Raw genomic sequence first — 64196 nt, forward strand, 5'->3', positions numbered from 1 at the left:
GAGAGAGAGAGAGAGAGAGAGAGAAGAGAGAGAGAGAGAGAGAGAGAGAGAGAGAGAGAGAGAGAGAGAGAGAGAGAGAGAGAGAGAGAGAGAGAGAGAGAGACAGAGAGAGAGAGAGAGAGAGAGAGAGAGAGACAGAGAGAGAGAGAGAGAGAGAGAGAGAGAGAGAGAGAGAGAGAGAGAGAGAGAGAGAGAGAGAGAGAGAGAGAGAGAGACAGAGAGAGAGAGACAGAGAGAGAGAGAGAGAGAGACAGAGAGAGAGAGAGAGAGAGAGAGAGAGAGACAGAGAGAGAGAGAGAGAGAGAGAGAGACAGAGAGAGAGAGAGAGAGAGAGAGAGACAGAGAGAGAGAGAGAGAGAGAGAGAGAGAGAGAGAGAGAGAGAGAGAGAGAGAGAGAGAGACAGAGAGAGAGAGACAGAGAGAGAGAGAGACAGAGAGAGAGAGAGAGAGAGAGAGAGAGAGAGAGAGAGAGAGAGAGAGAGAGAGAGAGAGAGCGTGCGTGCGTGCGTGAGTGTGTGTGTGTACACCACAGACAGACAGAGCCTGCTGGAATGCCTGCCCTGGAGACATAGAAAAAGGAGGAACATGTGCTGGCACTGACAGCAAGGCAAACATTGACATGATCATTGTGACTTAACAACTAAACAAATAACTGGCTGGGGATTCAACATCAGCCAATCAACTGAGGGAACTCTGTCATATCAACATGACACTGGCTATTGACTCAATGCACTGCCTGCTGTTGTCGGCTTAGTTGGCTGTCCGTTTGGGAGAATGAATGTAGGAGAAAGATAGAAACTAAGACTTTCTCTGAAACAAATGAATTGTGTACATCAAGACACTGAAACACACTGAGTGTGACATTTATGGTGGCAAAGGAGCACAGATTTGTGGAAGGAAAGGCTCCCATAAACCTCATAACAATCAGGCAAGGTAATTACATTTGAAACTTTTCTGAAAAACGTGTTATAAAGAGGTTAATATTTCATGTTAGTTTATTCAACTAAGTGAGGCACAGTTATCTTCTTACAACACACATCATTGGGAAGAAAAGTTTCTATTTAGGGTTCATACAGCTAAATTATAATGAGGTTTACAGTATATTTTGCACAGGTCTGTGCCCTTTCAAATCAAATCACAAATTATTTAAAGTGCATTTAGCAAAACAGCAAACCAGTAAACAGTAAAACATTATGTATTTAAGCCCCGGGGGAGGTGTTGTATATGGTCAATACACCACGACTTACAAGACGCAGTGTGGATTGTCTGGATACAGCCCGTACAGCCCTTTTCAGCCCCTTTTCAGCCCCTTTTCAGCCTTTTGTCTATATTTTTACTATTTTCTACATTGTAGAATAATAGTGAAGATAACAACACTATGAAATAACACATAGAATTGTGCAGTAACCCAAAAAGTGTTAAACAAAAGCAAAATACATGGTATATTTAACATTCTTCAAAGTAACCACCCCGTTGATTGACAGCTTTGCACACTCTTGGCATTCTCTCAACCAGCTTCATGAGGTTCTCACCTGGGATGCATTTCAATTAACAGGTGTGTCTTGTTAAAAGTTCATTTGTAGAATTTCTTCCTTCTTAATGCATTTGGGCCAATCAGTTGTGTTGTGACAAGGCAGGGGTGGTATACAGAAGATAACCCTATTTGGTAAAAGACCATTTCCATATTATGGCAAGAACAGCTGAAATAAGCAAAGAGAAACGACAGTCCATCATCACTTTAAGACATGAAGGTCAGTCAATCCGGAACATTTGCGACTGCACTTGAAGAAACTTTCATCAAGCGCTATGATGAAACTGGCTCTCATGAGGACAGGCATAGCAAAGGAAGACCCAGGGTTACCTCTGCTGCAGAGGATAAGTTCATTACAGTTACCAGCCTCAGAAATTGCAGCCCAAATAAATGCTTTACAGAGTTCAAGTAATAGACACATCTCAACATCAACTGTTCAGAGGAGACTGCGTGAATCAGGCCTCCATGGTCGAATTGCTGCAAAGAAACCACTACTGAAGGACACCAATAAGAAGAAGAGACTTGCTTGGAACAAGAAACATGGACATTAGAAAGGTGAAAATCTGTCCTTTGGTCTGATGAGTCCAATTTTTTAGTTCCAATCTTTGTGAGACGCAGAGTAGGATGAATGGTTCAACTCCGCATGTGTGATTGCCACCGTGAAGCATGGAGGAGGAGGTGTGATGGCGTGGGGGGTGCGTTGCTGGTGACACAGTCAGGACTTAGAATTCAAGGAACACTTAACCAGCATGGCTACCACAGCATTCTGCAGCGATATGCCATCCAATCTGGTTTGGGCTTAGTGGGACTATCGTTTTTTTCAACAGGACAGTGACCAAAGCACATCTCCAGGTTGTGTAAAGGCCTCCAATCACCTGACCTCAACCGAATTGCGATGGTTTGGGATGAGTTGGACCGCAGAGTGAAGGAAAAGCAGCCAACAAGTGCTCAGCATCTGTGGGAACTCTTCAAGACAGTTGGAAAAGCATTCCTCATGAAGCTGGTTGAGAGAATGCCAAGAGTGTGTAAAACTGTCAACAAAGCAAAGGGTGGCTACTTTGAAGAATTGTAAATATAAAAAATATTTTGATTTGTTAAACACGTTTTTGGTTACTAGATGATTCCATATGTGTTATGTCATAGTTTTGATGTCTTCATTATGATTCTACAATGTAGAAAACAGTTTTAAGGTGTGTCTAAACTTTTGATTGGTACTGTATATATAATAATTACATTTTGCTTCTGCAAATACAGTGGCTTATAAGCCCATGTGGCACACACGTCCTGAAGATGCAAGACTTAAACACTAACAAGATCATAATAAATTAATTAAAAATCAAATCATGTCGACCAGGAACACTGAGTCAATACTAACAGAAACAAAGCTAAGAGAGCAGAGGGATAGAGAGACAGATCTTCCATAATTACAGTGAAGTAACAGCCATCTAGCCAGCAGAGTGGAGGAGCCTCTTCACAGCTAACAGATTAGCGAGCGTAGCTAGAGGGAATCTTCTAGACAGTTTTCTTATCAATATCTTCACAGCATTGTCTCCATATCTCAGCAATAAAGATGGATCTATTCATGTTTCAGGCACTATTTAATCTGTGTCGAATCCACAGGTATGTTATATTTCAAATCACTTTGATTTGAGATCTGATATCTGCAGATTCTGTCTGGCCCTGGTGGTGAGGAGCACAGTACACACACACACACACACACACACACTCACACACACGCACACGCACACCCAAACGCACACGCACAAACCCAGCTTTTTGATTTGAAGCAGACAGCTTGCTTAATATTTGAGACGCACACATACATGCTTACCTTGGTGGCATCGATGTGGTCCTGCAGTGAGTCGATGAAGAGGTCCCCTACAGGCTCCCATGCATCCCGGACCCCCTCAGCCTGTTCTAGGGCCACCGCCAGCTCCTCCATGGCTGCCTGGGTCTGCAGCAGGCGCTCCAGGGTCCGCTCCATGTGCCTTGGACACAGACAGAATACTTGAACTTCTACAGTTGTTTTATACATTGTCATATGCAGTTTGACCACTAATGCAAGACATCACCCTAATACCTGAGCAACACACCAACCCTAACCTTATTTCGGCCATAGTATTTTCCTTGATGCTGTCAAAATAAAGACCCAATGATATTTGAGTACAGGCACGGTAAAAACATCTCTAGCCAATCGAAAACCCAGAATCATGGGTGTATTGTAGCCCAGTGGAGTGGCGTGTGCCGCATATCTGACCTGTGTCGGTCCACGCAGCGGGCAGTCAGCTTCTCCCACAGGTCACTGGCCACGTTGGCCTGCTTCCACACTGAACGACTCACGTTCAGGATCCGCTTCCTCGGAGACACTTCTGGAGGAGGAGGAGGAGGAGGGGATGAAGAGGGGGGAGTAGGAGAGCAGGGTGAGGGATTGGGTAGGCAGGCAAAGAGAGTTTAAGCCCCAATTGGTGCAAACATCAGTAGAAAGAAACAGTTGGATAGGAGAAACTGTGGGAAATATCTTGTTGGGGGCAGAGAAACAGGGAGAGTTCGCCCCCATCTTTTCCCCAATGCGTGCCACCAGTGGTGGAGAGCAAAGAGGATGTTGGTTGGGGGAGGGCGAGGAAGGGAAGGAAGGAGAGGGGGGGCAGAAACAGCCTAGCATGCTGCATTATTGATTTGACCAGATGGTGTGAACTGGGCTAATTGGTCCCGACCCAACTGCTCTCCCCAAACATACATTCTCTGATCCACTCTGATACAGCAGGACAGGTAGCTGCTAATCAGACCTAATGGTAGATGCACAACTGCTGGAGATCAACTTACTGAACTCCCTATCTCTCTCTGTTCTCACTGCTCAGGTCTGGTTTTGGTGTGTGTGGCAGGGTGGGGTGGTATGGGGAGGATTGGCACCTACAGATGTAGGATCTTAATTTGATCACTCTTTTGTTGGTGACTCTTTTGTTGCAAACTTAGAGTGTATTCAGGTTTAAAATGGCTTCTAAAGTTTGTACTTTCCACTTTAAAATGTCCAACTTGATTTACCCTAACAAAAAATGCATCAACCGCTACAAAACATTTCTATTAATTATAATCCACATAATAATTAACATTTCCTGTTGCTGCAGGATTATTTTCCTCCTGTAGTAAACTAGCTCAAATTAAGATCCTGCATATGTAGGTTGTCATTTGACACAGTTTTGGAGTGGGTGGGCAGACCTTTTCCGTCGGGCAGCGTCTCCTCGGGCTCCTGGAAGGGGTGCTGTGCCAAGAAGGCCTGAGCAGACTCCAGCACAGAGTAGATGAACGGCCCCCGAGACTTGACATCCTCCATGAATACCTGGAGACAGACAGGACAGGAGCCCACAGAGAGATGAAGGCATGGTTCGATCACATACAAACAACATGCATAGGCTCATTATAACACATACTGTACAATATATACACACTGTGTAGCTCAGTTGGTAGAGCATGGCGCTTGTAACGCCAGGGTAGTGGGTTCGATCCCCGGGACCACCCATACGTAGAATGTATGCACGCATGACTGTAAGTCGCTTTGGATAAAAGCGTCTGCTAAATGGCATATATTATTATTATTATATTATTATTACACAGACATCAATTTGTATACATGAACACACACAGTGAGGAGCAACTTGCAGAGGGCCACATAGGACTGACTAGCTGTCAGTCTGTACTATATTGTCTCTGTGCTGAACTGCCTGAGTACATGCACATTATTCAGCTGCAGACCCAGATGCCAACCCAGCTGCCAAGTGGAATTAATGACTCATAGGCTGTCCCATAGGGCTCTGGTCAACAGTAATACACTCTATAGGGAATAGGGTGCCATTTAGGACGTAATCACAGAGAATCCCGTGGGCCTATGGACAGGCAGTGTCAACCAGACTCTCTTGTCCTCAACAGCTAATCTCCATTCACCACTCAAATTATGCTAGGTAAAAAACTTTAGCCTATATATTAGTACGTTATTAAACTAAAGTGAAATCGCTCGCTTTCTCCTTTTGGTTTTGTTTGGGTACCTTGGCGAAGCCAATTTTTGATATCCATCGTAGCAGTGGCAGATTAGCTGGTTCGAGCTAGTTAAATAGACTAAGGCTAATAACACTAACCATTTTTATAGCTAGCTAAGAAGATAACTCAACTCTGTAGTTGTGGGGCGTGTGGAAAGCAAAGCAGCGTCAACTGTAAACTTGACTCCACCATTATAAATCAAAATAGAATATTACAGACGGAGGCATATCACGTTATTCACTTAGCCTACCACCGGAGTCATATCTAGGGATATGGCGGTCATTACATTTTGTCAGCTGGTGATTGTCAAGCAAATAACTGCGTTCTCACGGTAATTGACCGTTAATTAGCATAAACACATTTAGCATCTCCTGGCTTCCAAGCATAGCCTACAAGCTACTGGTGTAGAACTTTGGAACATCTACATTTTAAAAAGTCTAATAAATCCATGTAATATAGCCAGTGGTGGAAAAAGTACCCAACTGTCATACTTGAGTAAAAGTAAAGATACCTCAAGAAAAATTGCTCAGGTAAAAGTGAAAGTCACCCAGTAAAATATTACTTGAGTAAAAGTTTTAAAGTATTTGGTTTTAAATATACTTATGTATAAAAAGAAAATATAATTGCAAAAAATATATTTAAGTATCAAAAGTAAAAGTATAAATTATTTCAAATTGCTTATATTAAGCAAACCCGACGGCACAATTATTATTATTTGTTTTATGTAAGGATAGCCAGGGGCAAACATAATTTACAAATGAAGCATTTGTGTTTAGTGAGTCCGCCAGATCAGAGGCAGTAGCAATAATCATGTTGTCTCGACAAGTGTGTGAATTGGACCATTTTCCTTATGTGCTAAGCATTCGAAATGTAACGAATACATTTGGGTGTTAGGGAAAGTGTATGGAGTGATACATGATGCTGCCACTCCCGTGCTTCATGGTTGGGATGGTGTTCTTCGGCTTGAAAGCCTCCCCTTTTTTCCTCCAAATATAACAATGGACATTATGGCTAAACAGTTCTATTTTTGTTTCACCAGACCAGAGGACATTTCTCCAAAAAGTACGATCTTTGTCCCCATATGCAGTTGCAAACCATAGTCTGGCTTGTTTATGTTGGTTTTGGAGCCGTGGCTTCTTCCTTGCTGAGCGGCCTTTCAGGTTATGTCGATACAGGACTCGTCGATACAGGATATAAATCATTTTGTACCTGTTCCTCCAGCATCTTCACAAGATCCTTTGCTGTTGTTCTGGGATTGATTTGCACTTTTTGCACCAAAGTACGTTCACTAGGAGACAGAACGTGTCTCCTTCCTGAGCGGTATGACGGCTGTGTGGTTCCATGGTGTTTGGTAAGACAAGAGGCAGCAGACTATGTATTTTTGTAAATAACAGCTGGTGCACAATATCTAAGGAAGTCTTGATTTATTGCTCTCCTGAGGTAGAATATATCATGATAAGCTGTATACCACACTATCTACCTAGAGAGTTTTCATCTGTATTTTTCGCAGCATTGAACGAGCTGTATTCCGCCATAAGCAAACAAGAACATGCTCACCCAGAGGCGGCACTCCTAGTAGCCGGGGAATTTAATGCAGGGAAACTTAAATCCGGTTGACCAAAAATCAGCATATTAAACGTGCAACCAGAGGGGAAAAAACCCTGGACACTTTTTTGGTTACTACATGACTCCATATGTGTTATTTCATAGTTTTGATGTCTTCACTATTATTCTACAATGTCTAAAAAAAAATAAAAAAATAAACAAAAACCCTGGATTGAGTAGGTGTGTCCAAACTTTTGACTGGTACTGTATGTCTAGATGTTTAATGCCTTCTAAGACTGCGCGATGCAACTCTAATGATGATTTGAAAACAGTTGAATGAAAGGCTTGAGCTTTGAGAAAATGGCGCCGGAGGAGATGGCCGCTGTTTTACGGTCTCCTAACCAATTGTGCTATTATGTGGGGGTTTTTACGCGATGTTTGTCAATTATTTTGTACATAATGTTTCTACAACCGTATCTTACGGCAGAAAAGAGATTCTAGATATCAGGACAGCGATCACTCACCTCGGATTAGACAAAGATTTTTTTCAACAACAAAAACAACAACAACAACAACAGCAGCAGCAGCAAGCAGGACTCACACGATATTCTCCAAACACCCCACAGGGCAGACATCCCAATTATTCGCAAAAGGATGCGACTCAGAGGAAGAAGAGCCGGATGCCTCGTCCGGACCCGCAGAAGGCAACTAGGAAATCTTCCGTTACCATAAATATTACTCGCCAACATGCAATCATTGGACAATAAACTAGACGAGGATATAAACTACGATCGCAAATATCCTACCAACGGGACATAAAAAACTGTAATATCCTATGTTTCACGGAATCGTGGCTGAATGGCGACATGGATATTCATCTAGCGGGATACACACTGCATCGGCAGGATAGAACAGCACGCTCCGGTAAGACCAGGGGGAGCGCTCTGTGTATATTTGTAAACAACAGCTGGTCACGAAATCTAAGGAAGTCTCTGGATTTTGCTCGCCTGAAGTAGAGTATATTATGATAAATTGCAGGCCACACTACTTGCCTAGAGAGTTCTCAGCTATACTTTTCGTGGCTGTTTATTTACCACCACATACAGATGCCGGCACTAAGACCGCACTCAGCCAGCTGTATAAGGAAATAAGAAAACGGGAAACCACTCACCCAGAGGCGGCGATCCTAGTGGCCGGAGACTTTAATGCAGGGAAACCTAAATCAGTTCTACCAAATCTCTATCAACATGTTAAATGTGCAACCAGAGGAAAAACCATTCTAGATCACCTATACTTCACACACAGAGATGCGTACAGAGTTCTCCCTCACCCTCCATTTGGTAAATCCGACCACAACTCTATCCTCCTGATTCCTGCGTACAAGCAAAAATTAAAGCAGGAAGCACCAGTGACTCGGTCTATAAAAAAATGGTCAGATGAAGCAGATGCTAAACGACAGGACTGTTTTGCTATCACAGACTGGAACATGTTCCGGGATTCTTCCGATGACATTTAGGAATGCACCACCATCAGTCACTGGCTTTATCAATAAGTTCATTGAGGACGTCGTCCCCACAGTGACTGTACGTACATACCCCAACCAGAAGCCATGGATTACAGGCAACATTCGCACTGAGCTAAAGGGTAGCGCTGCTGCTTTCAAGGTGCTGGACTCTAACCCGGAAGCTTACAAGAAATCCCACTATGCCCTGCGACAAACCATCAAACAGGCAAAGCGTCAATACAAGGCTAAGATTGATTCATTCTACACCGGCTCCGACGCTCGTCGGATGTGGCAGGGCTTGCAAACTATTACAGACTACAGAGAGAAGCACAGCCGCGAGATGCCCAGTGACACAAGCCTACCAGATGAGTTAAATCACTTCTATGTTCGCTTCGAGGCAAGCAACACTGAGACAAGCATGAGAGCATCAGCAGTTCAGGACGACTGTGTGATCAAGCTCTCCGTAGCCGACGTGAGTAATACCTTTAAACAGGTCAACATTCACAAGGCTGTGGGGCCAGATGGATTACCAGGACGTGTGCTCCGGGCATGCGCTGACCAACTGGCAGGTGTCTTCACTGACATTTTCAACATGTCCCTGATTGAGTCTGTAATACCAACATGCTTCAAGCAGACCACCATAGTCCCTGTGCCCAAGAACACTAAGGCAACCTGACTAAATGACTATAGACCCATGGCCCTCACGTCCATAGCCATGAAGTGCTTTGAAAGGTTGGTGATGGCTCACATCAACATCATTATCCCAGGAACCCTAGACCCACTCCAATTTGCATACCGCCCAAGATCGACAAATGATGCAATCTCTATAGCACTCCACACTGCCCTTTCCCATCTGGACAAAAGGAACACATATGTAGAATGCTATTCATTGACTACAGCTCAGCATTCAACGCCATAGTACCATCAAAGCTCATCACTAAGCTAAGGAACCTGGGAGTAAACACATCTGCAACTGGATCCTGGACTTCCTGAAGGTCCACCCCCAGGTGGTGAGGGTAGGTAGAAACACATCTGCCAAGCTGATCCTGAACACTGGAGCTCCCCAGGGGGTGCATGCTCAGTCCCCTCCTGTACTCCCTGTTCACCCACGACTGCATGGCCAGGCACGACTCCAACACCATCATTAAGTTTGTTGATGCCAAACAGTGGTAGGCCTGAACACTGACAACGACGAGACAGCCTATAGGGAGGAGGTCAGAGACCTGGCCGGGTGGTGCCAGAATAACAACCTATCCCTCAACGTAACCAAGACTAAGGAGATGATTGTGGACTGCAGGAAAAGGAGCACCGAGCACATCCCCATTTTCATCGACGGGGCTGCAGTGGAGCAGGTTGAGGGCTTCAAATTCCTTGGTGTCCACATCAACAACAAACTAGAATAGTCCAAACACACCAAGACAGTCATGAAGAGGGCACGACAAAGCCTATTCCCCCTCAGGAAACTAAAAAGATCTGGCATGGATCCTGAGATCCTCAAAAGGTTCTACAGCTGCAACATCGAGAGCATCCTGACAAGTTGCATCACTGCCTGGTACGGCAATTGCTCAGCCTCCGACCACAAGGCACTTCAGAGGGTAGTGCGCACGGCCTAGTAGATCACTGGGGCAAAGCTGCTTGCCATCCAGGACCTCTATACCAGGTGGTGTCAGAGGAAGGCCCTGAAAGGCATAAGACTCCTGAACAGGTAACCAAATGGTCACCCGGACTATTTGCATTGTGAACCCCCCCCCCAACCCCTCTTTTACACTGCTGCTACTCTCTGTTTATCTTATATGCATAGTCACTTTAACTATACATTCATGTACATACTATTTCAATTGGCCCGACCAACCAGTGCTCCCGCACATTGGCTAACCGGGCTATCTGCATTGTGTCCCACCACCCGCCAACCCCCTCTTTTTACGCTACTACTACTCTCTGTTCATCATATATGCATAGTCACTTTAACCATACCCACATGTACATACTACCTCAATAAGCCTGACTAACCGGTGTCTGTACATAGCCTTGCTACTTGTATTTTCAAATCTCTTTTTACTGTTGTTTTATTTCTTTACTTATCTACACACACACACACACACACACACACACACACACACACACACACACACACACACACACACACACACACACACACACACACACACACACACACACACACACACACACACACACACACACACACACACACACACTTTTCTTTCTCAGGTTGTATTCAGCGTACGTGACAAATAAACTTTGATTTGATTTGTTTCTTGTCCAAGCTGCACACACCTCATCAGTCTCTCATTCACAATTAGATTTTTTTAAATCCATACCCTTAGCAGCCAAAGTGGCCGTTGTGCCCTTGGAATTAATATAATAATTACAATTCCCTTCTCTCTGTCATGCTCCAAAATACCTCTCACTCACATGGCGCTCTCAGATATCTCAATTCTTATTCGCCAATGCCCGTCACATGATCGGGCCCTTCTGAGAGGTATCTCAGCTAAGATGTAGGCTACAAGTGAAGACAAACACAATTACGAGCCTCCCTCTCATTGAATTCCGAGGAGCATATTGAAGATGTTAGAAGAACTGTCTACATTTAGCCTACTTTCGTCAGCCAACAAGAGGAGTAGGCCTAACGAACAGCAAAAGCACTAGCCTATGTCAATCTACTAACCCCCATAGTACAAAAGTTGACCTATTATATTGGTCAACTTGTCCTTCTGTGCAATAAATAAATATTGCAAACATACTCTTGGATAGTTGTGGGATGCGATAGATCCCAAATTAATACAACCACTAGCATTAAAAAAAGCAATGAGGCTGATGCAACAGGTCAGAACGTTTAGCTTAAAATGTTGATCAACTATTAGGCTGTTTCTTCACATTATAAGTGCAAAAAATCACACAAGGCAGTAGGCTTTGAGCGTGAATATTCCAAAATGCAACAAATTAGCGGGAAAACACCGTTCTCAAAAGTGAACACAAATGTGATTATGCTTGTAATGCTTTATTATGAAGGTGCATTTATTTGGTGAAAATGATCTTTCCCAAATTTGACATTTGTTTGCCAGTGAATGTTGGTCAATCCAACATCTGCATTGGCATATAGCATTTACGGTGATATTGTCATGTTTTGTCATTGATTGTCATGTCTTGTCCCTGTGCTTCCCCTTCTATTCGTTTCCCCCTGCTGGTCTTATTAGGTTCTTTCCCTCTTTCTATCCCCTCTCTCCCCCTCCCTCCTCCCTCTCTCTCTCTCTCTCTCTCTCTATCGTTCCGTTCCTGCTCCCAGCTGTTCCTCATTCTCTTAACTACCTCATTTACTCTTTCACACCTGTCTCCTATTTTGCCCTCTGATTAGAGTCCCTATTTCTCCCTCTGTTTTCCGCTTCTGTCCTGGTCGGATCCTTGTTTGATGTTTGCTGTTCTGTGTCCTTGTTCCGCCCTGTCGTGTTTTTGCCTTCTTCAGATGCTGCGTGTGAGCAGGTGTCTATGTCAGCTACGGCCTGTGCCTTCCCGAAGCGACCTGCAGTCTGTGGTCGCGTCTCCAGTCGTTCCTCTCTACTGACGAGAGGATTTCAGTTTTCCTGTTTTGTATTTACCTAAGATAATATCCAGGATTATCGTTTTTGTTTAAGACTGGAATAAAGACTCTGTTTCTGTTAAGTCGCTTTTGGGTCCTCATTCACCAGCATAACAGATATGGCCTCTGCAGAAGTCTGGGCAATCATATTTTTTCCGCTTTACAGAGTAGCGCAGAGCTATTGTGAAGGAAGTTGTCAAGGAAGTGAGTTTGTGTTTATACAGGACCTAGCGCCCTCACCTTCCGTCAACCAATCATGTCAATGCGGAGCAATACTGAGCCCTACGCAAATTACAAAATTTGAGAGGCACACGACAATGCGGTACAGAGCTCAATTTGGCCTCTGCGTGCGTCCGGGTGCTCCGGAATTACATCACGCCATCCATACACCGCCTCCGACCACATTTTTCGGATCAAGCATAAATTGTCTCTTAGGCACTACACCGGTTGTGAAGCAGATTAATGTGCTTAATGTTAAGAAGTTATTTGTCCACTTTAGTTGTGACACAAACCTTATCAAAACATATAGGCCTATGGGCTAGGCTACATGAGGTGTGCAACTAGGATTTGAAAAAGTTTTTTAAAAAGCATTCTCTGTTTCTTGCCTTACTGAACACACTGGGCATTATTATTGATAATAAATCATTGATGCTCATCGTTGATAGGCTAATATAATCACCAATCAGACTATTCTTAACTTCTTCGAGATTTAAATTTTTGGATAAAAAACATTCCCGTTTTAAACAAGATATTTTGTCACGAAAAGATGCTCGACTATGCATGGAATTGACAGCTTTCCAAAACTGCAAAGATATTATCTGTGAGTGCCCCAGAACTAATGCTACAGGCGAAACCAAGATGAAATTTCATACAGGAAATGGTCCAGATTTTGAATGCGCTGTGTTCCAATGTCTCCTTATATGGCTGTAAATGCGCCAGGAATGAGCCTGCACTTTCTGTCGGTGTCTGCAGCATTGTGACGTATTTGTAGGCATATCATTGGAAGATTGACCATAAGAGACTACATTTACCAGGTGTCCGCCGGGTGTCCTCCGTCAAAATTATTGCGTAATCTCCAGCTCCATGCACGTTCCATTTTCTTCAGAGGAGAAAGTCAACTGCCATGAATGATTTATCATCAATAGATATGTGAAAAACACCTTGAGGATTGATTCTAAACAACGTTTACCATGTTTCTGTTGATATTATGGAGTTAATTTGGAAAAAAAGTTTGCGTTGTAATTACTTAATTTTCTGGTTTTTTTCTTACCCAAACGTGATGAACAAAACGGGGCGATTTGTCCTACACAAATAATATTTTTGGAAAAACTGAACATTTGCTATCTAACTGAGAGTCTCCTCATTGAAAACAGCTGAAGTTCTTCAAAGGTAAAATATTTTATTTGAATGCTTTTCTTGTTTTTGTGAAAATGTTGCATGAATGCTAGGCTTAATGCTATGCTAGGCTATCAATACTCTTACACAAATGCTTGTTTAGCTATGGTTCAAAAGCATATTTTGAAAATCTGAGATGACAGTGTTGTTACCAAAAGGCTAAGCTTGAGAGCAAATATATTTATTTCATTTCATTTGCGATTTTCATGACTAGTTAACGTTGCGTTATGGTAATGAGCTTGAGGCTATAAATAGGATCTCGGATACGGGATTGCTCGTCGCAACAGGTTAATTTAATGTTGTCTTACATATACTAAATAATATGTTTGAAATTAGTTTTGATTTAGAATGGACCATAATAATGCACCTGTCTCAGAACAGGGGCACGGGAAAAAAAATACATGTCATCTATGCACTTAAATAGCGAATGGAAGATGCTTTTCCTGTGGTTCATTTTGATACCAGCCAGGCAGGCTATACTCCGGTTGTAAAGCAAAGAAATTACCTTAATATTAGGAAAGCTGATAAATAAATATAGTAGGCCTAGTCTATAGAAAGCTAATGGCATCTTCCTCTTTTTAATAGAGGTAATCAAAACTCTGTTTTCTCACACAAATGCCTATAGAAATGTTGCGCAACATGAGCTCATGGGGCTCTCATGAAGTGTTTGATTTTATTTTTGAAAACATTTGCATTGATGTCAGAGTGATTAGAGGGACAATCGAGTGCTGAGTACCAGGCAGTTAGCAAGTTTGGTAAGCTACTAATGACCATCAGCAGCATCAGAGCTTGAAGCCTAATTGCGCGACTAAATGGTCACGTGGAATTTGATTGTGGTCATGACTGCCGGTGCGGTGGTAATATGGTCACTGTAACAGCCCTATTCATTGCTAACCACCTCAGTGGCTTTCCATAGCTCCCCTACACACATCGCAGCTAGCGCTGTCCATTGTGCTGACACAGTGCAGAGAAGATTTAGATTTTGCACCAACGTGTCACTTAATAATTTTAACTTTTTTTGTGATTTTTATACAAGGGACATAAAACTAAAACTGAGGGGGCACACATTTCAACTGAGCCCCTTTTGCTCCCTCGTGGAGCCGGGACAGGGTTTCCCCTGTGGCGAGCGGCGCAGTGGCGACTTTCTTTCAGTGGCAATTAAACCCCATGACAGCAGCCAGTCACTCCCTGATAACACCAGCCTCCCTCCTCACTGACGGAATTAAATACGGAGCCCCACTGAACTGGCATATACCACTGATGCTTAGCAAAAATGCAGAAATGTGTTCTGTGCAGGAGCTGTGGTTTCTGATAAGATTTCCTGGTGAGGTTACTAAGGAAACTCAGATTTTAACCCGCTTGTTTAGTTTTTTTCTGAGTGAGCGGTTGGTACCCAGGGTGGGATAGCGGGTTTACTTCCCTCCCTTAGGCCTCCGCTGCGTTAAAACTTTAATTCCAGCTAAATTTCACACTGAGGGGTGCCGTCTTTGGCTGAAGGAACATTAAATATAAAGACTTCAGATCCAATTAGGCTACATTATGCATGATGGAGGAGGAAGAGTCAGAGAAGGAAATGGTTTCATTGCCCCCTCCAAACATGTTGACGGTCCCCTATTTATTTCTGGGGCCTCCAGAGACCCCATTACACTGAGCTTTCTCAGAACACATGGCGCTTGTAACGTCAGGGAAGGGGGTTTGACTCCAGGGTCCACCCATTCGTAAAATGTATGTACGCATGACTGTAAGACGCTTTCGATAAAAGCGTCTGCTAAATGGCATATATTATTATAATTCTTTTTAGGTTCATTATTACTTCATCCTCCTCTCTTTTCTCTGGATGAATAGATTATGCACTACACACACACCTATAGAACACTACACACACACCTATAGAACACTACACACACACCTATAGAACACTACACACACACCTATAGAACACTACACACACACCTATAGAACACTACACACACACCTATAGAACACTACACACACACCTATAGAACACTACACACACACCTATAGAACACTACACACACACCTATAGAACACTACACACACACCTATAGAACACTACACACACACCTATAGAACACTACACACACACCTATAGAACACTACACACACACCTATAGAACACTACACACACACCTATAGAACACTACACACACACCTATAGAACACTACACACACACCTATAGAACACTACACACACACCTATAGAACACTACACACACACCTATAGAACACTACACACACACCTATAGAACACTACACACACACCTATAGAACACTACACACACACCTATAGAACACTACACACACACCTATAGAACACTACACACACACCTATAGAACACTACACACACACCTATAGAACACTACACACACACCTATAGAACACTACACACACACCTATAGAACACTACACACACACCTATAGAACACTACACACACACCTATAGAACACTACACACACACCTATAGAACACTACACACACACCTATAGAACACTACACACACACCTATAGAACACTACACACACACCTATAGAACACTACACACACACCTATAGAACACTACACACACACCTATAGAACACTACACACACACCTATAGAACACTACACACACACCTATAGAACACTACACACACACCTATAGAACACTACACACACACCTATAGAACACTACACACACACCTATAGAACACTACACACACACCTATAGAACACTACACACACACCTATAGAACACTACACACACACCTATAGAACACTACACACACACCTATAGAACACTACACACACACCTATAGAACACTACACACACACCTATAGAACACTACACACACACCTATAGAACACTACACACACACCTATAGAACACTACACACACACCTATAGAACACTACACACACACCTATAGAACACTACACACACACCTATAGAACACTACACACACACCTATAGAACACTACACACACACCTATAGAACACTACACACACACCTATAGAACACTACACACACACCTATAGAACACTACACACACACCTATAGAACACTACACACACACTTATAGAACACTACACACACACCTATAGAACACTACACACACACTTATAGAACACTACACACACACCTATAGAACACTACACACACACCTATAGAACACTACACACACACCTATAGAACACTACACACACACCTATAGAACACTACACACACACCTATAGAACACTACACACACACCTATAGAACACTACACACACACCTATAGAACACTACACACACACCTATAGAACACTACACACACACCTATAGAACACTACACACACACCTATAGAACACTACACACACACCTATAGAACACTACACACACACCTATAGAACACTACACACACACCTATAGAACACTACACACACACTTATAGAACACTACACACACACCTATAGAACACTACACACACACTTATAGAACACTACACACACACCTATAGAACACTACACACACACTTATAGAACACTACACACACACCTATAGAACACTACACACACACCTATAGAACACTACACACACACTTATAGAACACTACACACACACCTATAGAACACTACACACACACTTATAGAACACTACACACACACCTATAGAACACTACACACACACCTATAGAACACTACACACACACCTATAGAACACTACACACACACCTATAGAACACTACACACACACCTATAGAACACTACACACACACCTATAGAACACTACACACACACCTATAGAACACTACACACACACCTATAGAACACTACACACACACCTATAGAACACTACACACACACCTATAGAACACTACACACACACCTATAGAACACTACACACACACCTATAGAACACTACACACACACCTATAGAACACTATACACACACCTATAGAACACTACACACACATACACACACTTATAGAACACTACACACACACCTATAGAACACTACACACACACCTATAGAACACTATACACACACCTATAGAACACTACACACACATACACACACTTATAGAACACTACACACACACCTATAGAACACTACACACACACCTATAGAACACTACACACACACCTATAGAACACTACACACACACCTATAGAACACTATACACACACCTATAGAACACTACACACACACCTATAGAACACTACACACACACCTATAGAACACTACACACACACCTATAGAACACTACACACACACCTATAGAACACTACACACACACCTATAGAACACTACACACACACCTATAGAACACTACACACACACCTATAGAACACTACACACACACCTATAGAACACTACACACACACCTATAGAACACTACACACACACCTATAGAACACTACACACACACCTATAGAACACTACACACACACCTATAGAACACTACACACACACCTATAGAACACTACACACACACCTATAGAACACTACACACACACCTATAGAACACTATAGAACACACACCTATAGAACACTACACACACATACACACACTTATAGAACACTACACACACACCTATAGAACACTACACACACACCTATAGAACACTATACACACACCTATAGAACACTACACACACATACACACACTTATAGAACACTACACACACACCTATAGAACACTACACACACACCTATAGAACACTACACACACACCTATAGAACACTACACACACACCTATAGAACACTATACACACACCTATAGAACACTACACACACATACACACACTTATAGAACACTACACACACACCTATAGAACACTACACACACACCTAGAACACTATAGAACACTACACACACACCTATAGAACACTACACACACACCTATAGAACACTACACACACACCTATAGAACACTACACACACACCTATAGAACACTACACACACACCTATAGAACACTACACACACACCTATAGAACACTACACACACACCTATAGAACACTACACACACACCTATAGAACACTACACACACACCTATAGAACACTACACACACACCTATAGAACACTACACACACACCTATAGAACACTACACACACACCTATAGAACACTACACACACACCTATAGAACACTACACACACACTTATAGAACACTACACACACACCTATAGAACACTACACACACACCTATAGAACACTACACACACACCTATAGAACACTACACACACACCTATAGAACACTACACACACACCTATAGAACACTACACACACACCTATAGAACACTACACACACACCTATAGAACACTACACACACACCTATAGAACACTACACACACACCTATAGAACACTACACACACACCTATAGAACACTACACACACACCTATAGAACACTACACACACACCTATAGAACACTACACACACACCTATAGAACACTACACACACACCTATAGAACACTACACACACACCTATAGAACACTATACACACACCTATAGAACACTACACACACATACACACACTTATAGAACACTACACACACACCTATAGAACACTACACACACACCTATAGAACACTATACACACACCTATAGAACACTACACACACATACACACACTTATAGAACACTACACACACACCTATAGAACACTACACACACACCTATAGAACACTACACACACACCTATAGAACACTACACACACACCTATAGAACACTATACACACACCTATAGAACACTACACACACATACACACACTTATAGAACACTACACACACACCTATAGAACACTACACACACACCTATAGAACACTACACACACACCTATAGAACACTACACACACACCTATAGAACACTACACACACACCTATAGAACACTACACACACACCTATAGAACACTACACACACACCTATAGAACACTACACACACACCTATAGAACACTACACACACACCTATAGAACACTACACACACACCTATAGAACACTACACACACACCTATAGAACACTACACACACACCTATAGAACACTACACACACACCTATAGAACACTACACACACACCTATAGAACACTACACACACACCTATAGAACACTACACACACACCTATAGAACACTACACACACACCTATAGAACACTACACACACACCTATAGAACACTACACACACACCTATAGAACACTACACACACACCTATAGAACACTACACACACACCTATAGAACACTACACACACACCTATAGAACACTACACACACACCTATAGAACACTACACACACACCTATAGAACACTACACACACACTATAGAACACTACACACACACCTATAGAACACTACACACACACCTATAGAACACTACACACACACCTATAGAACACTAGAACACACACACACCTATAGAACACTACACACACACCTATAGAACACTACACACACACCTATAGAACACTACACACACACCTATAGAACACTACACACACACCTATAGAACACTACACACACACCTATAGAACACTACACACACACCTATAGAACACTACACACACACCTATAGAACACTACACACACACCTATAGAACACTACACACACACCTATAGAACACTACACACACACCTATAGAACACTACACACACACCTATAGAACACTACACACACACCTATAGAACACTACACACACACCTATAGAACACTACACACACACCTATAGAACACTACACACACACCTATAGAACACTACACACACACCTATAGAACACTACACACACACCTATAGAACACTACACACACACCTATAGAACACTACACACACACCTATAGAACACTACACACACACCTATAGAACACTACACACACACCTATAGAACACTACACACACACCTATAGAACACTACACACACACCTATAGAACACTACACACACACCTATAGAACACTACACACACACCTATAGAACACTACACACACACCTATAGAACACTACACACACACCTATAGAACACTACACACACACCTATAGAACACTACACACACACCTATAGAACACTACACACACACCTATAGAACACTACACACACACCTACACACACACCTATAGAACACTACACACACACCTATAGAACACTACACACACACACCTATAGAACACTACACACACACCTATAGAACACTACACACACACCTATAGAACACTACACACACACCTATAGAACACTACACACACACCTATAGAACACTACACACACACCTATAGAACACTACACACACACCTATAGAACACTACACACACACCTATAGAACACTACACACACACCTATAGAACACTACACACACACCTATAGAACACTACACACACACCTATAGAACACACACAACACTACACACACACCTATAGAACACTACACACACACCTATAGAACACTACACACACACACCTATAGAACACTACACACACACCTATAGAACACTACACACACACCTATAGAACACTACACACACACCTATAGAACACTACACACACACCTATAGAACACTACACACACACCTATAGAACACTACACACACACCTATAGAACACTACACACACACCTATAGAACACTACACACACACCTATAGAACACTACACACACACCTATAGAACACTACACACACACCTATAGAACACTACACACACACCTATAGAACACTACACACACACCTATAGAACACTACACACACACCTATAGAACACTACACACACACCTATAGAACACTACACACACACCTATAGAACACTACACACACACCTATAGAACACTACACACACACCTATAGAACACTACACACACACCTATAGAACACTACACACACACCTATAGAACACTACACACACACCTATAGAACACTACACACACACCTATAGAACACCTATAGAACACACACACACCTATAGAACACTACACACACACCTATAGAACACTACACACACACCTATAGAACACTACACACACACCTATAGAACACTACACACACACCTATAGAACACTACACACACACTTATAGAACACTACACACACACCTATAGAACACTACACACACACCTATAGAACACTACACACACACTTATAGAACACTACACACACACCTATAGAACACACACACACCTATAGAACACTACACACACACCTATAGAACACTACACACACACCTATAGAACACTACACACACACTTATAGAACACTACACACACACCTATAGAACACTACACACACACCTATAGAACACTACACACACACTTATAGAACACTACACACACACCTATAGAACACTACACACACACCTATAGAACACTACACACACACCTATAGAACACTACACACACACCTATAGAACACTACACACACACCTATAGAACACTACACACACACCTATAGAACACTAGAACACTACACACACACTTATAGAACACTACACACACACCTATAGAACACTACACACACACCTAGAACACTACACACACACCTATAGAACACTACACACACACTACACACACACACCTATAGAACACTACACACACACCTATAGAACACTACACACACACCTATAGAACACTACACACACACCTATAGAACACTACACACACACCTATAGAACACTACACACACACCTATAGAACACTACACACACTATAGAACACTATAGAACACTACACACACACCTATAGAACACTACACACACACCTATAGAACACTACACACACACCTATAGAACACTACACACACACCTATAGAACACTACACACACCTATAGAACACTACACACACACCTATAGAACACTACACACACACCTATAGAACACTACACACACACCTATAGAACACTACACACACACTTATAGAACACTACACACACACCTATAGAACACTACACACACACCTATAGAACACTACACACACACTAGAACACTACACACACATAGAACACTACACACACACTATAGAACACTACACACACCTATAGAACACTACACACACACCTATAGACACACTTATAGAACACTACACACACACCTATAGAACACTACACACACACCTATAGAACACTACACACACACCTATAGAACACTACACACACACCTTATAGAACACTACACACACACCTATAGAACACTACACACACACCTATAGAACACTACACACACACCTATAGAACACTACACACACACCTATAGAACACTACACACACACCTATAGAACACTACACACACACCTATAGAACACTACACACACACCTATAGAACACTACACACACACCTATAGAACACTACACACACACCTATAGAACACTACACACACACCTATAGAACACTACACACACACCTATAGAACACTACACACACACCTATAGAACACTACACACACACCTATAGAACACTACACACACACCTATAGAACACTACACACACACCTATAGAACACTACACACACACCTATAGAACACTACACACACACCTATAGAACACTACACACACACCTATAGAACACTACACACACACCTATAGAACACTACACACACACCTATAGAACACTACACAACACCTATAGAACACACACACACCTATAGAACACTACACACACACCTATAGAACACTACACACACACCTATAGAACACTACACACACACCTATAGAACACTACACACACACCTATAGAACACTACACACACACCTATAGAACACTACACACACACCTATAGAACACTACACACACACCTATAGAACACTACACACACACCTATAGAACACTACACACACACCTATAGAACACTACACACACACCTATAGAACACTACACACACACCTATAGAACACTACACACACACCTATAGAACACTACACACACACCTATAGAACACTACACACACACCTATAGAACACTACACACACACCTATAGAACACTACACACACACCTATAGAACACTACACACACACCTATAGAACACTACACACACACCTATAGAACACTACACACACACCTATAGAACACTACACACACACTATAGAACACTATAGAACACTACACACACACCTATAGAACACTACACACACACCTATAGAACACTACACACACACCTATAGAACACTACACACACACCTATAGAACACCTATAGAACACTACACACACACCTATAGAACACTACACACACACCTATAGAACACTACACACACACCTATAGAACACTACACACACACCTATAGAACACTACACACACACCTATAGAACACTACACACACACCTATAGAACACTACACACACACCTATAGAACACTACACACACACCTATAGAACACTACACACACACCTATAGAACACTACACACACACCTATAGAACACTACACACACACCTATAGAACACTACACACACACCTATAGAACACTACACACACACCTATAGAACACTACACACACACCTATAGAACACTACACACACACCTATAGAACACTACACACACACCTATAGAACACTACACACACACCTATAGAACACTACACACACACCTATAGAACACTAGAACACACACACACCTATAGAACACTACACACACACTACACACACACCTATAGAACACTACACACACACCTATAGAACACTTATAGAACACTACACACACACTTATAGAACACTACACACACACTTATAGAACACTTTTAGAACACTACACACACACTTATAGAACACTACACACACACTTATAGAACACTACACACACACTTTTAGAACACTACACACACACACTACACACATAGAACACTACTATAGAACACACACCTATAGAACACTACACACACACTTATAGAACACTACGCACACACTTTTAGAACACTACACACACACTTTTACAACACTACACACACACTTTTAGAACACTACACACACACTTATAGAACACTACGCACACACTTTTAGAACACTACACACACACTTTTAGAACACTACACACACACTTTTAGAACACTACACACACACTTTTACAACACTACACACACACTTATAGAACACTACGCACACACTTTTAGAACACTACACACACACTTTTACAACACTACACACACACTTTTAGAACACTACACACACACCTATAGAACAATACACACACACCTATAGAACACTACACACACACCTATAGAACACTACACACACACTTATAGAACACTACGCACACACTTTTAGAACACTACACACACACTTTTAGAACACTACACACACACTTTTAGAACACTACACACACACTTATAGAACACTACACACACACTTATAGAACACTACACACATACACTTATAGAACACTACACACACACACACACACTTATAGAACACTACACACACACTTATAGAACACTACACACACACACACTTATAGAACACTAAACACACACAATTATAGAGCACGACACACACACAGACACTTATAGAACACTAAATACACACTTATATAACACTACACACATACACTTATAGAACACAACACACACACACTTATAGAACACTACACACACATACACACACTTATATAACACTACACACATATACTTATAGAACACAACACACACACACTTATAGAACACTACACACATACACTTATAGAACACTACACACACACACACACACACACACTTATAGAACACTACACACATACACTTATAGAACACTACACACACACACTTATAGAACACTACACACACACACTTATAGAACACTATACACACACCTATAGAACACTACACACACATACACACACGTATAGAACACTAAACACACACAATTATAGAACACGACACACACACACTTATAGAACACTAAATACACACTTATAGAACACTACACACATACACTTATAGAACACAACACACACACACTTATAGAACACTACACACATACACTTATAGAACACTACACACACACACACACACTTATAGAACACTACACACACACACACTTATAGAACACTACACACACACACACTTATAGAACACTACACACATACACTTATAGAACACTACACACACACACACACACACACACTTATAGAACACTACACACATACACTTATAGAACACTACACACACACACACACACTTATATAACACTACACACACACCTATAGAACACTACACACACATACACACACTTATAGAACACTACACACACACGTATAGAACACTACACACACACACACACTTATAGAACACTAAACACACACAATTATAGAGCACGACACACACACAGACACTTATAGAACACTAAATACACACTTATATAACACGACACACATACACTTATAGAACACTAAATACACACTTATATAACACTACACACATACACTTATAGAACACTAAATACACACTTATATAACACTACACACATACACTTATAGAGCACGACACACACACACTTATAGAACACTAAATACACACTTATATAACACTACACACATACACTTATAGAACACAACACACACACACTTATAGAACACTACACACACATACACACACTTATAGAACACTACACACACACTTATAGAACACTACACACACACACACATATAGAACACTAAACACACACAATTATAGAGCACGACACACACACAGACACTTATAGAACACTAAATACACACTTATATAACACTACACACATACACGTATAGAACACAACACACACACACTTATAGAACACTACACACATACACTTATAGAACACTACACACACACACACACACACTTATAGAACACTACACATATACACTTATAGAACACTACACACACACTTATAGAACACTACACACACACACTTATAGAACACTATACACACACCTATAGAACACTACACACACATACACACACTTATAGAACACTACACACACACTTATAGAACAATACACACACACACTTATAGAACACTAAACACACACACTTATAGAACACGACACACACACCTATAGAACACTACACACACACTTATAGAACACTACACACACACCTATAGAACACTACACACACACCTATAGAACACTACACACACACCTATAGAACACTACACACACACTTATAGAACACTACACACACACCTATAGAACACTACACACACACCTATAGAACACTACACACACACTTATAGAACACTACACACACACCTATAGAACACTACACACACACCTATAGAACACTACACACACACTTATAGAACACTACACACACACCTATAGAACACTACACACACACCTATAGAACACTACACACACACCTATAGAACACTACACACACACTTATAGAACACTACACACACACCTATAGAACACTACACACACACCTATAGAACACTACACACACACTTATAGAACACTACACACACACCTATAGAACACTACACACACACCTATAGAACACTACACACACACCTATAGAACACTACACACACACCTATAGAACACTACACACACACCTATAGAACACTACACACACACCTATAGAACACTACACACACACTTATAGAACACTACACACACACCTATAGAACACTACACACACACCTATAGAACACTACACACACACCTATAGAACACTACACACACACCTATAGAACACTACACACACACCTATAGAACACTACACACACACCTATAGAACACTACACACACACCTATAGAACACTACACACACACCTATAGAACACTACACACACACCTATAGAACACTACACACACACCTATAGAACACTACACACACACCTATAGAACACTACACACACACCTATAGAACACTACACACACACCTATAGAACACTACACACACACCTATAGAACACTACACACACACCTATAGAACACTACACACACACCTATAGAACACTACACACACACCTATAGAACACTACACACACACCTATAGAACACTACACACACACCTATAGAACACTACACACACACCTATAGAACACTACACACACACCTATAGAACACTACACACACACCTATAGAACACTACACACACACCTATAGAACACTACACACACACCTATAGAACACTACACACACACCTATAGAACACTACACACACACCTATAGAACACTACACACACACCTATAGAACACTACACACACACCTATAGAACACTACACACACACCTATAGAACACTACACACACACCTATAGAACACTACACACACACCTATAGAACACTACACACACACTTATAGAACACTACACACACACCTATAGAACACTACACACACACCTATAGAACACTACACACACACTTATAGAACACTACACACACACCTATAGAACACTACACACACACCTATAGAACACTACACACACACCTATAGAACACTACACACACACCTATAGAACACTACACACACACTTTTAGAACACTACACACACACCTATAGAACACTACACACACACCTATAGAACACTACACACACACCTATAGAACACTACACACACACCTATAGAACACTACACACACACCTATAGAACACTACACACACACCTATAGAACACTACACACACACCTATAGAACACTACACACACACCTATAGAACACTACACACACACCTATAGAACACTACACACACACCTATAGAACACTACACACACACCTATAGAACACTACACACACACACCTATAGAACACTACACACACACCTATAGAACACTACACACACACACCTATAGAACACTACACACACACTTATAGAACACTACGCACACACTTATAGAACACTACACACACACTTATAGAACACTACACACACACTTTTAGAACACTACACACACACTTATAGAACACTACACACACACTTATAGAACACTACACACACTTTTAGAACACTACACACACACCTATAGAACACTACACACACACCTATAGAACACTACACACACACTTATAGAACACTACGCACACACTTTTAGAACACTACACACACACTTTTACAACACTACACACACACTTTTAGAACACTACACACACACTTATAGAACACTACGCACACACTTTTAGAACACTACACACACACTTTTAGAACACTACACACACACTTTTAGAACACTACACACACACTTTTACAACACTACACACACACTTATAGAACACTACGCACACACTTTTAGAACACTACACACACACTTTTACAACACTACACACACACTTTTAGAACACTACACACACACCTATAGAACAATACACACACACCTATAGAACACTACACACACACCTATAGAACACTACACACACACTTATAGAACACTACGCACACACTTTTAGAACACTACACACACACTTTTAGAACACTACACACACACTTTTAGAACACTACACACACACTTATAGAACACTACACACACACTTATAGAACACTACACACATACACTTATAGAACACTACACACACACACACACACTTATAGAACACTACACACACACTTATAGAACACTACACACACACACACTTATAGAACACTAAACACACACAATTATAGAGCACACACACACACACACAGACACTTATAGAACACTAAATACACACTTATATAACACTACACACATACACTTATAGAACACAACACACACACACTTATAGAACACTACACACACATACACACACTTATATAACACTACACACATATACTTATAGAACACAACACACACACACTTATAGAACACTACACACATACACTTATAGAACACTACACACACACACACACACACACACACTTATAGAACACTACACACATACACTTATAGAACACTACACACACACACTTATAGAACACTACACACACACACTTATAGAACACTATACACACACCTATAGAACACTACACACACATACACACACGTATAGAACACTAAACACACACAATTATAGAACACGACACACACACACTTATAGAACACTAAATACACACTTATAGAACACTACACACATACACTTATAGAACACAACACACACACACTTATAGAACACTACACACATACACTTATAGAACACTACACACACACACACACACTTATAGAACACTACACACACACACACTTATAGAACACTACACACACACACACTTATAGAACACTACACACATACACTTATAGAACACTACACACACACACACACACACACACTTATAGAACACTACACACATATACTTATAGAACACTACACACACACACACACACTTATATAACACTACACACACACCTATAGAACACTACACACACATACACACACTTATAGAACACTACACACACACGTATAGAACACTACACACACACACACACTTATAGAACACTAAACACACACAATTATAGAGCACGACACACACACAGACACTTATAGAACACTAAATACACACTTATATAACACGACACACATACACTTATAGAACACTAAATACACACTTATATAACACTACACACATACACTTATAGAACACTAAATACACACTTATATAACACTACACACATACACTTATAGAGCACGACACACACACACTTATAGAACACTAAATACACACTTATATAACACTACACACATACACTTATAGAACACAACACACACACACTTATAGAACACTACACACACATACACACACTTATAGAACACTACACACACACTTATAGAACACTACACACACACACACATATAGAACACTAAACACACACAATTATAGAGCACGACACACACACAGACACTTATAGAACACTAAATACACACTTATATAACACTACACACATACACGTATAGAACACAACACACACACACTTATAGAACACTACACACATACACTTATAGAACACTACACACACACACACACACACTTATAGAACACTACACATATACACTTATAGAACACTACACACACACTTATAGAACACTACACACACACACTTATAGAACACTATACACACACCTATAGAACACTACACACACATACACACACTTATAGAACACTACACACACACTTATAGAACAATACACACACACACTTATAGAACACTAAACACACACACTTATAGAACACGACACACACATACTTATAGAACACTACACACACAAACTTATAGAACACTACACACACACTTATCGAACACTACACACACACACTTATAGAACACTACACACACACACACACACACACACACTTATAGAACACTACACACATACACTTATAGAACACTACACACACACACACACACACACACACACACACACTTATAGAACACTACACACACACCTATAGAACACTACACACACATACACACACTTATAGAACACTACACACACACGTATAGAACACTACACACACACACGTATAGAACACTAAACACACACACTTGTAGAACACTACACACACACACACTTATAGAACACTACACACACACTTATAGAACAATACACACACACGCACACTTATAGAACACTAAACACACACACTTATAGAACATGACACACACATACTTATAGAACACTACACACACAAACTTATAGAACACTACACACACACTTATCGAACACTACACACACACACACTTATAGAACACTACACACACACACACTTATAGAACACGACACACACACACACACACACTTATAGAACACTAAATACACACTTATAGAACACTACACAAATACACTTATAGAACACAACACACACACTTATAGAACAACACTACACACGCACACTTATAGAACGCTACACACACACTTATAGAACACAATACACGCACACACTTATAGAACACTAAACACACACTTATAGAACACTACACACACACACACACTTATAGAACACTAAACACACACTTATAGAACACTACACACACACTTATAGAATACTAAACACACACTTATAGAACACTACACACACACACACACTAATAGAACACTACACACTACACACATACTTATAGAACACTACACACACACTTATAGAACACAATACACGCACACTTATAGAACACTACACACACACTTATAGAACACAATACATGCACACTTATAGAACGCTACACACATACTTATAGAACACTACACACACACTTATAGAACACAATACACGCACACACTTATCGAACACTACACACACTTATAGAACACTACACACATACACTTATAGAATACTACACACACACACTTATAGAACACTACACACGCACACCTATAGAACACTACACACACACATACTTATAGAACACTACACACACACTTATAGAACACTACACACACACTTATAGAACACAATACACACACACTTATAGAACACAATACACACACACTTATAGAACACTACACACACACTTATAGAACACAATACACGCACACTTATAGAACGCTACACACACACATAATTATAGAACACTACACACACACTTATAGAACACTACACACACACTTATAGAACACTACACACACACTTATAGAACACAGCACACACACGTATAGAACACTACACACACACACACACACTTATAGAACACTAAACACACACACTTGTAGAACACTAAACACACACACTTATAGAACATGACACACACATACTTATAGAACACTACACACACAAACTTATAGAACACTACACACACACTTATCGAACACTACACACACACACACACACTTATAGAACACTACACACACACACACTTATAGAACACTAAACACACACAATTATAGAACACGACACACACACACTTATAGAACACTAAATACACACTTATAGAACACTACACACGTACACTTATTGAACACAACACACGCACACTTATAGAACACTGCACACACACACTTATAGAACACAATACACACACATACTTATAGAACACAACACACGCACACTTATAGAACACTACACACATACACTTATAGAACACTGCACACACACACTTATCGAACACTACACACACACTTATAGAACACTAAACACACACAATTATAGAACACTACACACACACTTATAGAACACTAAACACACACAATTATAGAACACGACACACACACACACACACTTATAGAACACTAAACACACACTTATAGAACACTACACACACACTTATAGAACACTACACTACACACATACTTATAGAACACTACACACACACTTATAGAACACAATACACGAACACTTATAGAACACTACACACACACTTATAGAACACAATACACGCACACTTATAGAACGCTACACACACACTTATAGAACACAATACACGCACACTTATAGAACACTACACACATACACTTATAGAACACTACACACACACTTATAGAACACTACACACACACTTATAGAACACAGCACACACACTTATAGAACACTACACACACACTTATAGAACACTACACACACACACACTTATAGAACACAATACATACACACTTATAGAACACTACACACACACACACTTATAGAACACAATACACACACACCTATAGAACACTACACACACACCTATAGAACACTACACACACACCTATAGAACACTACACACACACCTATAGAACACTACACACACACCTATAGAACACTACACACACACCTATAGAACACTACACACACACCTATAGAACACTACACACACACCTATAGAACACTACACACACACACCTATAGAACACTACACACACACTTATAGAACACTACGCACACACTTATAGAACACTACACACACACTTATAGAACACTACACACACACTTTTAGAACACTACACACACACTTATAGAACACTACACACACACTTATAGAACACTACACACACTTTTAGAACACTACACACACACCTATAGAACACTACACACACACCTATAGAACACTACACACACACTTATAGAACACTACGCACACACTTTTAGAACACTACACACACACTTTTACAACACTACACACCCACTTTTAGAACACTACACACACACTTATAGAACACTACGCACACACTTTTAGAACACTACACACACACTTTTACAACACTACACACACACTTTTAGAACACTACACACACACTTTTAGAACACTACACACACACTTTTACAACACTACACACACACTTATAGAACACTACGCACACACTTTTAGAACACTACACACACACTTTTACAACACTACACACACACTTTTAGAACACTACACACACACCTATAGAACAATACACACACACCTATAGAACACTACACACACACCTATAGAACACTACACACACACTTATAGAACACTACGCACACACTTTTAGAACACTACACACACACTTTTAGAACACTACACACACACTTTTAGAACACTACACACACACTTATAGAACACTACACACACACTTATAGAACACTACACACATACACTTATAGAACACTACACACACACACACACACTTATAGAACACTACACACACACTTATAGAACACTACACACACACACACTTATAGAACACTAAACACACACAATTATAGAGCACGACACACACACAGACACTTATAGAACACTAAATACACACTTATATAACACTACACACATACACTTATAGAACACAACACACACACACTTATAGAACACTACACACACATACACACACTTATATAACACTACACACATATACTTATAGAACACAACACACACACACTTATAGAACACTACACACATACACTTATAGAACACTACACACACACACGCACACACACACTTATAGAACACTACACACATACACTTATAGAACACTACACACACACACTTATAGAACACTACACACACACACTTATAGAACACTATACACACACCTATAGAACACTACACACACATACACACACGTATAGAACACTAAACACACACAATTATAGAACACGACACACACACACTTATAGAACACTAAATACACACTTATAGAACACTACACACATACACTTATAGAACACAACACACACACACTTATAGAACACTACACACATACACTTATAGAACACTACACACACACACACACACTTATAGAACACTACACACACACACACTTATAGAACACTACACACACACACACTTATAGAACACTACACACATACACTTATAGAACACTACACACACACACACACACACACACACACACTTATAGAACACTACACACATACACTTATAGAACACTACACACACACACACACACACACTTATATAACACTACACACACACCTATAGAACACTACACACACATACACACACTTATAGAACACTACACACACACGTATAGAACACTACACACACACACACACTTATAGAACACTAAACACACACAATTATAGAGCACGACACACACACAGACACTTATAGAACACTAAATACACACTTATATAACACGACACACATACACTTATAGAACACTAAATACACACTTATATAACACTACACACATACACTTATAGAACACTAAATACACACTTATATAACACTACACACATACACTTATAGAGCACGACACACACACACTTATAGAACACTAAATACACACTTATATAACACTACACACATACACTTATAGAACACAACACACACACACTTATAGAACACTACACACACATACACACACTTATAGAACACTACACACACACTTATAGAACACTACACACACACACACATATAGAACACTAAACACACACAATTATAGAGCACGACACACACACAGACACTTATAGAACACTAAATACACACTTATATAACACTACACACATACACGTATAGAACACAACACACACACACTTATAGAACACTACACACATACACTTATAGAACACTACACACACACACACACACACTTATAGAACACTACACATATACACTTATAGAACACTACACACACACTTATAGAACACTACACACACACACTTATAGAACACTATACACACATCTATAGAACACTACACACACATACACACACTTATAGAACACTACACACACACTTATAGAACAATACACACACACACTTATAGAACACTAAACACACACACTTATAGAACACGACACACACATACTTATAGAACACTACACACACAAACTTATAGAACACTACACACACACTTATCGAACACTACACACACACACACACTTATAGAACACTACACACACACACACACACACTTATAGAACACTACACACATACACTTATAGAACACTACACACACACACACACACACACACACACACACACACACACACTTATAGAACACTACACACACACCTATAGAACACTACACACACATACACACACTTATAGAACACTACACACACACGTATAGAACACTACACACACACACGTATAGAACACTAAACACACACACTTGTAGAACACTACACACACACACACTTATAGAACACTACACACACACTTATAGAACAATACACACACACGCACACTTATAGAACACTAAACACACACACTTATAGAACATGACACACACATACTTATAGAACACTACACACACAAACTTATAGAACACTACACACACACTTATCGAACACTACACACACACACACTTATAGAACACTACACACACACACACTTATAGAACACGACACAAATACACTTATAGAACACAACACACACACTTATAGAACAACACTACACACGCACACTTATAGAACGCTACACACACACTTATAGAACACAATACACGCACACACTTATAGAACACTAAACACACACACTTATAGAACACTATACACACATCTATAGAACACTACACACACATACACACACTTATAGAACACTACACACACACTTATAGAACAATACACACACACACTTATAGAACACTAAACACACACACTTATAGAACACGACACACACATACTTATAGAACACTACACACACAAACTTATAGAACACTACACACACACTTATCGAACACTACACACACACACACACTTATAGAACACTACACACACACACACACACACTTATAGAACACTACACACATACACTTATAGAACACTACACACACACACACACACACACACACACACTTATAGAACACTACACACACACCTATAGAACACTACACACACATACACACACTTATAGAACACTACACACACACGTATAGAACACTACACACACACACGTATAGAACACTAAACACACACACTTGTAGAACACTACACACACACACACTTATAGAACACTACACACACACTTATAGAACAATACACACACACGCAAACTTATAGAACACTAAACACACACACTTATAGAACATGACACACACATACTTATAGAACACTACACACACAAACTTATAGAACACTACACACACACTTATCGAACACTACACACACACACACTTATAGAACACTACACACACACACACTTATAGAACACGACACAAATACACTTATAGAACACAACACACACACTTATAGAACAACACTACACACGCACACTTATAGAACGCTACACACACACTTATAGAACACAATACACGCACACACTTATAGAACACTAAACACACACTTATAGAACACTACACACACACACACACTTATAGAACACTAAACACACACTTATAGAACACTACACACACACTTATAGAATACTAAACACACACTTATAGAACACTACACACACACACACACTAATAGAACACTACACACTACACACATACTTATAGAACACTACACACACACTTATAGAACACAATACACGCACACTTATAGAACACTACACACACACTTATAGAACACAATACATGCACACTTATAGAACGCTACACACATACTTATAGAACACTACACACACACTTATAGAACACAATACACGCACACACTTATCGAACACTACACACACTTATAGAACACTACACACATACACTTATAGAATACTACACACACACACTTATAGAACACTACACACGCACACCTATAGAACACTACACACACACATACTTATAGAACACTACACACACACTTATAGAACACTACACACACACTTATAGAACACAATACACACACACTTATAGAACACAATACACACACACTTATAGAACACTACACACACACTTATAGAACACAATACACGCACACTTATAGAACGCTACACACACACATAATTATAGAACACTACACACACACTTATAGAACACTACACACACACTTATAGAACACTACACACACACTTATAGAACACAGCACACACACGTATAGAACACTACACACACACACACACACTTATAGAACACTAAACACACACACTTGTAGAACACTAAACACACACACTTATAGAACATGACACACACATACTTATAGAACACTACACACACAAACTTATAGAACACTACACACACACTTATCGAACACTACACACACACACACACTTATAGAACACTACACACACACACACTTATAGAACACTAAACACACACAATTATAGAACACGACACACACACACTTATAGAACACTAAATACACACTTATAGAACACTACACACGTACACTTATTGAACACAACACACGCACACTTATAGAACACTGCACACACACACTTATAGAACACAATACACACACATACTTATAGAACACAACACACGCACACTTATAGAACACTACACACATACACTTATAGAACACTGCACACACACACATATCGAACACTACACACACACTTATAGAACACTAAACACACACAATTATAGAACACTACACACACACTTATAGAACACTAAACACACACAATTATAGAACACGACACACACACACACACACACTTATAGAACACTAAACACACACTTATAGAACACTACACACACACTTATAGAACACTACACTACACACATACTTATAGAACACTACACACACACTTATAGAACACAATACACGAACACTTATAGAACACTACACACACACTTATAGAAGACAATACATGCACACTTATAGAACGCTACACACACACTTATAGAACACAATACACGCACACTTATAGAACACTACACACATACACTTATAGAACACTACACACACACTTATAGAACACTACACACACACTTATAGAACACAGCACACACACTTATAGAACACTACACACACACTTATAGAACACTACACACACGCACACTTATAGAACACAATACATACACACTTATAGAACACTACACACACACACACTTATAGAACACAATACACACACAGTTATAGAACACTACACACACGCACACTTATAGAACACTACACACATACACTTATAGAACACTACACACATACACTTATAGAACACTACACACATACACTTATAGAACACTACACACACACTTATAGAACACAATACACACACACTTATAGAACACTACACACACACTTATAGAACGCAATACACGCACACTTATAGAACAGTACACACACACTTATAGAACACTACACACACACTTATAGAACACAGCACACACACTTATAGAACACTACACACACACTTATAGAACACTACACACACGCACACTTATAGAACACAATACATACACACTTATAGAACACTACACACACACACACTTATAGAACACAATACACACACTTATAGAACACTACACACACACTTATAGAACACAACACACGCACACTTATAGAACACTACACACACACTTATAGAACACTACACACACAAACTTATAGAACACTAAACACACACTTATAGAACACTACACACACACTTATAGAACACAATACACGCACACTTATAGAACACAATACACCCACACTTATAGAACACTACACACACACTTATAGAACGCAATACACACACACTTATAGAACAGTACACACACACTTATAGAACACTACACACATACACTGATATAACACAACACACTCACACTTATATAACACAATACACGCACACTTATAGAACACTACACACATACACTTATAGAACACTACACACGCACACCTATAGAACGCTACACACACACATACTTATAGAACACTACACACACACTTATAGAACACTACACACACACTTATAGAACACAATACACACACACTTATAGAACACTACACACACATTTATAGAACACAATACACGCACACTTATAGAACACTACACACACACTTATAGAACACTACACACACACACGTATAGAACACAACACACACACAAACTTATAGAACACTAAACACACACTTATAGAACACTACACACACACTTATAGAACACAATACACCCACACTTATAGAACACTACACACACACTTATAGAACGCAATACACGCACACTTATAGAACAGTACACACACACTTATAGAACACTACACACATACACTTATAGAACACAACACACGCACACTTATATAACACAATACACGCACACTTATAGAACACTACACACATACACTTATAGAACACTACACACGCACACCTATAGAACGCTACACACACACATACTTATAGAACACTACACACACACTTATAGAACACTACACACACACTTATAGAACACTACACACACACTTATAGAACACAATACACACACACTTATAGAACACTACACACACACTTATAGAACACAATACACGCACACTTATATAACACTACACACACACTTATAGAACACTACACACACACTTATAGAACACAATACATACACACTTATAGAACACTACACACACACACACACTTATAGAACACAATACACACACACTTATAGAACACTACACACACACTTATAGAACACTACACACACAAACTTATAGAACACTACACACACACTTATAGAACACTACACACACACTTATAGAACACAATACACCCACACTTATAGAACGCTACACACACACTTACTTATAGAACACTACACACACACTTATAGAACACAATACACACACACTTTTACATTTAAGACATACATTTAAGTCATTTAGCAGACGCTCTTATCCAGAGCGACTTACAAATTGGTGCATTCACCTTATGACATCCAGTGGGACAGTCACTTAACAATAGTGCATCTAAAACTTAGGGGGGTGGGGTGAGAGGGATTACTTAACCTATTCTAGGTATTCCTTAAAGAGGTGGGGTTTCAGGTGTCTCCGGAAGGTGGTGATTGACTCCGCTGTCCTGGCGTCGTGAGGGAGTTTGTTCCACCATTGGGGGGCCAGGGCAGCGAACAGTTTTGACTGGGCTGAGCGGGAGCTGTACTTCCTCAGTGGTAGGGAGGCGAGCAGGCCAGAGGTGGATGAACGCAGTGCCCTTGTTTGGGTGTAGGGCCTGATCAGAGCCTGGAGGTACTGAGGTGCCGTTCCCCTCACAGCTCCGTAGGCAAGCACCATGGTCTTGTAGCGGATGCGAGCTTCAACTGGAAGCCAGTGGAGAGAACGGAGGAGCGGGGTGACGTGAGAGAACTTGGGAACTTGGGAAGGTTGAACACCAGACGGGCTGCGGCGTTCTACACACACACTTATAGAACACTACACACATACACTTATAGAACACAACACACGCACAATTATAGAACAGTACACACACACTTATAGAACACTACACACATACACTTATAGAACACAACACACGCACACTTATATAACACAATACACACACACTTATAGAACACTACACACACACACTTATAGAACACTACACACACACACTTATAGAACGCTACACACACACATACTTATAGAACACTACACACACTTATAGAACACTACACACACACTTATAGAACACAGCACACACACTTATAGAACACTACAAACACACTTATAGAACACTACACACACACACACTTATAGAACACAATACACACACACTTATAGAACACTACACACACACGTATAGAACACAACACACGCACACTTATAGAACACTACACACATACACTTATAGAACACTACACACACACACTTATAAAACGCTACACACACACATACTTATAGAACACTACACACACACTTATAGAACACTACACACACAGTTATAGAACACAATACACGCACACTTATAGAACACTACACACACACTTATAGAACACAATACACGCACACTTATAGAATGCTACACACACACACATACTTATAGAACACTACACACACACTTATAGAACACTACACACACACTTATAGAACACAGCACACACACTTATAGAACACTACAAACACACTTATAGAACACTGCACACACACACACTTATAGAACACAATACACGCACACTTATAGAACACTACACACACACTTATAGAACACAACACACACATACTCATAGAACATTACACACACACTTATAGAACGCTACACACACACATACTCATAGAACACTACACACACACTTATAGAACACAATACACGCACACTTATAGAACACTACACACACACTTATAGAACGCTACACACACACTTATAGAACACAATACACGCACACTTATAGAACACTACACACACACTTATAGAACACAATACACGCACACTTATAGAACACTACAAACACACTTATAGAACACTACACACACACACACTTATAGAACACAATACATACACACTTATAGAACACTACACACACACTTATAGAACAAAATACACGCACACTTATAGAACACTACACACATACACTTATAGAACACTACACACACACACTTATAAAACGCTACACACACACATACTTATAGAACACTACACACACACTTATAGAACACTACACACACAGTTATAGAACACAATACACGCACACTTATAGAACACTACACACACACTTATAGAACACAATACACGCACACTTATAGAATGCTACACACACACACATACTTATAGAACACTACACACACACTTATAGAACACTACACACACACTTATAGAACACAGCACACACACTTATAGAACACTACAAACACACTTATAGAACACTGCACACACACACACTTATAGAACACAATACACGCACACTTATAGAACACTACACACACACTTATAGAACACAACACACACATACTCATAGAACATTACACACACACTTATAGAACGCTACACACACACATACTCATAGAACACTACACACACACTTATAGAACACAATACACGCACACTTATAGAACACTACACACACACTTATAGAACGCTACACACACACTTATAGAACACAATACACGCACACTTATAGAACACTACACACACACTTATAGAACACAATACACGCACACTTATAGAACACTACACACACACGTATAGAACACAACACACACACACTTATAGAACGCTACACACACACATACTTATAGAGCGATGTGCACGCACACAAGCACACGCACGCACACACACAAACTGAAAGGGACACTTCCCCACGCACTGAAATACTGCCGAACAAATCCACTTAAGATCAATAACTCACATTTCTTAAACCCTGTAATTCTCCACAGAAAACTCCATACAATTTCCCTCTCCGCTTTGTCTGAAAAGTTTTGGAGCAACGTCACACTTGGGGAGTGGGAGCTCCTTAGATTATAAAGGAATATTGCATAAAAATGGGGACATGAAGAAAAGAAAAGGGATGGTGGGAGGAAAGGGGTGAGGAAGGAGGAGGGTGGAGTGTAGAGGAGGGGAGGGAATCTATTGTGATTTTAGCAGGTATATACTAAGTAACAAAATCTGTAGTATGGGTGGGAGGGAGGAAACAACACAGTGGGCTATAATCTCTTAGCAGTAGATAGAGAGATTAGCAGGAGAGAGAGAGAGAGAGTGAGAGAGAGAGTAAGAGAGAGAGAGAGAGAGAGAGAGAGAGAGAGAGAGAGAGAGAGAGAGAGAGAGAGAGAGAGAGAGAGAGAGAGAGAGAGAGAGAGAGAGAGAGAGAGAGAGAGAGAGAGAGAGAGAGAGAGAGAGAGAGAGACAGAGATGGTTTTTGTCCTGTTAAGAGATTTCAGAGAGAGACAGAGAGAGAGAGTGAGAGAGAGAGAGAGAGAGTGGGGGGAGAGTGAGGACCACTCTCAGAGTCAATAGGCTCTCTCTCTCAGAGACACACTGCACAAACTGACAGAGAGAAAGATTGGAGATGGTGTGTGACTATGGTTTTTGTCCTGTTAATTATGGTGTGTGTGTGTGTGTGTGTGTGTGGAAGCTGATTTCACAGCAGCAGTCTGTGACAGTGGGGGACCACTCTCACTGTCAATACGGCTCTCTCTCCTCAGAGACACACTGCACAAACTGACAGCTGAGTGTGTGGAACGTAGGTGGAAAGAGCATTCTGCTGTAGTACAGGACCAATTATGGTGTGTGTGTGTGTGTGTGTGTGTGTGTGTGTGTGTGTGTGTGTGTGTGTGTGTGTGTGTGTGTGTGTGTGTGTGTCCTGCCTGCCTGTTTGTGTTTGGGGTGTGTGTACCAAATGTGTGTGTATCTGCCTATGGATTTAAAAGAAACTGAAACCATTGCAAGGAAGGATTTTGTCAATGTTCATCTACAGAATAAGGACGAGTGCAGAACAAGCCCCTGAATGTTGAGAAACTCAATCTCTCCTCCTCTTATATTCTGCACCCGACATCTGCTTGTTTGGCTCCACAACTCTCAGCTTTCAACTGGTTGAATTCCCCTCTCCATCAACACAGAGCAGCTGGGGCTTTTTAACATGTCAAATAAAAAGATTTCAGCTGAACCACTCTTATTTAACGACAGTTCAGGGTCTCTTTTATAGATTCACCACTGGGTGGTTTTAACCAGTGGTGTAAAGTACTTAAGTACAAATACTTTAAAGTACTACTTACTTTACTTTACTATATATATGTTTGACAACTTTTTATTCACTACATTCCGAAAGAAAATGATGTACTTTTTACTCCATACGTTTTCACTGACACCCAAAAGTACTCGTGACATTTTGAATGATTAGCAGGACAGGAAAATGGTCCAATTTATGCACTTATCAAGAGAACATCCCTGATCATCCCTACTGCCTCTCATCTGGCGGACTCACTAAACACACATGCTTCATTTGTAAATTATGTAACCGTAAATTTAAAAAACAAGCAAATAGCGCAGTCTGGTTTGCTTAATATAAGGAATTTGAAATTATTTATACTTTTGATACTTAAGTATATTTTACATTTACTTTTAATACTTAAGTATATTTAAAATCAAATACTTTAAAACTTTTAATAAAGTAGTATTTTACTGGGTGACTTTCACTTTTACTTAAGTCATTTTCTATTAAGGTATCTTTACCTTTACTCAAGTATGACAATACAGTACTTTTTCCACCACTACTTTCAAAACACACCGCGGCCATTTTGTTGGTCCCGATCTCTCCTGCAGATAACAGCCAGAGTCTTAAATCCTGAAATAGAGTCGTTATTTTGATAGATGGCCAAATTAAGAGAGCCTCAAATCGAAGTGGTTGCTAATTGAAAGTAGGTAAGTCCCTTTGGAGGGAGGGTTTAGGTATGTACTGCTCTCAAAGTGCTTACTTCCCTCTATCCTTAATGTTACCGATGGGCTAACCTTAAACTAAGGTTAGTGTCAAAGCACTAAAACATAACCTAGTGGCCCTATCCATTCCAAACAGGTAAATAACCAGTTTCTAGGGAGAGACAAAGTGTTACTGGTTTGTGCTGTGAAGGCGCCTTTGAATTTGTTTGATCAATACGAGTCAACTGGATGGTAACTCAAACACACATTCCTGCAGCTCGGCATGAATGATGGTTTCCACTCAAGCAATTTGTAACTATAGTTCACTGTAGTTACTGTGTATCTGCCTATAGTAAATTAATTAAATCACACTTTCTATAGAAGCCATGCAATGAATCGAATGTTCCTTAGTGCCACAGAAAAAACTTGGAATAAAATGGGAGGGTAGCTCTCCAGGAACAGGGTTGGAGAACCCTGCCTTGTAAGAAAATCCTAATTATTACCTACCATTTTGTGACTAGGGTGGGCATTCTGTGTTATTTTTTCTATGTTTTTGTATTTCTTTGTTTTTGGCCGGGTATGGTTCTCAATCAGGGACAGCTGTCTGTCGTTGTCTCTGATTGAAAACCATACTTAGGTAGCTCTTGCCCACATGGGTTTTGTGGGTAGTTGTTTTCTGTTTAGTGCTTGTATCACCTTTCAGAACTGTGTCTGTTATTCCTTTTGTTACTTTGTATTTAGTGTTCAGTTCTATTTAATAAATATGAACACGTACCACGCTGCATCTTGGTCCTCACCTTCTTCCTCTGAATGCCGTTACACATTTTGGCTCGTTTCAGTGTTTGTGTGATGTAGCTTTTGAAAGGGGCCCAACACAGTACCTGGTGGAACTCCCTCTGGTGTTGGACGGCCCCCACGTCACCCCCTATGGGCAGCTGCTCTGACAGCTCCTCGTCCTTGGCCGTCAGCCATTCTATGATCTCCTGCAGGGAGAGCTGCAGCTTCCCACTGTTGTCTGAGAACGCCTCAAGCCGCACCCTGCGGACACATGGACAGACAGACAGACAGACAGACAGACAGACAGACAGACAGACAGACAGACAGACAGACAGACAGACAGACAGACAGACAGACAGACAGACAGACAGACAGACAGACAGACAGACAGACAGACAGACAGACAGACAGACAGACAGACAGACAATAACCACAGTTAGGCGATGGCTGCTCATGATCCCCAATACATCTACCACCATTTATGACATTTGTAAACTGCCGTCCCACAATCCCCAGTGTCAACTGAGTATCACTTAATGTTACAGATGCCTCTTTAAAAACATGACAACAGACAAAGTGTATGAGATGATGAAGGAATGTATGGGATATTCAATCAGTACTGTATAAGTACAAATGATGTGTCACTGCTGGATGAGTTTCTTTGACATTAATCGATATGATGCCATTGAATATCCTGTCCTGTGCTGCGGCGTTTACATACCATTTTTCTAAATTCTGCATATATCAACACATATGCAAGCTAAAACATTAAATCAATCATACCCGGTGTATATTACCATACACGCAAGACAATGTGAGACTTTACTCCGAATAGCTACCTCTTGCAGAGAGGGTTGGGAGGAATAAACTCTGAACAAATAAATCCCAGAATGTATCTTTTTGCCACCTGCCAGAAGTGTGAGGGATTGTCTGGGCGAATCAGGGGAGCTCCATCAGGAGCACAGCTGGGTATGGGGAGGACGGGGGGAGGCAGAGTGTGAAAGTGCCCCAGTGTTTCAATTACACACTAGATCCCCAGCTTGCAGCTACCACTCAAAATATCATTATTTCTGCAGGATGTCATTCCCCACCAGTGTCAAAACACGGACGGAGAGTGGGAGAGAGAGAGGGGGAGGGAGGGAGGGAGGGAGAGAGAGAGAGAGAGCGAGAGAGAGAGAGAGCGAGAGAGTGAGAGAGAGAGCGAGAGAGAGAGAGAGAGAGCGAGAGCGAGAGAGAGCGAGAGAGAGAGAGAGAGAGAGAGAGAGAGAGAGAGAGAGAGAGAGAGAGAGAGAGAGAGAGAGAGAGAGAGCGGGGAGAGAGAGAGAGAGAGAGAGAGAGAGAGAGAGAGAGAGAGAGAGAGAGAGAGAGAGGGAGAATGTGTGCCGTTTGCCACAGCTCTGACTGCAACAAAGCTGCCGATATGTGAGAGGAGGGAGGCACATTGCAGAAATGCTAGTCAAGGTGATGTGGTGGCAGGCACTCTGGAGAAAGCCTTTGGTACTAATAGAACACTACTGTCACTGCCGATACGTCGACCAGGTCAACAAGTGAACAAGAGGTAAGTGCTCTAGCAGGTACAAAATAAAAGGAGACAAATACCCAGCAGTCTGAAGAAATCACAGCAATTGTGTATTGGGTTTGCCATTTCCTGCGGAGACAATGGCACTCTGGCTTTTTATTTCCTGTGACATCTCCTAGACACTGATTAGTTGACAAAGAAGAGAGTTGGAGTGTCTTTTAAAAGCCCTCAAGGAAGGAAGTTTGTGATTGTGGGTAGATGAATTGGGCGGGACAGCATGCGTGTTTGTGCGGTGCATGCGCGTGTGCATGTGTGTGTGTGCTTGCGCGTGTGTGTGTGTGTGCTTGCGCGAGGGCGTGTGTGTGGTTGAAAGAAAGAGACAGATAGAATCTGTCTGTATGCGTACGTGTACAGTACCATATGTCCAAAGTCAAACCTGTGTGTATTTGAGCGTACTGTCCCCAATCCCCTCTGCCTACCCTCCAGCTCAGTGGTAAATGAATCAGAGCAAAGGCTATGGTGTCATGTGTGGCCCCAGCAGTGTGTGGCCCCAGCAGAACAGGCTCTAGATCAGATCCATTGGTTTAGAGGGACACATGTGGCATATACCCCCTGGGGATCCCCTGTCCTCTGTCCAGAACATTACCACTGACCCGCAGCCAACACAGGGCAGTAGCACACACCTGTGTGTGTGTGTGTGTGTGTGTGTGTGTGTGTGTGTGTGTGTGTGTGTGTGTGTGTGTGTGTGTGTGTGTGTGTGTGTGTGTGTGTGTGTGTGTGTGTGTGTGTGTGTGTGTGTGTGTGTGTGTGTGTGTGTGTGTGTGTGTGTGTGTGTGTTCACTGAGCAGGAGAACAAACAGCTCTCTGCCCTGTCACACTGACACACACACACAATAAGTTGCTCTCCACACACACACACACACACACACACACACACACACACACACACACACACACACACACACACACACACACACACACACACACACACACACACACACACACACACTTTGAGTACTTCCACACACCAAGGCACAGCACTCAGCTTGGATGGAAGCGTGGCTGATTTGCATCAGAGAGCCGGCCCTCTAATACCTCTTAGTTAGTACGTCCATCATCAGAGAGCTTTATTGGGGAGCTTCAAACGGCCACAAATCAAGCCTCAGCCTCAGCGCCCTCTCAGCGTCCTCTCACAGACACCCATCACATCACATCCCCAACTTTCATTTCACAGTTTCACAGTGAAGGCGAGAAAAATAGAGAGCTGCGCTGTTGTAATGGAATCATTGCCACGCGCCAGGAGCTGCCTGCTACAGCTCCAGACCAGCTAGACCCAGGCTGGGATAAGCTGAGCTGGGCTGTCAGTAGAGAAGGTATGGCGACCGACAAGGTCTGGAGGTATTTCATCCCCGTTGAGCACACTAGGATTAGTTATGGACGCTTTCTGCTGCCATCTCAATGCAGATGGCAGCAGAAATTGAGATGGCAGATGCCAAGGAGGGAGACAAGTAAAGGAGAAGGAAGAGAGAGAGAAAATGTGACTCTCAGTGACCCCCTAATGAGGCGATGTCAGTGTGGCGTGGCTGTTGCCACGGTGACAGTAGTCGAGTGATGTTACAGTCACAGTCACACAGGGCATTGACTTTACGCGTGTGCACAATAGTGTGTGTGTGTGTGTGTGTGTGTGTGTGTGTGTGTGTGTGTGTGTGTGTGTGTGTGTGTGTGTGTGTGTGTGTGTGTGTGTGTGTGTGTGTGTGTGTGTGTGTGTGTGTGTGTGTGTGTGTGTGTGTGTGTGTGCGTGTGTGCGTGTGTTTATGTGTGTGTGTGTGTACCTGTGTGTGTATGCGTGTCTGTTTATGTAGACCTAAGTGTGAGCGCATCTGTATACGCGTACCTGTGGGCGCGTATCAGCCCATCGGCTCAATACGAGCCATCAGGTTTCATGACAGGGCTAAAGGTCATCAATAACAATGGCCTGATGAGACATGTAGCTGGGATGTGTAGTCACTTGGGCCGTGAGGTAGACAGACAGGCTTGTTTCCTCCACACAGGACAAATAGAACCTGCTCCATCAGGATCAAAAACAACATATGATCACAAAAAAGAAAAACCAAAGGAAGTGATTTCCCTCTGTACAACATGGGCTGCAGAGGCAGACACGAAACGTCACATTTCTTCCTTGCTTCAGTGTCACCTCCGATGGAAATAAAGGACAAATAGAAATCAGGTTGGGGGATTATTGTGAGGAGGTTGCTTTGTGGTTCAGCGATTCATTAATGCATAAGTCTTTTTTTTTAGGAAGGAGGGAGGGAGGGAGGGAGGGAGGGAGGGAGGGAGGGAGGGAGGGAGGGAGGGAGGGAGGGAGGGAGGGAGGGAGGGAGGGAGGGAGGGAGGGAGGGAGAGAGAGAGAGAGAGAGAGAGAGAGAGAGAGAGAGAGAGAGAGAGAGAGAGAGAGAGGGAGAGGGAGAGAGAGAGGAGGAAAGCGTGCCTGCGGTTTGTGTCAGGAGCATTGTCTTTGAGGCTTGTGTCTTTTCTCCCCCTCCTCTCCCATCCTCCTCCTCCCCATTACCCTTGCAGATATTTCATAACAGGCGTTGGACCTCTGTTGCACCTGGCGGCTTTCAACTAAATGTTTAAAATAAACAGACAGAGACTGAAGTAAAGGCAAAGACAGACACAGAGTCAGAGATTGGGGCAAAGGCAAAGACAGAGATTAGGGTAGAGACTGGGGCAGAAACTGGGGCAGAGGCAGAGACTAGGGACTATGGGGAGCGGAACTGGGGAGCCCAAAGTCTTAAAATATATAGACAGCCTCTCTCTTCCCCATAGTGCTCCAGTGACTCATCTCCCTCATTAACCTGCATTCACTGGCTCTCTGTATGAATCACACTCTTGTTGAGTACAAACTGGCACACACACACGCACACGCACACGTGTAGGTTATGCAAAAAAATGCACAGAGGTGCACATGCTTGACGACACACACATTGAAACATGCTATTATACCGTATACAGTATGTACTATTAAATGAGATGCTCTTTGAGTGTAGGCTCAGGTGCACACGTATGGAGCACACACACACACACACACAGATGTGGAGGATGTCAAGGACAACTTGTAGACAATAGATGAAAAGGCTGTGCAGGGTCTTCTGGGAATGAGAGACATTTGAAGGTAAAACAGTCTGGCAGGTAGATGTGAGGGCTCTATTGCTGGTTAAATTGACACAGAGACAAGCTGAGACTAGCCCCCTCTCCCAACACACATGCATTCAGGGGGAGGGGGGGCTGTGTGTGTGCTTGCCCGTGTGTCCGCCTCTGTGTCTGCATTCTGGTACCGATGTAGGATCTTAATTTGATCACCCTGTTGCAGGATAACTTTCCTGTAATGCAGGACATGTTTTACTTGTAGTGTATTTGAGGTTTGAAAGGTTTCTGAAGACTGTAATATCCACTTTGAAATTTCAGACTTGATTTCTCCTAACAAAATCAACCCCCTACCAAAATAAAAAAAATGAATGGTATGAGGCCGAAACGTATGCTAGGTTCGTTTTTGATTTTCATTAGCACGTTGCGCTTTCACTTTTTCTATTCTTTTGAGCATGGATTCAATTAGTTCTACTATTTTTGCATCTCGGCCTCCTTGGATTATTCCTTTTCATGGTTTTGAATGCGAGTCATTTTTGAACTCTACAGAGCTGTACAGTCTTTCTCCCACACACTGGCCACTTTTCTTTCTAGCCTGTGCACAAACCCTCATACTAGCTTTCTAATGAATTATCATCCACATAATAATTCACATTTCCTGTTGCTGCAGGACTCTTTTCCTGTTGTGGCAAACTGGCTCAAATTAAGATGCTTACATCTCTGTGCACATCAGTGAATTGCCGGCAATTCAAATTGACGCTGTGGTAGTCCAAAACCTAACTTCCTCCACTTTGTTTCTAATCTCACCAAGAGCGTGTGATTTGTTCTGCACCACCTGACGGAGAGCGCCCCTACACAGCTCTGTCCAGTTTCATTCCTAGAATCTACACAATGAACAGCGAGTGGCCTGGTGTTTTTAAGCAATATGATCAATGGGGGTGTTGTATATGGCCAATATACCACAGCTAATGGCTGTTCTAAAGCATGACGCAATGCGGAGTGCCTGGATACAGCCCTTAGCCATGGTATATTGGCCATATACCAGAGTTGCCTTATTTCTATTATAAACAGGTTACCAACATAATTAGAACAGTAAACAATTTTACAATGTTTTGTGTCATACCCGTGGTATATTTAGGCAATAAGGCCCGAGGAGGTGTGGTATATAGCCAATATACCACGACCAAGGGCTGTTCTGATGCACGACGCAACACGGTGTGCCTGGACACAGCCCTTAGCCGTGGTATATTGGCCATGAATCACAAACCCACGAGGAGCCTTATCGCTATTATAAACTGGTTACCAATGTAATTGGAGCAGTGTAACTAAATGTTTTGTCATATCCGTTTCATACAGTCTGATATACTACGTCTTACAGCCAATCAGCATACAGGGATGGCAAGTCCCGGTTTATAATCAACTTCCGGCGCCGACAGAGATGGCCGCCTCGCTTCGCGTTCCTAGGAAACTATGCAGTTTTTTTTTTTTTTTTACGTGTTATTTCGTACATTAGTACCCCAGGTCATCTTAGGTTTCATTACATACAGTCGAGAAGAACTACTGAATATAAGATCAGCGTCAACTCACCATCAGTACGACCAAGAATATGTTTTCCGCAACGCGGATCCTGTGTTCTGCCTTACAAACAGGACAACGGAATGGATCGCATGCAGCGACCCAAGAAAACGACTCCGAAAAAGAGGGAAACGAGGCGGTCTTCTGGTCAGACTCCGAACAAGGGCACATCGCGCACCACTCCCCAGCATTCTTCTTGCCAATGTCCAGTCTCTTGACAACAAGGTTGACGAAATCCGAGCAAGGGTGGCATTCCAGAGGGACTGCAACGTTCTCTGCTTCACGGAAACATGGCTCACTGGGAAGACGCTATCCGATGCGGTGCAGCCAACGGGTTTCTCCATGCATCGCGCCGACAGAAACAAACATCTTTCTGGTAAGAAGAGTGGCGGGGGCGTATGCCTCATGACTAACGAGACATGGTGTGATGAAGGAAACGTACAGGAACTCAAATCCTTCTGTTCACCTGATTTAGAATTCCTCACAATCAAATGTAGACCGCATTATCTCCCAAGAGAATTATCTTCAATTATAATCACAGCCGTATATATCCCCCCCCCAAGCAGACACATTGATGGCTCTGAACGAACTTTATTTAACTCTTTGCAAACTGGAAACCATTTATCCGGAGGCTGCATTCATTGTAGCTGTCATGTTTTGTCATATATTGTCTTGTCCTTGTGCTTTCCCTTCTGTTCGTTTCCCCCTGCTGGTCTTATTAGGTTCGTTCCCTCTTTCTATTCCTCTCTCTCCCCTCCCTCTCTCTCTTCTCTCTATCGTTCCGTTCCTGCTCCCAGCTGTTCCTCATTCTCCTAACTCACTCATTTACTCTTTTCACACCTGTCCCCTATTTTGCCCTCTGATTAGAGCCCCTATTTCTCCCCTTGTTTTCCGCTTCTGTCCTTGTCGGATCCTTGTATGATGTTCGCTGTTCTGTGTCCTGGTCTCGCCCTGTCGTGTTTTGTCTTCTTCAGATGCTGCGTGTGAGCAGGTGTCTTAGTCTGCTACGGTCGGTGCCTTCCCTAAGCAACCTGCAGTCTATGGTCGAGTCTCCAGTCAGTCCTCGCTACTACGAGTGGATTTAAGTTTTTCCTGTTTTGTTTTCTCCTTGTTATATCCATAAGAGCGTCTGCTAAATGACTTAAATGTAAATGTAAATTATTACTTTTGTCTTATACTGGAATAAAGACTCTGTTTTCGTTAAGACGCTTTTGGGTCCTCATTCACCAGCATAACAGAAGGATCCGACCAAGAATGGACCCAGCGACTACGGATTCTTGTAACACTGCTGTCGAGATCCAGGGAGCAATGCTCGGCAGACACGAGCAGGAATTGTCTGCTGCTCGTCATGCCGTTGAGACCCTGGCCGCTCAGGTTTCCGACCTCTCAGGACAGTTTCAGAGTCTTCGTCTCGTGCCACCAGCTACTTCCTGGTCTTCCGAGTCTCCGGAACCTAGGGTTAATAACCCACCATGTTACGCTGGGCAGCCCACTGAGTGCCGCTCCTTTCTCACCCAGTGTGATATTGTGTTCTCTCTCCAACCCAACACATACTCAAGAGAGAGAGCTCGGATTGCTTACGTCATTTCACTCCTTACTGGTCGGGCTCGAGAGTGGGGCACAGCTATCTGGGAGGCAAGGGCTGAGTGTTCTAACAATTACCTGAACTTTAAAGAGGAGATGATACGGGTTTTTGATCGTTCAGTTTTTGGTAGGGAGGCTTCTAGGGCCCTGGCTTCCCTATGTCAAGGTGATCGATCCATAACGGATTACTCTATAGAGTTTCGCACTCTTGCTGCCTCTAGTGACTGGAACGAGCCGGCGCTGCTCGCTCGTTTTCTGGAGGGACTCCACGCTGAGGTTAAGGATGAGATTCTCTCCCGGGAGGTTCCTTCCAGTGTGGACTCTTTGATTGCACTCGCCATCCGCATAGAACGACGGGTAGATCTTCGTCACCGAGCTCGTGGAAGAGAGCTCGCGTTAACGGTGTTCCCCCTCTCCGCATCGCAACCATCTCCTCCCTCCGGCTCAGAGACTGAGCCCATGCAGCTGGGAGGTATTCGCATCTCGACTAAGGAGAGGGAACGGAGGATCACCAACCGCCTTTGCCTCTATTGCGGTTCTGCTGAACATTTTGTCAATTCATGTCCAGTAAAAGCCAGAGCTCATCAGTAAGCGGAGGGCTACTGGTGAGCGCTACTACTCAGATCTCTCCATCTAGATCCTGTACTACCATGTCGGTCCATCTACGCTGGACCGGTTCGGCTGCTTCATGCAGTGCCTTGATAGACTCTGGGGCTGAGGGTTGTTTTATGGACGAAGCATGGGCTCGGAAACATGACATTCCTCTCAGACAGTTAGGGAAGCCCACGCCCATGTTCGCCTTAGATGGTAGTCTTCTCCCCAGTATCAGATATGAGACACTACCTTTAACCCTCACAGTATCTGGTAACCACAGTGAGACCATTTCCTTTTTGATTTTTCGTTCACCTTTTACACCTGTTGTTTTGGGTCATCCCTGGCTAGTATGTCATAATCCTTCTATTAATTGGTCTAGTAATTCTATCCTATCCTGGAACGTTTCTTGTCATGTGAAGTGTTTAATGTCTGCTATCCCTACTGTTTCTTCTGTCCCCTCTTCTCAGGAGGAACCTGGTGATTTGACAGGAGTGCCGGAGGAATATCATGATCTGCGCACGGTCTTCAGTCGGTCCAGAGCCAACTCCCTTCCTCCTCACCGGTCGTATGATTGTAGTATTGATCTCCTTCCGGGGACCACTCCCCCTCGGGGTAGACGTAAGGCTCTCGAGGATTATTTGTCTGTTTCTCTCGACGCCGGCACCGTAGTGCCTTCTTCCTCTCCCGCCGGGGCGGGGGTTTTTTTTTGTTAAGAAGAAGGACGGTACTCTGCGCCCCCTGCGTGGATTATCGAGGGCGAATGACATAACGGTTAAGAATCGTTATCCGCTTCCCCTTATGTCGTCAGCCTTCGAGATTCTGCAGGGAGCCAGGTTCTTTACTAAGTTGGACCTTCGTAACGCTTACCATCTCGTGCGCATCAGAGAGGGGGACGAGTGGAAAACGGCGTTTAACACTCCGTTAGGGCATTTTGAGTACCGGGTTCTGCCGTTCGGTCTCGCTAATGCTCCAGCTGTTTTTCAGGCATTAGTTAATGATGTACTGAGAGACATGCTGAACATCTTTGTTTTTGTCTACCTTGACGATATCCTGATTTTTTCACCGTCACTCGAGATTCATGTTCAGCACGTTCGACGTGTACTCCAACGCCTTTTAGAGAATTGTCTCTACGTGAAGGCTGAGAAGTGCGCCTTTCATGTCTCCTCTGTCACATTTCTCGGTTCTGTTATTTCCGCTGAAGGCATTCAGATGGATCCCGCTAAAGTCCAGGCTGTCAGTGATTGGCCCGTTCCAAGGTCACGTGTCGAGTTGCAGCGCTTTCTAGGTTTCGCTAATTTCTATCGGCGTTTCATTCGTAATTTCGGTCAAGTTGCTGCCCCTCTCACAGCTCTTACTTCTGTCAAGACGTGCTTTAAGTGGTCCGGTTCCGCCCAGGGAGCTTTTGATCTCCTCAAGAAGCGTTTTACGTCCGCTCCTATCCTTGTTACTCCTGACGTCACTAAACAATTAATTGTCGAGGTTGACGCTTCAGAGGTGGGCGTGGGAGCCATTCTATCCCAGCGCTTCCAGTCTGACGATAAGGTCCATCCTTGCGCTTATTTTTCTCATCGCCTGTCGCCATCGGAACGCAACTATGATGTGGGTAACCGCGAACTGCTCGCCATCCGCTTAGCCCTAGGCGAATGGCGACAGTGGTTGGAGGGGGCGACCGTTCCTTTGTCGTTTGGACTGACCATAAGAACCTTGAGTACATCCGTTCTGCCAAACGACTTAATGCACGTCAAGCTCGTTGGGTGTTGTTTTTCGCTCGTTTCGAGTTCGTGATTTCTTATCGCCCGGGTAATAAGAACACCAAGCCTGATGCCTTATCTCGTCTCTTTAGTTCTTCTGTGGCTTCTACCGATCCCGAGGGGATACTTCCTGATGGGCGTGTTGTCGGGTTGACTGTCTGGGGAATTGAGAGACAGGTTAAGCAAGCACTCACTCACACTGCGTCGCCGCGCGCTTGTCCTAGTAACCTTCTTTTCGTTCCTGTTTCTACTCGTCTGGCTGTTCTTCAGTGGGCTCACTCTGCCAAGTTAGCTGGCCACCCCGGCGTTCGGGGTACACTTGCATCTATTCGCCAGCGGTTTTGGTGGCCTACTCAGGAGCGTGACACGCGACGTTTCGTGGCTGCTTGTTCGGACTGCGCGCAGACTAAGTCAGGTAACTCTCCTCCTGCCGGTCGTCTCAGACCGCTTCCCATTCCTTCTCGACCATGGTCTCACATCGCCTTAGACTTCATTACCGGTCTGCCTTCGTCTGCGGGGAAGACTGTGATTCTTACGGTTGTCGATAGGTTCTCTAAGGCGGCACATTTCATTCCCCTCGCTAAGCTTCCTTCCGCTAAGGAGACGGCACAAATCATCATTGAGAATGTGTTCAGAATTCATGGCCTCCCGTTAGACGCCGTTTCAGACAGAGGTCCGCAATTCACGTCACAGTTTTGGAGGGAATTCTGTCGTTTGATTGGTGCTTCCGTCAGTCTCTCTTCCGGTTTTCATCCCCAGTCTAACGGTCAAGCAGAAAGGGCCAATCAGACGATTGGTCGCATATTACGCAGCCTTTCTTTTAGAAACCCTGCGTCTTGGGCAGAACAGCTCCCCTGGGCAGAATACGCTCACAACTCGCTTCCTTCGTCTGCTACCGGGCTATCTCCGTTTCAGAGTAGTCTGGGGTACCAGCCTCCTCTGTTCTCGTCCCAGCTCGCCGAGTCCAGCGTTCCCTCCGCTCAGGCGTTTGTCCAACGTTGTGAGCGCACTTGGAGGAGGGTGAGGTCTGCACTTTGCCGTTACAGGGCGCAGACTGTGAGAGCCGCCAATAAACGTAGGATTAAGAGTCCTAGGTATTGTCGTGGCCAGAGAGTGTGGCTTTCCACTCGTAACCTTCCCCTTACGACAGCTTCTCGCAAGTTGACTCCGCGGTTCATTGGTCCGTTCCGTGTCTCCCAGGTCGTCAATCCTGTCGCTGTGCGACTGCTTCTTCCGCGACATCTTCGTCGCGTCCACCCTGTCTTCCATGTCTCCTGTGTCAAGCCCTTTCTTCGCGCCCCCGTTCGTCTTCCCTCCCCCCCCCGTCCTTGTCGAGGGCGCACCTATTTACAAAGTAGGAAAGATCATGGACATGCGTTCTCGGGGACGTGGTCACCAGTACTTAGTGGATTGGGAGGGTTACGGTCCTGAGGAGAGGAGTTGGGTTCCATCTCGGGACGTGCTGGATCGTTCGCTGATTGATGATTTCCTCCGTTGCCGCCAGGGTTCCTCCTCGAGTGCGCCAGGAGGCGCTCGGTGAGTGGGGGGTACTGTCATGTTTTGTCATATATTGTCTTGTCCTTGTGCTTTCCCTTCTGTTCGTTTCCCCCTGCTGGTCTTATTAGGTTCGTTCCCTCTTTCTATTCCTCTCTCTCCCCCTCCCTCTCTCTCTTCTCTCTATCATTCCGTTCTTGCTCCCAGCTGTTCCTCATTCTCCTAACTCACTCATTTACTCTTTTCACACCTGTCCCCTATTTTGCCCTCTGATTAGAGCCCCTATTTCTCCCCTTGTTTTCCGCTTCTGTCCTTGTCGGATCCTTGTATGATGTTCGCTGTTCTGTGTCCTGGTCTCGCCCTGTCGTGTTTTGTCTTCTTCAGATGCTGCGTGTGAGCAGGTGTCTTAGTCTGCTACGGTCGGTGCCTTCCCTAAGCAACCTGCAGTCTATGGTCGAGTCTCCAGTCAGTCCTCGCTACTACGAGTGGATTTAAGTTTTTCCTGTTTTGTTTTATCCTTGTTATATCCAGGATTATTACTTTTGTCTTATACTGGAATAAAGACTCTGTTTTCGTTAAGTCGCTTTTGGGTCCTCATTCACCAGCATAACAGTAGCTGGGGATTTTAACAAAGCTAATCTGAAAACAAGACTCCCTAAATTTTATCAGCATATCGATTGCGCAACCAGGGGTGGTAAAACCTTGGATCATTGTTACTCTAACTTCCGCGACGCATATAAGGCCCTGCCCCGCCCCCCTTTCGGAAAAGCTGACCACGACTCCATTTTGCTGATCCATGCCTACAGGTAGAAACTCAAACAAGAGGCTCCCACGCTGAGGTCTGTCCAACGCTGGTCAGACCAAGCTGACTCCACACTCCAAGACTGCTTCCATCACGTAGACTGGGACATGTTTCGTATTGCGTCAGATAAAAATATTGACGAATACGCTGATTCGGTGTGCGAGTTCATTAGAACGTGCGTCGAAGATGTCATTCCCATAGCAACGATAAAAACATTCCCTAACCAGAAACCGTGGATTGATGGCAGCATTCGCGTGAAACTGAAAGCGTGAACCACTGCTTTTAATCAGGGCAAGGTGTCTGGCAACATGACCGAATACAAACAGTGCAGCTATTCCCTCCGCAAGGCTATTAAACAAGCTAAGCGTCAGTACAGAGACAAAGTGGAATCTCAATTCAATGGCTCAGACACAAGAGGCATGTGGCAGGGTCTACAGTCAATCACGGACTACAAGAAGAAACCCAGCCCAGTCACGGACCAGAATGTCTTGCTCCCAGGCAGACTAAATAACTTTTTTGCCCGCTTTGAGGACAATACAGTGCCACTGACACGGCCTGCAACAAAAACATGCGGTCTCTCCTTCACTGCAGCCGAGGTGAGTAAGACATTTAAACGTGTTAACCCTCGCAAGGCTGCAGGCCCAGACGGCATCCCCAGCCGCACCCTCAGAGCATGCGCAGACCAGCTGGCCGGTGTGTTTACGGACATATTCAATCAATCCCTATACCAGTCTGCTGTTCCCACATGCTTCAAGAGGGCCACCATCGTTCCTGTTCCCAAGAAAGCTAAGGTAACTGAGCTAAACGACTACCGCCCCGTAGCACTCACTTCCGTCATTATGAAGTGCTTTGAGAGACTAGTCAAGGACCATATCACCTCCACCCTACCTGACACCCTAGACCCACTCCAATTTGTTTACCGCCCAAATTGTGACAATACAGAGGCGGATGCAAGATGCAAGCAACGATGGTTTAATGAATACAATTTATATCAGCAACAGGACAGACAGACTGTACTCAGACGGAATCCGACCCAGGGACTAGGGCGCATCTTCCGGTGATAGCGTGCTGAGAAATCCAGGGGAGTGTGTCCGGATGGGAAGGAAGGAGCACAGCAGATAATCCACACAAGGGCGGCGAGAGATGAGCACTGACACACGACACAACCTCAGGGAAGTAACAACACAACCTCAGGGAAGTAACAACGATCTGACAACAAGAAACACTGGTTACAGAACATATAAAGGGAAGATAAGTGGTTCCAGCTGGCGCAGACAATCAGGCCGAGATTGGGAACCACGCCCACACAAACACGGAGAGAGAGAGAGAGAGAGAGAGAGAGAGAGAGAGAGAGAGAGAGAGAGAGAGAGAGAAAGAGAAAGAGAGAGAGGCAGTGGATTCATGAACCGTGACAATACCCCCCCCTAGGAACGCCTCTTGGCGTTCCCAGGCGAATTTACCTGTCGATTGAAATCATCGATAAGGGAGTGATCCAGAATGTCCCTAGCAGGTACCCAACTTCTCTCCTCCGGGCCGTAACCCTCCCAGTCCACCAGGTACTGGAATCCGCGTCCCCTCATTCTAGAGTCCAAAATACGATTGACAGAAAAGGTGGGTTCCCCATCAACAAGTCGTGGCGGCGGGGGAACCGGGACCGGCGGGTTAATACGTGCCTGAAACACAGGTTTTATTTTAGACACATGAAAGGTAGGATGAATTCTCCTATATGCCGGAGGAAGCTTGAGCCGGACCGCCACCGGACTAATGATCCTGGTGACTCTGAACAGGCCGATAAATTTGGGGGCAAGCTTGTTCGAAACGGATCGGAGTGGAATGTACTTAGTAGAAAGCCACACTCTTTGGCCAACGACGTATACCGGAGGCTTCGACCGGTGGCGATCGGCGTTAGCCTTGGTGCGCGCCCCCACCCGGAGAAGAGTCTCACGGGCTCTGCTCCATGCGTGACGGACCTCTGGATGAAAGCGTGAGCGGAGGGAACAGTGACCTCGGACTCCGTACTGGGAAAGATAGGTGGCTGGTAACCTAAACTACACTCAAACGGAGAGAGACCCGTGGCTGCCACTGGCAACGAATTGTGAGCGTACTCAACCATAGAGAGTTGTTGACTCCAGGAAGAGGGATTCTTAGAAACCAAACATCGCAACACTCTCTCCAAATCTTGGTTGGCCCTCTCCGTTTGACCGTTGCTCTGGGGATGAAACCCTGAAGACAGGCTGACACTCGCTCCCAGTAACCTACAAAACTCTTGCCAAAACTTGGACACAAATTGGGGCCCCCTGTCAGAAACTACGTCCAACGGCAAGCCATGTAAGCGAAAGACGTGATCCACGACAGTTACCGCTGTCTCCTTGGCAGATGGTAATTTAGGCAAGGGAATAAAATGAGCCGCCTTCGAGAACCGGTCCACCACGGTCAAAACAACTGTCTTGCCCTGGGAGGGTGGAAGGCCGGTAACAAAATCTAGCGCGATGTGGGACCAGGGTCTCGAAGGGACCGACAGCGGTTGGAGTAACCCATCTGGGGGTCGATTAGAAGTCTTCCCAGTGGCACAAACCGAGCAAGCCAAGACGAAACTGTGAATGTCACGAGCCATCAGTGGTCACCAAAAGCGTTGCTTAACCAAAAAAGCTAGTGCGGCTGACTCCTAGATGACACGCGACGTTGGAGCAATGCCCCCACCGAATAACATCGGACCGACACCCCTCCGGCACAAACAACCGATTAGGCGGGCAACCGGGCGGAGGCGTTACCCCTTCTAAGGCCGTTTTGACCCTCGATTCAACCTCCCATGTGAGTGTGGAGACCACTAGGGTCCCGGGTAGGATGCACTCGGGAGTGGATGGGCGTTCGGAATGGTCAAAAATGCGAGAAAGGGAATCGGGTTTGACATTCTTGGAACCCGGGCGATACGAGAGAGAGAAGTCAAAATGTCCGAAAAAGAGTGCCCACCGCGCCTGCCTGGAGTTGAGTCGCTTGGTGGTTCTGATATATTCCAAATTCTTGTGATCGGTCCAAACTATAAAAGGTACCCCCCGACCCCTCTAACCAATGGCGCCACTCCTCCAGTGCTAACTTCACTGCCAACAACCCTCTGTTGCCAATGTCGTAGTTGCGTTCCGCAGGTGATAACCGATGGGAAAGGAACGCGCAAGGGTGCATCTTGTCGTCAGAAGAGGAACGTTGGGAAAGTACCGCACCTACCCCCACCTCTGAAGCGTCCACCTCCACCACGAACTGACGCGAGGGATCGGGAGCTATGAGGATGGGAGCCGAAACAAAGCGGCTCTTGAGTTTGGCGAATGCAGCCTCGGCTGTATCGGACTACCTGAACGTCACTCTGGGGGAGGTTAAGGCGGTAAGAGGAGCGATTATCTGACTAAGGTTGCGAACGAAACGCCGGTAGAAATTGGCGAATCCCAGAAACCTCTGTAGGGCCTTACGGGAATCTGGGCTAGGCCAATCCACCACAGCCTTAACCTTGTCAGGATCCATGCGAATACCTTCAGTCGAGACGATGTAACCTAGGAATGGAACGGATTGTGCATGAAAAATGCATTTCTCCGCCTTGACAAAAAGTCCATTCTCCAACAACCTCTGAAGTACTCGTCTGACGTGCTGAATGTGTTCCTGGAGAGAAGAAGAAAAAATCAGTATGTCATCCAGGTAAACATATATGAACTGATCAATCATATCTCTCAGCACGTCATTGACGAGTGCCTGGAAAACCGCTGGGGAGTTGGATAGCCCAAAAGGCATGACCAAATATTCGAAGTGCCCTCTGGGGGTGTTAAACGCGGTCTTCCATTCGTCCCCCCCCCCTTATGCGAACCAAATGATATGCATTACGTAAATCCAACTTAGTGAACACGGATGTTCCCTGTAACCTTTCAAAGGCTGAGGACATCAACGGTAAGGGATAGGTATTCTTCACTGTGATGTTATTCAACCCACGGTAATCAACGCAAAGACGCAGAGATCCGTCCTTCTTCCCCACAAAGAAGAACCCCGCCCCCCGCTGGAGAAGAGGAAGGACGAATGAATCCAGATGCCAGAGAATCAGAGATGTATCTCTCCATAGCCTCCCTCTCCGGAACAGAGAGTGAATATAACTTGCCTTTAGGCGGAGACTCACCTGGCAATAATTCTATTGCACAGTCATAGGGACGATGCGGAGGAAGAGAAGCAGCACGGGACTTACTGAACACCTCCTTCAGGTCAAGGTATTCAACGGGCACGTTAGACAAATCCACTGCCTCCTCTAGAAACACAGAATCAGACACAGACGAACAAGCAGACACTAAACAGGACTCAAGACACTTGTTACTCCACATGGATATAGATTTATGAACCCAGTCAACTCTGGGGTTGTGTTGGGTGAGCCAAGGGTGGCCGAGAACTAATGGTGCAAGGGGTGAGTCCATGAGTAGAAATGATGGTGTCTCAGTGTGATTGCCAGAAGTGATGAGTGTGATAGGTTCAGTGGTGTGAGAAATGTTGGGGAGTTCTTGACCATTGAGAGCGTTGACGGATATCTTTTGCGTGAGTGAGTTGATAGGAATCTGGAGTTTGTGAGCGAGCTTGGTGTCCATGAAATTACCCTCTGCTCCTGAGTCCAGTAAGGCTTGGGTGTCGTGCGTGTGGGTGGCCCATCTTAGTCTTACCGGGAGGAGAGTAGATGATGAGGTCTTCTCTGTGGTGACACCACCCGATAGTAGCCTCATGCTTACTACCGGGCCTGATCTTTTACCGGGCAGGAGTGGATAAAATGGCCCGCTCTACCACAGTAGAGACAGAGTCCTTGGGATCTCCGCCTCTCCCTCTCTTCCCGAGAGAGGCGAGCTCTCCCCAGCAGCATGGGTTCGTGAGCGGAGGCTGAACTGGCCGTGTTCCCGCCGCTGGCATGCCAGCCCTCCGTGTCGTTATACGGTCTGTTAGGGCATGCTCGGCGGCCAATACGACTCAGACGACCCTCAAGGCTAGTTCCACTAGTCCATTTAAACTCCTGGGAAGGTCCAGAACATAAATCTCCTTCTGGATCCGGTCCTCCAGCCCATGCAGGAACATGTCCCACTGCGCCTCCTCGTTCCACTGACACTCTGCGGCCAGAGTGCGGAATTGGATGGAGTATTCCGATACGGAACGGTCTCCTTGGCGAAGGTCAGCGAGTAGTCTGGCCGCCTCTCTACCCGCCACGGCCCGATCGAAAACCCTTCTCGTCTCCTCGGAGAGTGTCTGGAAAGAGGTGCAGCATGGGTCCTGGTTCGCCCACACCGCCGTTCCCCAAAGAGCCGCTTTGCCTGATAGCAGTGTGAGTACGAATGCTACCTTAGACTGTTCACGGTTGAAGGTCCGTGGCTGCAACGAGAAATGCATGGAACATCTCGTAAGAAAAGCTCTGCAATAGTCAGGATCACCTGAATAACCCTCTGGTGTCGGTAGCCGTGGCTCTAGCTGGGAATCCGGCTCTGGCGGGGCGGGTTGAACTGCCGGTGTAGGTGGCGCAGCGGAACCCCTCAGATGTTGTAATTGTTGGGTCAGCTGGGATACCTGCGTCGCAATGGCTTGTACTGCCCGACCTGTGCTGGAGACGTTCTCCTCTTGTTGATCCATTCTCGTGATACTGCGGGAAATGAATTCGGTCAGACTCGTTGAACTCGCTGCATCCATGGTCTGGTCAGATCGTTCTGTGACAATACAGAGGCGGATGCAAGATGCAAGCAACGATGGTTTAATGAATACAATTTATATCAGCAACAGGACAGACAGACTGTACTCAGACGGAATCCGACCCAGGGACTAGGGTGCATCTTCCGGTGATAGCGTGCTGAGAAATCCAGGGGAGTGTGTCCGGATGGGAAGGAAGGAGCACAGCAGATAATCCACACAAGGGCGGCGAGAGATGAGCACTGACACACGACACAACCTCAGGGAAGTAACAACACAACCTCAG

General features: G+C 43.1%; 1 protein-coding gene across 1 annotated transcript; it reads right to left on the reverse strand.

Annotated features, from left to right (window-relative positions):
- Positions 1–3362: 3362 nt before the first annotated feature.
- LOC124017597 (dystrophin-related protein 2-like) lies at positions 3363–46724 on the reverse strand (the record flags this gene model as incomplete). Its single annotated transcript, XM_046332801.1, has 5 exons — positions 3363–3519; positions 3789–3900; positions 4748–4868; positions 45864–46020; positions 46599–46724. Coding segments are annotated over 5 exons (673 nt in total), but the record flags the coding sequence as incomplete, so codon positions are not given.
- Positions 46725–64196: the final 17472 nt, after the last annotated feature.

This window comes from Oncorhynchus gorbuscha, unplaced genomic scaffold, assembly GCF_021184085.1.
Source record: "Oncorhynchus gorbuscha isolate QuinsamMale2020 ecotype Even-year unplaced genomic scaffold, OgorEven_v1.0 Un_scaffold_2828, whole genome shotgun sequence".
NCBI lineage: Eukaryota > Metazoa > Chordata > Actinopteri > Salmoniformes > Salmonidae > Oncorhynchus > Oncorhynchus gorbuscha.